The sequence below is a fragment of the Chamaea fasciata genome, unplaced genomic scaffold (genome assembly GCF_029207755.1).
Source record: "Chamaea fasciata isolate MVZ Bird 193981 ecotype frontalis unplaced genomic scaffold, bChaFas1.0.hap1 SCAF_7, whole genome shotgun sequence".
Lineage (NCBI taxonomy): Eukaryota > Metazoa > Chordata > Aves > Passeriformes > Sylviidae > Chamaea > Chamaea fasciata.
Genome location: NW_027094092.1, coordinates 32,173,392 through 32,245,480, shown reverse-complemented (window position 1 = coordinate 32,245,480; position 72,089 = coordinate 32,173,392). Strand labels below are relative to the sequence as shown.

Below are 72,089 nucleotides of genomic sequence, written 5' to 3'. Positions count from 1 at the left end.
TGAATAGAAATAAGCTGTGCAAGAGACCCATATGTTCTACTTGGGGATGGGCTTGATTCACAGCCTATCAAAGTCAATGCCAAGAATACTATGGAAATTAACGGGCTTTGATCAGGCTCTATAGTCATATATTTTGGGCCTGGATTTTTAAGTAGTAAGAAAAGAAACAAGTTGTCAATGAACAGTATTCTTTTCCTTTGTGTTACTCTTCAGGTGCCAAGAGCTCTCTTGACACCTGAAGTCTGGCTTTGCTGCTGCTTCTCACCCTTGGCCCTGCTACCTGTGGAAGGTCTGGGTTTAAGCATATTTAGAGACAATACTTAGATACGAGATAGAGAAATAGAGCAGCTGAGCTTAAAGGGTGATTGGTGCTTAAATGAGATCCAGTAAAATCTAACTCCATGTTTATTAGACAGATGAGTGTCTCACTCAAAGCCTTGAGCTTTGATTTGTTAGTCTCTTGAGTCATTACTTAATACATGGTTGACATTTAAAAATAATACTTCTTGCACAAAGGGCCAGCTTGTGAACACAGGGCCTAGAGAGCGAGACGTCTGCTCGGAGCTCCCACCCACAGTTGTGGCAATGCTAATGAGTAACATGTAGCAATAATGCCAGCTCCCAGGAATTAGGGATGAGTAATGGGCTTCAGGCAGAGATTGCGAGATGACGTGGGAACCTCCAGGTCTGTGACAAATTTTGGCTCTGACACAAGGAAAGCCTTTCCTATTACCTGGCTCCCAAGCACACTCCTTTCCTGAGGAAAGGAGCCAGTGCAGCCTGGTGTGGGAGGGTACTCTCTTCTCCTCCCAGCAACCTAACAGAGAGAGGACTGCTGTCCGCTTCATTCCCCACCTTCCACATGAGCTAGGACAGGGAGTTTACTTCTTGTTATGTCTACTTGCTGAAAAATTAATTTAAAAAAGGATCCTTCAGCACTAAGGAAAGGGGGGGAAAGGAGCCTATACAGAGAAAAATAGGGCTGGTGTGCTGGCAAGATTTTACATGAGATTGGGAACAAGAGATCGAGTGAAAAATTAAGAGAAATGTGAGCTGAAGCTAGAGCTTAGGATGCAAACTGGAGATCTATCAGTCTCAGTACTGGGCACATGGGGGTTCAAGTGGAGCCAACCTGATTGAGAAGGAGACCATGCTTGTGCAGGACTGAGGAAGCTGATAACAGGAAACTATTTGTCGAGGAGCTCATCAGACAATTCTGTGTTTCTATGTAGCACCAAATGCTTACAATCACATTGCTGATTTTCTATGTTTCTCCTTTAAAAGGCTTCAATCCAGACAAAGGGAATTTGGAAAAGGAAACACTGGTCAAAAAACTCAGTACTGTTATTTTCGTTATTTGAAAAAGAGCATATCAACATGAAAGGACCATTTTCCTGTTTTCTGAGGAATATCAAGACTGAGAGAAACTCACAGAGTTTTCAGAAACGCAAGCCTTTGTTTCTGAGAAAAATACAAAAACTCACTTTTTTTTAAAATATACATTTACATTTCTGCATATCTATTGTTTTCCATGTAAAAAATGTTCTGACTCAAAAATGCCATTGATTGGGCTATATGCAATCCAGGAACTTCCAGGATTATAATTCCAGGAATATAAAGGAGCTTTTTGAGGAATGTGACAAGAGGAAGGAGCCTCATAGAAATGGCAAGACAAGACCATTCCTTCCCACCTATCTAGATGTGCTATTTAGATCATGAGTAAAATGGTACTAAAAGAAGCCAACAACCAAACCTATCCGTATCTCAAGCCTCTTTTTTTTGTTAGACAAGCATTTTTTCTTTGTTTATGTAGCAAATTAAAGCAGTACAAAGCCTTTAATTCAAATTAAAGAAGTACAGAATTTAATTTAGGATATTGAACTTGATGAAGAGTTCTTACCTTCAAATGGTAATAGATGTGGAAACATCCTACTTAGTCTCATCTGTAGGTCAAATACGCTTTTTATGTGGTGGAAAATGGAAAAGTGGAGATGAAAAATACAAGTGTGGATTTTTAGTGTAAGCATAGGACAAACAAGTGTTTTTTTATTTTCCTTAGTATTCAGAAATAACTGCTTCTGTCCCATATCTGCAGAGCTTCTAACGATCAGTGATGAAAATAGAGGAAATTTTTTCACACAAATGAACAAACAGAAAACTAAAGAACTTTGAATTTTTTGTACTTGATTTTTTGCACCTGATTTTTTGCTTTTTAAACAGGTACAATTCAGTAAATTGTAAAGGTGTATTTTCTTTCCATATGAGTAGTATTAAATGAGTAATGTACAAATAATTAAAATGAATTATTGGTACTCAGTAGAAAAAAAATAGATCATAAAATTCAAAGGACATTCCCCAGGTGTTTGGCAGGAGAGAACCATTCTTGTGCATTTAAAGACTCTTTGTAAGAATATTTCCCAGATGCAAAGTAAAGAAAATGCATCAGAATTAACAGATCACATCTGATGAAAATGTTACTTAAATTCTCTAGGAACCTAGACAGAAAAGGTTTGGGATCATTCCTCCTCTCTCAAAACCAATCTTCAGTCAATTATACACCCGTTTCTGCTCTAAAGAAATTTGCTTGCTGAAGCTAGTTCCAGGAGCTTTTAGATCAAATCTGTTATTTACATGATACTGATATAAAATGGGTATAAAATAAATTGTTGGACAACACCTATAAATGAAAGCACTGGAAAACAATGTTACTCATATCACTGATTTGGAATTATTTACACGAGTAGATGATTTCCACTAAGAGATAGACAAAGTGAACAGAAGGTGAGACTACTATCAAAAAGACTTCTGATAAAATACATTTTCAACTTTAATCATCTTTAAGCCACACTCTTGGATGCGGGTAGATTAAAGTGGACCAAGTTTTTACTTTTTATTTTTTCAATTGAGGAAAACCTTTAGCTTTATTTAACCATGCACAAATGATTTACTACGTACTAACACAGAGTCACACATACAAATACTGCTGGCATGCAAAGCTGCCAAATTTAGAAAAAGAAATATTGTACAAATATTTATTACTCTGTAAGTACCATAGAAGAGGTATACAGTAATATATATAGACTATTTTAAATTTATACAGACAGATTTAGACATACTAAAGTGTTAAACCCAGCAATGCTGATGAAAATTGACAGTTATAAAAGAAGGCTGAATGCAGCCTATATAAGCATTTTAATTACTGCTCTTAGTTTAAATAAACAAGGCTGTGAATTAAACTTTCATACTGGGCAGGTATCTCAGTATCTAGGTTAAACGCAGAGCATTCAAGCATGGGATATAAAGTATTAACTTTCCACTATGAGTAATAAACAGTGCCATGTAGCAAATACCAGTTCTGCCTAATGTATTTAGATCTCTGTGGATTAACTCCATATTGAAATGGAATATAACCAAACTGTTCTGTATGCATGGGTGACATAGGTATTGATATACAGCTGAATCATATTTAGTGAGTTTTGCAGGTTTTGGTAGGCTGCATGTTTCTAATTTTCAGTTACGTGTGAGCTTGAATTGCAAGCATTTGAAACCATGCTGCAACGATACCGAAATTCTTTGTTGTCCCTTATGCAATGCAAAGCAAATATATACCTATTATAGATATTTTACGGACTTCTATTCCTGTCAGTATAGAGAAATACAAAACAAAGACTCAGTAATTTATAAAAAAGGAGACAAATATGTAGACCTTTCCATTTTATCGGGATCTGCAAGCACTAGATCTGTTTTACAGAAGGTAGCTTCTAAGTTATAACGGAACTGGTGCATTGTTAAAAATCATCAATAACCCATCTTTAACAGCATTTTGATTTTTATTTCAAAATGAAAAACTGTAAATGGTTTCTACTTAGCAAGCAAATATATACCTTGTCTCCCGGTCCCCAGGTCACAAAAGAGGGTTATCCTGTCACCACCACTGATTTTTTAAAAGTGTGACATGTATTTTGTTGTCAGCTCTGATCAGCAGCATTCACGAATCAACATTACATCAGCAGCAAAGCACACCATTTTATGCTCTTTTGGAAGATAATTAGAGTTCCCTTTTGTTGCAAATAAGATGTAAAACAGCTATAACTGCTGGTGAACGTGATTAAAGTAACCTCTATAGAACCCCATTATTCTAGACAGATTCCTTCAGATGCATAATTTCCCCATTTTAAGAAAACATAATGCATGCATATAAAATTCAAATTGTCGAGACACCTCTAACAAAAATTAGTTGTCTATTAAGGCATTCTTAGTAGCTGGTTAACATGTAAAACTCTTTAAGTGTATTTTAAAATAATCATGAAATAATAGTACATGTCATTAAAGGTAAACATTTTACAGTGAGAGGTTTGTTCAGACAAGAGCTGTGTATTAAACTTTTTCTTACAAAACTCCCATTAGAAGAATATACCACAGTCTCTTATCTCTATCACACTTACATATATCACAGTCTTTTATGTACCAGAACCTCCCTCTGCCCCCAGCTCCATAATCATGCCTCACAATACACAGAAAAATTTAGGGAACATTGTCATTTTTCAGCACATAATTTATAGCTGAAATGCCGTTATTAGATCTTATCTAATATTGTAAAATTTTTTTCATAGAAAAATTATTCATCTTATTTGGGCAATATAGATAACTTTTTTATTTGACACATGGGATCTGATCTTCTAAAGAGATTTCTGGATAGTGGAAAGATTGTCCATGTATGATCTTTTTTAACAAGGGATAGAAAAAATTGATCAAATAAGCCAGTCAACATTAACCCAAATGTTCTCTCTGTAATACCATTTACCAGTTTTTTTAAAAAATCTGAAAAAAAAACCTGAAAAAAAGACTTTTTAAAAATATAACTTGCTTTCAAATAATCTGTTGTGATTTTATAGTTAAGAAAGGGAAACACTAAGAAGTTGTTTTAAGGCACAGGGATAATGTTGCTAAATAACCAATATATCATTGTTTAGCAGTAAGTGCCAAATTTCTCCTGAGTGTAGTTTTGTGCATACTATGCTCTGTAGTGTGGAGAGCTGGATATAGGAACTGGTTCTCAAATGGTGCAGGATACCTCAGGGCGGATGCTGAGCAATCTGATTTCAGAATTGGATGGATAGAGTTTGATTCTAAGCATACAGGGGCAATATGCACTGTAGCTCCCAGAATAAGGTCCTTGATAATAGTTTGCCTCTGAATTATGTAACAGATAATAATTACTTTGAAATTTTCAGAAGATAATAAACTATGATGAACAAATTAGGAAAAGATTGCCAATAGAGTGACCATTACTTTTGCTGAATTGTTATAATTATAAAATCAAATCCTGGTTTGCTCTGTTGGGTACCTCAACATCTAAAGGAAATGCTATTAAAGAAGCTTACAAATGAATAATCATTCCCAACAACTCACAGCAGCACTCACAGCATGAAAGTACAAGAAATAGGAAAAGTTTTCAAGGAGGGAACTGATTAGGGTGAGGATGATTCTCTGTCAGAAAAATGTATTGTGCAAGTGTCCTCTAGAGAAAAAATTTTCACCTGAAAAGAAACAGCATTATGAACACTACAGAACTGCAGATTGCAGGACACTGATCTTATTAAGAACCAATGCTAATTTGCACACTGTCTCCCGCTGAAATAGAAGCAAGTTTACCACTGGGTTTGTTAATTTACACAGGACACCATTATCTTTGGTTGGACTTAATGTATCAGAGTAGATAGAGGTCATTAGCTGCTGGGTTCATGATTATCTAGCATGAATTACAGACAGTATCACAGAAATACATTTGTTCTGAAGCTTCATTTCTCCTCTTGTGATTTTTTCCCCTATTGGTGTTTAATTTGCAAAACCTCAGACATTGAGTATTACACATACACACAAATGCTGCTGGTCATTTTCGTTTGTTTTCTTTTTGTTTTTCTTCATTAACCATTCAGAAAAGTAAAGCAATTTTAAATAAAAAAAAAGTTCAGAAGTATGTACTTTGCATTTAATAGAAGTAATAAACAGTCAGCTTGACTTTTTAAATTTGCAATAGTAGACATAATTACAAATGGAAGCTGTAAGATCCCCATTATAAGTAAATCAATTATTTCGGTAGTTCAGTATTGGGGAAATAAATGGATAGATCTCTCTGCTAGATGTTATACCATGCTTTTATCTAAACCTTCCACTGGACTTCTGAAGCATGTCCTGCAGCCTAAAATGTTGTTGAAGAAAGAGATTGTAGACTGTCATTGGAATACTGCTTTTAAGTACAGCTCTTTAAAATCTTACATCCACAAGAAATCTGCCTATTTAATAAAAATATTTATGTTTTTTGGTTAAGTAAACACATTTTCATAAGGATCTATGCTCAGTCTATTTAACTTAAATGGAACCAACCATCTACAAATTCATTTACAATTTTTAGATCTGTACAAGCACATTCCTAATAGCAGGGAGTACTTTCATGTCTCGGCATGATATCTTTAGAAAGAGGTAAATTTTCATTTATTTAATGCAAATACTCATACAAGGTAAACTGCTTAGGCATATATGGAGCGTGTTTTCATGGAAGCTTTGTGGCAACAGGAAAATAATAGAACATAATTGTACAATAAATGGAATGTTGCAGTTTCAAAATTACTCATGCTATGGTGCAGTGAATAAAAAAGAATACAGGAAGATTGAGATACTATTTTCTGGGTTTTGAGCTGCTTTGCTTACAAACTATTTCATTCTAGTTTTATGCGTATTTTAGTAATATCTCTTCTTTTTCACTAGACAAATACCAGCAGGGAAGATATACATGATCTCTGAATACTGTTAAAGCTCTAGATACTGGAAGTTGTTTGCATTGTTATCAGAGCTTGGTTATCAGAACTACTTCAGCTATGTAAACTCCTTTCTGCAGCGGTGTTTTTTTAATAAATTTAGCAAACTTTCAGTTCACAGATTTTATATAAATGGGGATTTTTATGTTTTGAAAGTGATTTTCTTTCCAAGTTATTTCTCTTCTTTATGCAAACAATTTAAGTCTTGTGGTTTGTCATGAATACCTACTAAGACTGTAGTTTTGATTATTTCTGCCTATATTTATTCACTTGAATAACTTTTTTTTCCTTCTGTCTGCATGGTTGAAATATACATAAGGAAGAGAAGGACTTGAAACATTCGATGTGCACATTTGCACAGGTGTTCATGCACCCTGAAACATTCTGAGAAACAGAGTATCTTGTACAAATAGTTGTGAAAAGTAAAAGAGCTTGTATACTTATAAAATTGAATTTGTGATTGAACTTCTTGCACTTCTGTCCTTTAACTGGTCTGTGATGTACCTATTACTTCAGTACCATTCTGTCAGGGCACAGGTGATGCAAGAACTGCTCTTCGGTAAGGGTACGACCACAGCAAGCAATGGCATTCAGGAAGAGATTGTTCCCACTGCTAGGTGCTCTCTATACCACTGAGATCATGTATAGCAACTGTAAAGTTCTCTAAGTAAATGAGTAGATCAGGAGGAATTCTGCTTCCCAAGATCACTCTACTCCTTTAATTTTTCAGCGTATAGGTATGTGTTAGGTTTGAGCATATGTGTAAACTTCTACCGCATTTATTGTAAATTTTACTGAACTCAAGAATAAATTTGTTGACGTCTTAGATAATTCTCCAGACATTAGACATTATGAATATTTCAAATAGAGATTAATGACTATAAACCTAGCTATCTCCTAGCTGGCGACAATGTCTTGTTCTTTTATTGACATGAAAGTTATACTTTCTTGCTTAAAGACTTTAAGGCAAATGAGGTGGAAAAAAAAAGAAAATAAAAAGGAGGCATTTTATACTTTATTTCACACCTTTTTTTGTAGAGTCTTTTGAACGATCTCTGCAAATATACTATTTCTATATACCATTTCAAGACTAGTATCCTCCATATAGGATAAAGGTAAAATACAGCCATTTATGTTGTTACAGCATTTCCAGTGTAAGAAATGTCATATGCTGTTTTGAATAATTCCTTACTAAAAACTTATACTGCAAAAAAGAGTTAATTTAAAAGTCATCACCATAATCTTTCAAAATTAAATCTAATTGCAGATAAATACATTTTTCTTGCATGTGGTATTTAGGATTTCTTTTGCTTTCATCCCTTTGAGATATGTCAAGCCCACATTCTGGTTCTCTGCTAGACCTTGCATGACAGTTCTCCTTGCAGCTAACCACCCTTAACAGCCACCACCCTACACTGTCTCTTTCCCCTTACAGATGGCCCCTATCACCTTTACCTTTTTTACCAAGTCATATTCATTCCTCTGTGTATTTCTCAGCTCAAGACCTTTACATTAAGTATCTTTATATAAGACACCACAGGAAAAAACAAGGCAGACTGCTGTTATCTGTATAGTCAGCCTATTGAAGATTGTGGAATACCAGATTGTAAGAAGTTTGCCAACAGAAGAAAAATGTGCATGAAGGCACCAATGCACCAGACATGACACCACATGGATAAAGGTGGGGCTGAAGACTAAAAATTTAGTCAGAGCTCAGAAGCCTGAGCTCTTCTGTTCATATAGAAAATTTTTATTTTTACTTCTTTATATTTTTGAAAAAGTTCAGGTGGAGAAAGGAGAAAGGGATGAAAGAAAAGTGTCACACTTTGGGACACAAAATAATGAAGCAGGCAGCAGGAAGGTCAGCAGGAAAGTTTTAACTTTAATTTTTTGACTCTATCTTATACACAGTTCTTTCTGAAGGCAGAAGATTGGCTACATAGGTTGCCAGCTCTTTGACTTCATTGGTGAAGACTACCATCAATCACATTTCTCCTCCCAGAGGAGAAATATGTAAACAAAAAGATAAATTCTAAAAATATACATAGTTTTCTTGAAGCTGTGTGAGAACAAAATGCAAACACGAAAAGCAGGCAAAGTTAGGGCAACAAAAAGAAGGGCTTTTTGTACTTTCAGATCTTGGTCAGATGCTTAGCGTTCATACATATTAATTATCTTAGGCAGTCTTTGCCTTTTTCATAATGACAATAAATTCTCTGCTATTGAAAAGGAAATTCAGAACACCCAGATATGCCTTCTACAGAGAGAAAGAATTCTTAGGCTATGTTATGTTGAACTGCCATTAAATATTCCCGTGACCACAACTACCAGTCCCAAGAACCTCATTTACTCAAATCATCTACCTCAGGAGAAACAATGTAAAACTGAATTAGGAGAGCTCCTCTGGCAAAACGACAGGAAACTCCCAGAAGAGACCTATTAGCAGTACTGTGTGATATACCACCTAAAATAGGTCTGCTATTTTGTGGATCTGGTGGAAATAGATCCCAGTATATCTGTGGTTGTTTGTTATCATGAAACATAAAATAAGAGTTTTGACTTCTTTTCCATTTATGAACACACCATATTTATTTTGCTGTAGATATCCAACCCAATAAAAAATGCTTGCTGCATTGTAATCCAAAAAATGATTGCCAGGGTGATTAATCTACCCCATTTTGGCAGATTTAAACAAAAGGTTTTCAAAAATCATAGAGAATCTGAGGAAGTGTTTATAAACATCACAGAGTTTACAGACACGTTTTATACTATTGTACAAAGACAAAAAAAAAGACAAGTCTCCTGGCATAAGAACTGACAGGTTATGTTACTGCCTGCAATTGTGAAATTGCAATGACTGTGGCAAAATGGTACAGAACATGCAGGTGACGTCATTCTTAACATTCAGGAGGAGGTCACTCTACCTGTGGAGGAAGTGCTGACAGGATGTTTATGTGGGATTGAAGTCAGATAAAATTCAGGCAAATGAGAGCAGGAAGAGGGTGTGTAAATAGGAAGTCCCTTAATTTTGTTTAATTTCCTTAATTCTCTTTTTATTGTAACTTCTTTCATACCTGAAAAATTAACTCTTTTAAATGCAAGAATGATAAAAACATAAAAAATGTATTGTATTCATACACTTCAGCCATTTATATTAAAAAATTAGTTTTATCTTCTTCTTTATTTACATTATTTAAGGAAATGTAAGCATAAATGTCACTGTCCTTTGGCTGTATTTATTTACTTATTTCAAGTGGCAGTGCAAGTTCACCAAATCTTAAATTGTGGGTTGATCAGTTTTTTAAAAAGAAAAAAAGTTACACTTTTATATAACATTACTAGCATGAAAAGATTCAAAAGAAGATTTATTGAGAATGATTTTAACTCTAGTCACCTAGAAACTGATGCTTACTGACATATTGTTCTCAAGTAGATACACTATAAAACATGCAGATGTAATGATAGCTTTGTTATACATGATGAGTTAGAGGAAAAAAGAGTTCTGCAATAATTGCAATTCATGTAATAAAATCGTAATATTAGTTTATTCCCCATTTCTTCCACCACTTCATTAATTTATTTTTTGAAATATACCAAAGAAAAAATACCTAAAGTAAGATGAGGATTTTAATGAATGTTTTCTCCTGCTTCTAGACAAGTATACAGAATGAGCATGAGTTGGTGAGTTACGTTATGATAGAGCACAACAAACAGAATTGTGAAGTTACTGTGCAAATGTCTATATTTTGAGGTGTTCAGAAGCAAATCACAACAAGTTCCAGTCACCTTTCATGGATTGTCCACATTAAAACACTGGCATAAAATGTTGGTGACAAAAAGTACAATTTACCTATATTAGATGGTAAGTAGTCAACATCAAAAACTATTGTTATTGTGAAACTTTGGTGCATGATCTCTCTGCTTATCTTCATATTAAAAAAAAAAAATCATTGCATTCATGAAAAGAAGAAACAGGCAAGCAGTGCAGAAGGGGACTGCGAAGGCAAGTTCACTAAGAGAAATCTGGTCCGCTTTTGCTCTTTTTTCCTTTCCTGCCCTGCTCTCCCCAGGTTTTACATTTCCGTTTTCCCGTTTTCCCATCCTTAAATTAGTCTGTAGCTATCTCATATTGCATTCTAGCATAGGCTTTTTTCTCCCTTGTAAAAAACTATGATGGGTTCGTACTGTACAGTTTCTTTAAGAGATAGGGCATTCTCTTCATTTCATGACAGGTTTCACTAGAAAGGAACACACATGAATGTCCTTGGTGACTTACACAGACCATCTTCATGATTTAATATCTTAAAACTGGATCTTTGTTCTGCAGACTGTCCTGCAGTATGTTTCTGGATCCTAGCTTACTTCAGGAGGTAAAAAATACTGGAAACTTGCAGAGTCTGGTTGCAGGAGATTAGCTTTCTATGTTAAAAGAATATCCTACAGAAGAGTGAAACCTGTCAGAGCTTTCATGACCAAATTTTTATTTTCCTACTTTACTGCACTGGATTATCTATAAATTTTTTGTTTAATCACTGAATCTCCTTTTTAAGTATTATTTACTTCTACTTGGAGCATTCAATGCAGTAAAAATGTGTATAAACTATATATAAATCCCACTACCTGATGGTTCTCTTTTTAAAAAGTAAGAGATTTTTGAAAATAAAAAGTATTTCTTCTTTGGAAAAACAAGGATCGTACAGTAGTACCACTCTGTTCCTTAAGAAGGTAGAAAAATTTTAAAGCTTCTCTCAACATTGTCATGACCAATAAGAATCATCAGATTACTGAAAAGGTAATTTGCTGATTTCAAATCATTGTTTCCTGCCCTCAGCTGTACAGATTTGGTGGCACTACCACAAGGAGGTGGTGCCTTATCCTGACTAACCATAAGAGCAGGTAGCAGATGAATGTGATTTCTTTGAGGAATGTGGTGAGCAGCAGCTCCAGGGAACAGAGGAGAAATTCTGATGACCATTTTCAAATGTCAGCTGTTCTTTCATAATTTTTTCAAGTTCTTACCTGAAGAACCTAATGCTATGATACATCAGCAATGTACAGCTACTAATTAGCAGACTCCACAAACCTGAAGACACTCGCGATTCTTCATGTCCCTCATCAGAGAGGTAATTTGTCCAAAAATCAGCCCTTTTTCTGTCAATATGCCTTACAAGGAAGCACATATTTTTTCCAATGAAGAATCTTAGCTTGAAATGTGTAACTCAAAGTAGGTTTTTAACCCTCTTTGAAAGAATGAGTGTGGGAGGTGAAGGGAAATCATTCCCCATAATCAAAACATGCCAGTCTGAAGAAATGTCAATGACAACATTTCACTTCTACCAAGTTAGGTAGTTTAAGCAGTCATCCAGGGCTGACAAGTTTTCAGTGCCCCTCACTTCAACAGGTGCTTTATGCCTGAAACCATATATATTCTGAAATGTGATGAGGATTTCAGTCCAGCTGAGTCTTCACCCCTTTTCATGCAGTACTTGTCACACAGAAACTGAATGTCGGTCTTTAGCTTTGTGTTTACAACACTCACCTGGCAGTGGGGAGACGAACTCAATTCCTCTGCTAATTTGTTTGAATGGTTTCCTCAGTGGAATCTTCCAATCAGTGAATTTGTCTTGTTTGCTTTCACAGTGTCTCTCTCTGGCCTACTGTATAGTTTTTATCAACGGCAAACCACCGTGCTATATAAGGTACAGATGGTTGTAATCTTCAGCTCCCTGAGTGGCATATGTTGTGTGTGCCATGCTGGAGCCAGGTGAGCTATGAGCAGGTCAGATGCAAAACTGTAAAATCCTACTGCATCACTGTACAGCAAAACCCTGCATCAGGTGTAGTGGTCAAAAGTAGAAAGGAGAAGTCTTAATGAAGAACTAAATATGAAGCAACCAGTCTCTAGCTCAAAAATTAGCTTAAAAAAACTTCAACTGTGTTTACACCAGTGATCTGAAATTCCTGACAGAACAATATGATCAGAATGCAGCACATATTACCCAGGCTGGGGCTAATCATTAATTATTCTTTTTTCAAAAGTGTGTTTATCTATATATATATGTGCTTGAACATTCTATTTGGCACTGCATTCTAGGATTAAAAACACAGTGCTGGGTGCTTTCTAGTACCAAGTGTTTATTAATCGATTATCGTTATACTATTGCAATAAAGCTTTGTAATAAAGCCAATGAATCTTTTCCATGAATTTCAGACTAAAAGAGAAATGCAGGGGTGTTTTTTGTCATTATTTATGGAATTTGACCTGGAATTAAATGCTGCCTTTTGTTAATTTCTACTTATGATTGGATTTTGTAGTAACACAAGTAAAATTAGGCAGAACTTCAATACAGAATTAATCCTAAAACAATAAATGAAAAGTTTAAATAAGAGTTTTGCCTTGAGTCAAGTTAAAGAAAAAATATCCTGCATCAATCCCTGGTGTACTTATTAATGCATATACCTTTCTATTTAAAATAATAGTGCTACACTTGAAAGAACAGGACTTGTCTCTGCTAGAAGATCTGATTATTAAAAAGAAGCTCAAAGGAATGAGATCTACAACATTAGAAGAAACCAGAAGTAACTGAAAGCAGTGAAACCAACAATACAAAACAGAGCTTGCAAAATCAGGTACTTTGGTTTTGAGGAAAAAGAAAAATATAAAGAGGAAGTGAAATGATAGTATATTTATCACTCTTTTGGTGAGAATAAATATGTTTTAGAAAGAAAGCAGTTTCTTTATATCTAATTTATCCAGCATGGCAGAAGAATTTACACAACAAAAGACAAAACCTTTTAATAAAATTGAATGCAATGTGCAATTACAAAGTGGACATTTCCTCTTGTCCTAGTGAATAACATAAGGATCTTGTATTCCATTTTAGTTCACAACACCTGTGATGAATTATTTGTAAATGCAATGAATAACATTACTAGGAACATGTCAAATTATACGTTGATAATGAATTTTTGGATGCATCTGCTATGTAATTGTTCCCAGTGGATGTGTATTCATCTTCACCTGGCATTATTTTCCTGATTTTGGGGTTTGTTTTTTATTATGCATTTTCATTTTTATCATAATTGTTACAGTGATCCCTGTTCCTTTGTTCTAATCAGGTCCCTTTGATGGTGTTGCACATTCCGAACAAAAGAGGAGGGAAAAACACACCAGGCTGTTGGCAAAACAAAACACTGGTCTTTATTTGTGACTTTCTAAGTGCCTGCTTGGCCTCAGAAGGTTGGGTGGTGTTGACAGGGACGAGTTGTTTCCCTGAATGCATCTGCCAGCTGCTCCAGGCATGTGTTCTGCAGAATAGGAGGTGAATAAACACTAAAGGCTGCTCTACTGACAGACAGGTACATGCTGCTTTTACTAAGTGCATCTGAGACTTTTCTTAAAAAGGTAAATAAAGTGAATTAGTAGCATAGGATGCTATGCTTTTCCACAACACTCTGATATACAGAAATACTCACAATGAAAATAGCTGTCATCAGTTTATGGTTTTAGTAAGGAATCCTACATTAATTGTGTTTATGCAAACTTTCTGTATAATGTACAGTTTCTCATGCAGAGGTCATTTTTACTTTACAGAACATACTTGTCTCTCAACACAAGTAATTTAAAAAAGCTGCCAAAATCAGCTGATCAAATCCTGGATATACAAGTGTAGAACTCAGGCTTTTATTAAAATTTTACCTTTCTTTGTGATTCAGTAAATCATTTACAGCATTTGTCTGAGACTGATTTCCACTCTGAAATATTTGCTCTGCACTTTACACCCTTTTGAATTCTATAATGGTATATCCAGCAGCTGGTATTTCTGTCTCACTGGGTTGTGGATGGAACTACATGAGCAATTTTAGCCACTGTAGAAAGAACAGACTGGTTCTGGTCTTTTCTAGATGTTCAAGATTTCTGTTCCAGGACTATTTTTGAGATAAAGGAAATCACTGAACTTCATATCTAGATTTGGTTTTCTCCCTTCCCCTGAACTGAGGGGTTAGGTTTGTCCCTGTCTATGAGAAATGTAAACACAAATTTAAAAAAAAGCTTAATTAAAAAATTAAACCTAGATCTGAAACAGCCCTTCCCTTCCCTTCCCTTCCCTTCCCTTCCCTTCCCTTCCCTTCCCTTCCCTTCCCTTCCCTTCCCTTCCCTTCCCTTCCCTTCCCTTCCCTTCCCTTCCCTTCCCTTCCCTTCCCTTCCCTTCCCTTCCCTTCCCTTCCCTTCCCTTCCCTTCCCTTCCCTTCCCTTCCCTCTTTGAAACACTCATTGGCATTCCAAATTTTTAAAATGTCTTTAAACATTTGTAGACAGGCTACATGCAGCCTGACAGTTCCATGAAGTCTCATTATAATAATTTATGAGAATCATAGAATACCAGAGTTATTTTTATTGGAAGCAACTTTAAAGATCATCTAGTTCCAGCTCCCCTATCATGGGCAGGACACAAGAAAAAGATAGGCAGGGAATGGGACATAAGACGTTGTTCTTAAAAAAAAAAAAATCTAAATGGTTGGCATTATAAAAGGTGATATAATCTGAAGGTAAAATACAACTGGTCTCTTTAATCAGGTGGGAAATGTTTGTATTCAGAATAAATTTAAAGTATTTTTCCCCCAGCATTTCAACATCAGTCTCCCTCCATGCAGCACAGCACGCAGCTCTGCAGTACCTAGATTTTTTTCTTTAATTGTGAATGTGAAAAATAAACTTAGCATTACATCACCAATATTAGTTTGCAGTAATTTTTACAAACATGTCTACAAACAGGTCTACAAATATGTCTTCAAAAAGAGCACTGCATGAATGCAGGTTATATTGCATTTATTCACATTAAACAATTAGAAAGTAAGCATTAAATTGACAGTAATGTAGAAATGTGTTTAATTATAAAGCTTAATAGCTGCAGTACCATATCAATACTTTGTACACAGACAGCACCTCTTAACAAGGAGTATTTTCAAAAACGTTAATGAGCTAAATGTTAGGGTCACATGGAACTAAATTTTTCTCTTTATAATGATAGCAAGAGCTAAGGAAATAGATGCATTTAACCTCACAGTTACTTCATGGACAGTGGGAGCAGAATCCAGTCAAATACGAGCTGTTAAGAGAAATGCTTTATAGATATGTTGTAATTCAATTTGGTTTGGACTTATAGAATATGTTTACATTTCACATACAGATATAATTGTTTTTCTCTTCACTATCCTTTCATGGCAGTTGGTCTAATATAATCAAAACCAAAAATATCTATTCACCATGATTTAGTAAATTACACCAGCTCTTCCTATTTAAATCTGGACTTTGAATTTCTTAAAAAAAAAAAAAAAAAAAAAAAAAAAAAAAAAAAAAAAAAAAAAAAAAAAAAGAAGATTACAGCTACTGTCTGATGTGTATTTGGAAGTTAGCCCAAATTGCAGAAATGGGCATACATAGCAAAATATTTAATTTAATAATTCATTAGTCTAATATGTATGTTACTCTGATCCTGCAAATTTCTAATGAGGCAGTTGAACATCCTCAATTTTTGTTCCTCTGGGATTTTTTCATCTGTCAAGAGAATTTTGCCCAACTATATCCAAAAAATTATGAAAATGAAATTCAAGTATCTCAGCTTATAAAAGCTATAATAAAATAAATGCCATTTTCTTCATTATGTTAAACCAATTAAATCTAATTTCTCTTCTGTTTCCATACATAAGCAACAGCTGTACATGCCATCCATTGGTAATTAATTGCTTCCAACTGCCTGCCACTGAGAGTGGTATTTCTTTAAATCAGTGACACAGAACACCACCAGCCTCCAAGTTCTCCAGAGCACATCAGATCATGCAACATGCTTGGCATATAATAAGGCGTATGTTTCTGCATATACAGAAGAAGGGCAGCACATGCTCCTGCAGTCAGTGCCCTGGAATGGAGAGTGACCACTGACACCATGGGGCTCTGCACACAAACTGTCCATGGGTCATCCCCAGGTTTGTTTGCCCCTCTGGCTTGACAGGCAAGATGTACAGTGCCTTTGCGCAGTGGTCCTCCTGCCAAACACAGCTTCCTCCAACCAGCAGGGAGACCTTGCTTTGGAAAAGTGGCTTGCCATCGGAGAAGGACCAATACAGGTTTCGTCAGCTTTTAGCAGTAGCTGAATTTCCATTTAAAAAGTGGGGTGAATTGTGAAAGGGAGACTGGAATTAGTATCCCAAATGTGCCCTATAAACCTTCAATTCCTCCTTCAATGGATAGAGTAAATTATTTTCTTTCAGAAGAGGACTTATAGCTGAAGACCTACAACTATAACTAGGTTGTTATAGAAATGAGTTTATGTGACCCAGAGACAGCAAGGTAGCCATGTGGCATACAGTTAGTAATATATTATATTTTTATTCTTTTTTTTTTTCCGTTTGAAAAGTTTGTCATAAACGTTTCATATGACAAGAGATTTTTTCCATCTCCATTAGGGAAAAAATGAAAGATATTTGGGGCGGAGGGCAGGCGGCAGCCGGGAAAAGCTTTTATTGTTTACATTGAAGTTCAAAAGAAGTAGTGTGTGTGCCAAGCCTTTGTAAAAGCAAGCAATAAACAAACATTTTTCAGTGAAAAGTGAAAGAAAATGCAAGAATTTTAAAAAGGTACACTGGTTTTCCAGGATTAAGTCATCGAATAAAGCTTTTACTCTTTGTTCTGACATGGTTTTCTTTACTTGGATTTTCAAATTTTGTGTTGTGTATGTATGGATATGAGTCCAACTTTTAAAACTTCACGCATATGAAAGAGAGGAGAGCAGACCTGGTGTCCAGTGTACTTCATGTGCTCTGATCAGAAGAGAAAAAAACCTAAAGCCTTTGTAACTGCACAAATGTGAAAGTTGGGTAAATGAAAAGTGAACTAGACGTCAATATAATCAATACATGTTAAAAACATTCAAAGATAGATCAAGACCTATAACCAAAATACCCCAGTATTCTGCCTCTGAAAATACCATGGGACATTGTGGACAACACACCACCCCACAGCTTTCTATATTCATTTCCCCTCATACTCTTCCAGTTAGCAGAACAGCCGCATTAAGGGATATTAGAAGGTTGATACCTACCTAGTCTGTGTAAGAGTCGTTCATGGACCTTCTGCTTTTCTAATTCTTTTCTGAACCTGCTCATACGATTTGTCCTTCACAGCCTTCTGTAGAGGTAAATCTCTAAGTGATTCAGACTGTGCACAAAGAAGTATTTTCTTTCATTTGTTCTTTAGATGACTTGTACAAAATTTAGTGAGGTCCTTGCTCTCATTCTGTGTGGAATATATTTACCAGTTCCACAGCCAGATTATCCACTTGGTAATAAACTACAGTTCTCCTCAGATCTCTCCGATCCCAGGATTTTTATCCTCCTTATAAACAGTTGATCTATCTGCTTGATTATTTTAATTGCTTCCTGTCACCCTCCTTCAATTTCACAGCGTCTCTTGAGACAGAGACAAGAACTCTACACAGCACCAAAATAGTGGGCACACACATTTTTGTACAGCAGCAAAAATTATGTACTCTATCTTTTCTGATAAACCCTTTCTGATGATGTCCTGTATTTTGCTGATTTTGCTTAATACTGCACATTGAGCTTGTGACCTCAGAGACTTGCCAGGGATGACTCTTGCTGACTGGTGGATGGTAATTCTGAATTCAGCATCATGAGGCACATCTTAGATTATTCTTCCCCGATGCACTGCCTTAGATTTTTTAACATTGGATTTCATTTGACATATTACTTCTCTGCTCAGTTTCGCCACCTTCCTTCTGAGCTCTGAAGTTACTTCAGCCAGCTGCCAATGACTTCTGACCACACAGAATAGCCTCATGTTATCCTTAGACTTGGAGATTTCACTGCACACTCTCTTCTCCAGGTCCTTGATGAAAATGTTTAATAAAACCAGTGTCAGTGTCTATCCCTCAGGGACCTCACTGCTGAAAATGAAATATCCATTCTGTAAAAAAACCAAAGGGCTGTATGGTTTGTATTCTTTAACCAGTTTGCAATCTATAAAACACACTCTCTCAACACCTATGGTGACTGGGTTTCTTTACTAACCCTGTCAAAGGCTCTTAGAAAATCCAAATACTTTACGGCTCCTGTATCCTCTTAATCCATGTGCCTACTGACAGGACTCCAGCAGGTTACAGGGGCAGTATTTCCTGCTGTAGAAGTCATGCTGCTTCTAGATAGTTTCTATCTGTGTGCACTGTGATCTTAGTCTTTATTGCAGAGCCTACCTTCTTACCAGGAATAGCTCATGAGCTCATGCCTTCTTTCAGGCACAGCTCATGATTCCTGAAAGGCTAAATGAAAGATCTGGGGGTTTTTTTGGTTTGGTTTTTTGTGGTTGCCTTTTTTTTTCTTTTTTTTTTTTTTTGTAAATCATGTCATGAACATGCTTTTTGTTATATGTCTGTGGAGTACAGCTTTTTAATATCATAAGTATTATTTATTATTACAAAATCATTAAGAATGGAAGTTTTCTACTTGCCAGTTTTCATACCCTGCTGCAGAATCATTAATTATTCAATAAACTCTGAGGAACGAGTTGGAATAAAAAGGTATGGACATAGAAAGGGTTTGGTTGCATATTATGCTTCCCCCTTGCACTCCAGGTCTTTTCCAGAAGACAATCCTGCACTCTGTCTGGCAATTGGAAATATGCCTTCTTTGTGGGTAACAAATTCTGGCACCCCTCACTTGTTTTACAGAAACATATACTAGCATATTGGTGTTAGTCAATAGCTTTAGCCACTTTATCTCGGTTCTTCTTTAATAAGGATACATCTAAAGTATTCTATAAAAATTATACTTACAAGCTACTATTCCTGCCACACGTATTTTTGCCTTGACACTCCAAACACTAAGTTCAGTGCTTCACCTTTGGTACAGTCAATTAAAAAAATGCCTGACCTTCGCTGCTCAAGGCTCTAAAATACTGGTCTTCTCAAAACTGCATTTAAACCAAAGGACAGGATCGATAATTTTGTGTTTTGCACATGTCTATTATGAATATATTAAATACACTGCATATCCACAATAAAAATATACTCACTCCCTATAAATTCTATTCTGTGTATACATCTAAACCACAGCAATTTAGTTATTTACTGGGTAGTACAAGAGCTATAAAATGCCACTTTCTAAGAACACAACTGAGGCTTAAGTCAGCATTTTTATGATATCATCTGTACTGGGAAAACATTAAAGGCTCAATATTTAATAAACATAATAAACATCCCCATGAAACAAATTGTTCATAAACTACCTGTTTAATTTTTCAGGGCTCCTGAACCACATATTTTCTTATTAGTTGTGAGCCTGCTGGGTTGCAGGATAGATAGGGCCTGTCAGGGATAGAATATAATGTAGCGGTTTTATGAATTATTTCTGTGAGGAAAAGCCTATTACAGCTGACAAGAGGATGATGATATTAGCCCATCATCATTCAGATGGCACCACCCTTCCCCCTTTCATCCATCAGACCTCTTGTATGGAGGCTGAAAGCCATAGAGTCTTTGCATAGCCAACACAAAGACAAATACTGCTCTTTTTCTGCGTCCATGAAACATTTAGTATTTCATTTTGAATCATGGCAGATGACAGTAACAAATGGCCTAATGAATCTCCCTTATTGTCCCTTGTGAATCTGAAGATGAGCTAAAAGTAAAATCTCTGTTTCTTTTTTTGGACATGCTCGTTTGGGATTGAAAGGTTTTCTCTGCATTCTAAATAGCATTCCTCAGTAACTGAAAATTAGACCAATAAACCAACAAGCAAGTTGCAAACCACACAGCTATACCACTGTAGACCATTCTTCACCTCTTGCCTTACCAATATTAATTTTGGGAAAGTGCTTCAATCAACTTTGGCACAATTACTTAAGCCAATATACAAATGTAAATAAAAGATAATGAAAAACCAAGAATAAAATGACATCATGAAGCTAGACAACAATAGAAATACATTGGTGGGCATCATGAATTCTAGACCAATTTTACCACCTTTTTGTCTTATTTAGAAGAAAATACAATTACAGTGCCCATGTTTTCCCACAAGGATATATTTAGATTTGTAAGATCGGATGCCCTTTGTTTTTCATGCAGGGAATTTTACAGGTAGAAATTAATAATGTGGCTAGAAATAATTTAGTGAGCACTGTGTCATAAAGAACTTGCTCTCCTTGACCCAGCTGTTACATGAGCTTTTCTTTCAGCTGTGTAGGTGATGGTTGCGCTTGAATCTACCCCCTGCTGTAACTGTCTTGGGCACAAGCTGGTCCCTGACCTGGGTTACTCTGGGCTGCAGGATGCCCCCCATGCACTCTTGGCATTCATCCCAGCATGACTGGATCCCACATCTTGTGTCAGCCACAGTGGCCCCACTCTGCCTGTACGGTGTGGCCATGTGCCTTTAATCCCTGGCTGCCTCTCGACTCCAGGCCAGAAATAGAAATGTGAGTGCAGCTCCTCAGTGTGCTTTGGTTAACGTTCAGCAGACACCCGGACAAAGAAGTACAGAGGGAGCCACAGCAAGGCCCACCAATCTGTCTGATGAGGAAACTAAGACAACAGACTGCATCTATCCTAAAGCATAAGCAGGAAAATTTATTCTCATTTATTCTTCATTCTGGCTCCAAGATGTTCTGGTGTTCTGTACATTCATATATGACATGACTATGACTAGTTGTTGAGGTGTAGCCTCTATGCTCAGTCTTACCAAAGTCGTATAATTACATACATAAAGAAAAAAAAAATCATGTTTCCTTCCCTTACCCAAATAACTCTTCCCTTCAATTTATATCACTTTTCCCCCCATTAAACTGGTTTCCTCTATCCCAACGTAATGTGATTCATTGAGCTTTGCTCTTCAGTAATGTCTCCCCTGATTCCCTCTCACACAAAACTCAAGCTTTCCTTCAGCAAAGCACAAGGGAGAGGAATGGCAGGAGTTCCTTTTCATTTATTATGAAAAGCTGTGAAAGTACTTCAGCATCAAATGCTTACTTGGTTTTGTCAGGAAACCTAACCAAAATGGCTTACTTTATGTAGGAAACTTTTTGCACAGTTTTGTTTGTATCTACTGTAGGCACATGTGCATTTTTGACATGACAGATCATAATGGCTCTTTCAGAGCCATTACAGTTACCAAGTAAATCCTTCTTAGTTCAAGTACATGTAATTGATTCCCATAACTGTAATAGCTCCAAAACCAAGGCAATACCCTTACCAAACATAAAAGCAGTGGCAGGACTAATACATAATAGCAGTCAGTTTTTACCACCATAGTACTAGAAAATGATGAAGTGCTAACAACATGGGTTTTTTATTTGCTGATTTTGGGCACAAAAAAAGGGTAATAATTTCATAATATTACAGTGGTATCATCCCTGCATAGACCTGGTAAACCCATAAATCCTCAAATAGCACAGTAGTCATCTCAGCCTCCATATGGAACATAAACTAAGGGCTTGTCCATTCAACTTCTTTGCATACAAATATTCCACAACATTTTAGTGGGGCAAGTGCCTGAATAAGTTTGGTTTTGTAAGGTTTTGGATTTTTACTTGCAAATTGGGGATGTGGAATAAAAGCAGTCCTCTTCTGCACTCAGCTGTGGATTTGTATTGCTCATGGAGGAAGTGTGCAAAACCGTTTCCCAGGCAGCTGGGTGAGTATTGGTAATACAGAGCAGGCATTACATTTTTTAATGTAATTGTCTGCTCTTCAGCATGTCTGATAGATTCAATAAACAGCTTGGCAACATACATCCCTGCCTTCCTACTGCATAAGGATATTCAAAAGGTTAATATCTTGCTCATGAGCATGGAGGACCAATGACCCTAAAAGGAAGGAGAGCACCAAATGATATATTGAAAAGAAGGGCTATTTTCTTTCACACAGCGAAAATAGGTAAAGTACAATAAGAACCTCCTCCTTCTCTCTTTTTTAATGACTTTTGAAGAAAGGACCAGTTTTTAACAATGTTTTTGTTCTGAAAAAGTTTATATTACAATAGGAAAAGGTGCTATAAACTTCAAGGAGCTAATGTACCCTCTCTAAAGAAGTCTCAGTGGAGATCATAGAAATTTCATGGCTCCCATATGTTAATAATATCTTTGAATATAAAATCCAAATTAAAAACTGGAGCTGAATAAAATACTTTTGTTAAAAGTAACATTTTGAAATGCTGTCAGTAACTATCATAAATATTTGAGAAGTTAATATTTTAATCTTCAACTATAGCTCTGAAAACACTTTTAGTGACAGACAGTGCTTCATTAATAGAGTTCTGTATGTCTAATTGCTTTAGGCAAAGTGGGTTGCATTATTTTGACACATGACATGCAATTAGTACATGGTCACACGGCTAAAGGAAGATTTTACACCTTTTTTCCTTCTACATTCAGAGTGGATAATTAGCATATTTTTTCTGCTTAGAATAATCATCAGAGCCTTAGATCAGAAATTGCTTAATGAGGTAAAATTCCAGTTGTTGACATTAATACATGTGACTTTTTTTCAGTTGTAAAAGTAAACCTACTGCTGCTATTTCATTTACTCATGCCTGTGTATTCTTAAGATTTAGCTATGGGGGTTTTTTGCATCAAGCCATTGAATAATCATATATTTTCAACAGAGAGAGGGATGAATGTGGTTTTTTTATTTTAGTATATTTACTTGATAGTGGTACTTTAAGAAGATTAAATTTGGCTATAACCTGCAGCTGCTGCAGGTAGACTGCAGTTGTGTTAACAAAGAAAGCAAACCACAGTCACAATATTGAGGTTTCTTCCCTATGAATTTCTTTGATATATTGTATATAAATATATACATACGGAAAATGGGAACTCATCTTGCTCAGCTATAAGACCTACTCTATAGCCTGTATGCAACACTCCCATAATGAAAGTCTGTCTTTTTACATAAGAACATATTTTGATTACCTTTTGTAGAAAAAATAATGAAGATTCATTGCAGATAAGCTGATTTAGCATAATACATTCAACCTACAAAAAAAAGTTTTCCTAAAGGAGAGATTTTGAAAATATTTAAAAGGATTACTTTAGGTTCATCTAGGTAGATATTTTTTCTCCTTTGCATTTAGCACAATTGCATAGAATCAACTTTTATGTTAAATTACTAAACATCATAATAGTAAACTGCAAAGGAAGTGGTTTGGATTCTTGTTTCTTTGCTCCTTATTCAGGTAACTTTCCTCTGAAAAATTAGCGCGTGTATGGGATCTGCAACTGAGGCAGAATTTCAGGATCTGAGTTCTGCTGTTATCTCTGAGTGTAGAACATACACAGAGATTTTCCAGAACTACATCAGAGACTTAATGCTGCCTATAACAAAGCACAAGTTTTAACTTTTAATATCCTGCTATTTAATTAAATACATAGAAGAGAGGAATCGCAAACCATGCTCCTGCCTTATTTCATATATATTTACCAGGTTTGAAACAGATGTAGAGTTAACAATCTGAAAATCTAATAGAGAAAAAGGCACACAAACTAAAAAGACACAAGCATTCACCTTTTTTTCCATTAATTGGGAGGCAAATGTGTAAACAAGCTTGCTAATCCCACAGGAAGTGTGAGTTTATAGGGTGATCTGACTACATCGTAGGCATCGCAGGAGCCCGAGATGTCCATCCTGCTTCAAATACACTTTTTTTCCCCTTTTGTGTTTTATTATTAATTTAATTGCAAGTGAACAGTACTAAGGTAATACTAATCTTTTCCTTCAGCATAGATATCCCTGGCATACTTTTCCTATTACTGTTTACCTTGATAGTAATGATTTGTTTAACATCACTTCTTTTATTACAATTTTCTACTTCTCTCTTCATGTGTAGCAGTCATATTGATTTTACATCTTTTTAGATAATCAACAACTGCAGATTTAAGAACTCCTTTCAGTGCTAACCCACCTGGTAAGACATCATGAAAAAACATCTAAAAATAAAATAAAATAAAGAATGTAAGAATCTGTGCTTCAGATCATCATGTGTGTGATGCGAACCACTTCCCCTGAATGGAACAGAACAAGGCAAAACAGTAAGGCAATAAAATATGCTAGCAACTGACAGGGAACAAAATAAAGCAAGTCTCCTCTTTCATTAGCTTCAACTTCTCTTCTTAACTCATTTACAGTGAATAATGCTGAAGTCTATGAAAAACAGGATAGAAAAAAAGAAATACAAAGTCCATTGGTGGCTACTAAATATCATGCTGATAGTGAAATGTCCACCTCTGACTTCCTGCTCCTGTAACAGTCAGATGCTTGGAAGATATGTTTCCAGAAGACAAACCTCATACATATACTTTTACTCTTCCCTTATCTCCTTCTGGTCATTATCAGATGGGCAAGATGGGGTAGATATTCTAAAGCAGTCTGACTCTTCTATAGCATCCCTTAAATGCTGTATTGACATTGTTTGGAGATAAATTTTCATGAATGTTAAATAGAACTGATAAGCTGTTATATATGAACATTTTTACTCAGAACATGTGGCATGTAGCATTATTTTATTAATTTATTTTCTGCTATGCCATAAAGTGGACATGGATCCTTCTAATTCCTCATCCCTCATGCATCCAGGTAGGATTGTACAGAGCTCAGAGAGCTCATGTTACAGATGGATATGTGTAGTACTAGCTACTCCATGTACATCCCACTGAATTTTGGAATTACATTGTGCTGCTCTCTAAAAGCTTGCAGCTTCTGATAAGAAAAAAAAAGCTTTTCTAAACTACATTTACACTTGTGATGAGATTGTGACAGTGGAGTATAGTGGAAAGATGCAGTCATTTAGCAGCAAGTTAACGGGAAACCAAATGTCCTCAGATTATGTTAGACTGCCATAATCTACCACATCACAGTAAATCAATGAAGATCTAATTGGCAAACAGCAGTGTGCAGGAAATCAGAAATCAGAGAGGGCATCTTTGACATTTTTGTTTAAGCATACGTTCACTGATCTTACTCATTTTCTAAAAGCTTGAGAGATTAAATAAAAGAGAATAGACTAAACCCAGATGTAGAAAGATCCTCAAAACTAAAGAAATATTGCTACAAATTCTCAGAATAGCCTGAAACCAAACTGAACACATACCAGCAGGATTTGTTTCAACATGGCCAACATTAAAAAAAAAAAAAAAAAAGCCCAATATGTTTTAGATGGTTGCATTGGGTTTGTGCTGCAAGGTTTTGATAGCATGGGAGCTACAGTGGTGAGAAGCAGCCAGAAACTTTCCTATATCCAACAGAGCAAATTCCAGGTGGCTCCAGGACTGACCCAATGCTGAATAAGGCTGAGACAGTCAACAGTGGTAGTAACACCTCTGTGATAACAATTTAAGAAGGAAAAACAAAATCATTACACAGAAGTAGTTGTGGCCAGAGAATAGAGGAGTGAGGATATGTGAAAAAAACAACACTCTGCAGACACAAGGTCAGTGGAGAAGGGGGCAGAAGGTGCCCCAGGTGCTACAGTTGAGATTCTCCTGCAGCTCGTGGTGAAGACCATGGGAGAGGGAGCTGTGCCCCTGCAGCACATGGAGGTCCACAGAGATGCAGATATCCACCTGCAGCCCCTGGAGGAGACCCACACTACAGCAGGGGGATGCATGAGAGGAGGCTGTGAACCTGTGGGGGCCTGTGTGGGTGCAGGCTCCTGGCAGGGACCTGCAGACCCATGGAGAGGGGAGCTCACACTGGAGCAGGATTGACTACTAGGACTTGTGACCCCATGGCGACCCATACTGGACCGGTTTGTGAAGAAATATTGCCCATGGGGAGGATTCATATTAGAGAATTTTGTGGAGGACAGTCTTGTCTGGGAGGGACCCCACACATGGACAGGGGAAAGAAGCAGCAGCAGAAAAACCATCATGAACTCATTGTAATCCTCATTCCCCACCTCCCTGCATGGCTGTGGGGAAGGAGATGATTAATCAGGAATAAAGTTAAACCCAGGAAGGAGGGAGGGGTGAGGAGAAGGTGTTTTTAAAATTTGTTTCACTTCTCATTCTGCTACTCTGATTTTGATTGGTGATAAATTCAATTAATTTCTCCAAGCTGGGTCTGTTTTGTCCATGATGGTAATCAGTGAGTGATGTCTCCCTGCCCTTATCTCAGCTCGTGAACCTTTTGTCATATTTTCCCTCCCTTGTCCAGCTGAGGAGGGGAGTGACAGAGAGGCTTTAGTAGGCACCTGGCATCCAGCCAGAGCCAAGCCACCACAATGGTATTCAGCTAGGACCATGATATAAATAGTAGATTTTTTTTTTTGGAGTGTTGGTCGTGATCTATTATTTCCTCATTTTCCTATTTTTATCACTGGTACCAGCTGGTAGATATTTGAAATTAAACCTGAACAAATAATTGGATGTTTTGGTTCACTGACACAACTGAAAAACTGGAAGTGGGGGAAGGGACTGATCATTTTAGACTGATTAGGAAGGATTATTTGTTTGGTTTTGGTTCCTAGACACAGAACAATGAGGGGGGGAAAAAACCTGCTTCTGATAACATAAAAAGATTATTTAATTTCTGTGTTGTGTGCTTTATTTCAATTTTATAAATTCTGACTTCAATGAAAATATGAAACATTTCTCTAAAAAACTTTAAATTTTTTTTTCTTCCATTTTGGTGCTGGCTGAAAATGTTCACCAAATTAGGCATCATTTTAACAAGAGATTTTATCCACATAATTTTTTTTTTAATTTATTGAATGCAATATATGATCAAAAATGTTTTCCTAGGTCTGCTTGAACTATCTCTGGATTCTGGTTTCCAGAATTAATTAAGTAGGCATCATACAGGAATCATTTTGTGTCTTCCTTATTCTTAGGCTCCGTTAGAGAGTCAACTCCCTGGAATGCATTAGGGAAGCTATGGAAACGGCCATATTATCTACTTTCTATTCCTTGCTACAGTTCCAGAATGCATGTAGCAGTAAAGAATCATTGAGACACATGGAAGATATTATACCTACACTGTGACCCTTTTGGCTGGCTGTATCTGGCACAAAGAGCAGTAGGGCAATACCGACTCTTCGTTTTTTGTAATCCCATATAAACACTTCTCAGAAATATGATCAGTTGCACTAGGCAATGTTTAATGTACTTGCATATTTTAGCCTTTTGAGTACGAAATTAGGTGTGTGGGGAAGTAGTGCAGATGCTTTTCTGATTTTCTAGCTTTGATGAGATTTTTTCTTTGACATCACCCACTTAGGGTCACCACATGAATTCTTATACTTCCAGAAAAATGCACTCAGTTGCTTCCTTGCCTAAAAATCTTTCAGTAGCAGCTACAGAATTTAATTTCAGGATCTTTTTTTTCAGAGAGTTCTGAGAGTAAAAGGGATCAAATTTCCCCCACATTCAGTGCTTTCTATATATCCAGTTTAAAAAATATTTACAGTTCTAACTAAAATGGTACAATCATTATGAAAGAAATACAAGAAAGAGTCTCTTCCAATATTTTTTGTGTTGTTTCTCTGAGAACTTCCTATGTGTGCCTGGTAGAGGGAAAATGAAGGACTCATCTTGCAGAATACACTGAATTATACTAAATGTTTTACTCTCTTGCTTTTTAACCTGTTTACCAGAAAAATTCCTGTAATATCTAATGGAACATGCACATATCGCTGTATTGCTTTCAAGATATCATAATAATTTCACCTAGATTGTGATCTTAATTTCTCTCTTCCACATCTCTGAACATATTTTTCCCTTATCTTTCATGATGAGAATGGAACTTCCTCCCCAGTGCCTTCCCTGTAACCTGGACAACCCGATTTTACTATGGAAAATTGTGAAATATGACCGAAAACAATTATTATGAAACAAAGTCAGATTCTGTGAATATATTCACTAGGCACTAAGTACCTTCAACAATTTTTGATACCTATATCCTATTATATAGCCACACAGCAGAAGCGGATGCAGGGCCACTAAATGGGCAAGGCTATTTACTGAGCAAGAGTTCCGAAAAAAAGAAAATTGTGTACAAAACTTGCCTTAATAACTCTCTCATAGATCAGCCAAAGCTAAATTTTTTCTTGGTAGGAAACTGCAATCAATATTTGCAGGTTTTCATCCCTGCTTTTGGTTTGATAAAACTGATTAGGTAGTTGAGATGCACAAAATAAAATGGGGGATTTTTTGTAATTTTGGAATGTCTTTTTCACTTTCTTTGTTATGCAATCCCGCCAGAAATTTCTGTGAAGTAGCTTTTAGATGTTTGTGCACACACACACACAGATCCCTGTGCTTCCAAGGGAATTTGCAGTTCCTGCAAAATTAAATGCCTTTAAATTCAGAAATACAAGGAGAAAAAACTTGGAGGTCCTTTGAAATTTCATAGGTCAAGCCTTTAATGAGAATTGGAAGGTGGGAATTGAAATGCTTTCATAAAAATTTCAAGGGCCACAACATTTAAATTATTGTGTTATATAAACAGATGCACTAAATGTAAAGAGGTATAAAATGTTGGTCTCCATTTGCATTCAACAGAGAGCAATGATAAATTTAAACATAACAAATGTGTGTCCACCAGGAAAACAAGTGTCCTTCAGCAGGATACACAAGTGTATTCCAAAAGCAGACAATAGCTTAATAGGATAAGGGGGACATGGATACAGAAAAGACCTGCCCCAGCATATTACCATTAAAAATGTTTATTTTACTTCTATTTTGAGCTACAGTTTTAAAAATCAATAATAAATTCATAATTTCAGTGTGTCTCATTCCACGTTTTGATTCTAATCTTCCACAACTGTTACATGAAATTACATTGCAGTTATTTCAACCAGAAATCCGAAAAGATTATGACTTTCTTGTTTCAAGAGACAGAATTTACAGCTTAAGGGACTATTCTTCTCTCAAAGACCCCATATAACACTAATTAAGGGCAATGGGAATGACATGTCTCTACTAAGAGGAAAATGTAAAATTTCATTAAAATATTTGTTAGCAATAATGTCAATTATTAAAGTTTATAGTCTCAATTTAAGAGAACCAGGTAATTTTGAGAACTTTTTATAATATTACTTTTTAATCTCAATTAAAATCTGTGAACCATTTAGATAGTAGTAGAGAAACTAGGATGGAAAAAGTTACGGTTAACCCACAAATAAAAGTTACAAAAGAGTTTTACAGCTTTTTCTCCAATTATTGTTTTAAAAAATATGTTTTACCATAAATATAGTAAAAGTTACCTCGTTATGCCACTCATTGATAGAAATGTATTATTACAGCACATGAAGTCTCCGTATCCTGGATCTCAAAAATTATTTTTTCATTTTTGTATGATCCAGTATTCATTAATACAATTAATTAGTAATCATAGCTTGTATTGAATGTTTAAATGCTTTCTTAATCCCTCAGTTATGAAATTTTTTTGCATTCAGTTTTTAATTTTACTTTAGATGTCATTAGAAGAAATGTAACTGCTTGAAGCAAAAAAAAAATTCAGTTAGTTCAGTTTTAGCTTTTATTTTGTAATGCATAACTTGTTTAAAGGATGGATTTTTAAATATTATGTAATTAGGCGTTTGGAAAGTTTAAGAAATACAGTGTTTCAGTAAGTAAAAACTTTTCTTATAACCCATATAAATTATTTACTTCTATCATTTGGGAAACTAGCCATAATCATGATGACTATTTAATTAAGGCTTCTGCAGAACTTGACAACAATGCTAATAAAGCATTTGAGGGGATACAAGTAGTAGATCTTAATTGGAAGAGATGACACTATTTACAAGAATAAATGACGGTAGCTAATCTCACATTCGTAATTACCAGTGATGGGCCTGCTTCAAAGGATGTTATGGTTCTTGTTTTCTTTAGCTGAGTCTCCCAAATATATGTGTTTATTCAGAGTTTACATGTTTATCTTAATTGTAAATGTAGCAATTTTTCATACAGGAAACAGCCAAGTTGCCTCTTGGACCTCAAAACTTCAGTGGCACAATAAGAAAAAGCTTTAATATTTGCCACCCAAACAATCTCTCTTCCCCTTTTCATCTTCTGGAGTTGTAAGCTCTAGCCTTGCAGTTTCCCAACAAAGAATGGATTTGATTATCTGGAGCAAAGGATATCTGGCTGTTTTATAAGAAAACATTGGGCAACCATATCCTCTGACATCATCTGTCTGTACCTTTCCGGGTGGAGCTCTATGCATCCGCTGGAATACTATCTCTCTCTCTCTCCCCATTTTACAAACCTGGATGGCAAGCCTTATACACAAGTAATAGTGCCTTATACCTCCTGATATCCAGTTATTCCCTCTACAGGAACTCCAAATGAGAACGTAGGTCCAGGAGATGATGTCACTGGGTCAGTATTTTCAAAATGAGCTATTTTATTTATACTGTCAGATTCAGGAGAAAAGAATCTTCTATGGCTATTTTTTTCTTCATAAAGTACAAACTGTTTGTTTAACAAGGTCCTGGAGATAGATAGATAGATAGATAGATAGATAGATAGATAGATAGATAGATAGATAGATAGATAGATATAGCTATATATATAGATACAGATAGAAATATGTATATGTATATGTATATGTATATGTATATGTATATGTATATGTATATGTATATGTATAATAAAGCAACCACTACTCGTATCTAGACACTGGCTGAAGAACCCCAGTGAAAAGCACATATCTCAGTATAATTATATTTCTTTCTATTTCTCAACAAGGAGTTTATGAGATCCTGTGGGTGTTAACTACTCACTGCTGGGCATTTTGGGGTGGCAATTGAGATATTTGAATTGTCATAATTTTCTGTCACATAGTGTCACAGATTTTCTTTTTGTTTGTTTGTGGCAGCAGGGCAAAATGTACTCTAGAACTGAAATCTTCTTCAACCATTGCTATATGTGGACTACCTCAGGAAAAATGAATGAAGCAATTTAAATTTTCATAATTTGGAATGGATATTGTGCTCTCCACACAGTTCATCTGAGAGCTGGACTTACATTGGTAAGCAGGTACTGTAAATAAAATCTGAAGAGAACTTTGGGAGCATATTTTCTGCTTGTAAAGGATATGACTCTTCTTTGGATGACCACATTATGTGCAATGATACATGGCAGTACATCAAGAGCAAACATTTGAGTTCTCTCTAGTCTCACTGATAATGGTAATAATTGTTTCTGCAAACTCTGGTGATTTTCTCATTGAAACCTCTTATATCAGGATATTTTGTCTTCATTCAGTCACAGTTTTTGATCTCTTTCTTGAAGGCATGCAAAGACCTAGAGGAATAATAGGAACAGTGGTGGTGTTTGATGACTAGTGATGCTATCAGTTAACTGTGATAAATCTGTTACCAAGAAAGAAGTACCATTCCTGTATCAATTTTTCAGTAATCTTCCACATTGCATATACAGAATTTTGATTTGCACTAGGGATGTTTTCTGTACCTCACAAAAAAACCCAGAGCATCTCTGATAATTCTAGGAGAAGACATTGGAGCTGAAATTGAGGTACAGTTCCTACCTTGACCAAAATTGGTTTACAACTTAAATAAAAACTTGAGAAAATTTTTTTCCTGTAAGAAAATATCAAAAGAAAACAAAAAAGTAGAAGAGGTCACACTGTGTTTCTAAATCACTGTAAAAACATTTCCTTATACTCAAGCCCCCAGTGAATAGTGTGTGAACGGCTTTTTTGAACAATAGTCAAGCAAATAAGTTTTAATCCTAACAAATGTGCCTATTAAGGAGGATCATTTTCAAAATATTGATGGATCCATTGACATTGTTGTTTCCCTTCCTCATTAGACTACCTCTTTGGTTCTTAGGAGTCAATTGCTTTCCATACAAGGAATTGGTTCATCTCCTTCCTGCACATTTTTCTGTGGTTTGCATTAGTGTATTCTAAACAGCTTATCCCATGCTATTTATCATGGGAATGACTTTGATACCTTTGTGTGAGATCCACAGACCCCCTCTTCCAATGATTAAATCATGGTGCCTATTCCATTACATCATATTCATAATGAATTGCTTCATCCATCAATTATTGCAGAACTATTCTCATATCATGATAATGATATGGACTTTCTGCACCATTCAAAACAGGGTGTGTAGCAAACAACCCTGCCTTCAACGAAATATGAAAATGAGATTGAAAGAGAGAGCAGTCAGCAGCTGTGATATCTGTGAATCCACTGCCAATCGTTACATCATTGTGAGAAATTACACGCTTTCTTCCACCAACAAAAGTACTGCATATACAAGAAACAACTAAACAAAAAGGTGTAGCACATATTAGTACTATATTCTTCAGGTATTTCCCTATTCTGAATCAAATCGTTCTGCATTGACAAGAGTTATTTCATCGCTTTAGATAAAAAACCCAGTCATTTGATGAAAAATAAATTGTCAAAATTAGTTTTAGAGAGCTCTGATTCTTTTTGCTCTGCAAGTGCTTTTGTTTAACAGTTCTAACCGATAGAAACAATACAGGGAGGTTTTCACAGTATCATAGAAATGCTTCATTGACACAGATTTTCATCTAGGCCTCTCCTCTACTGCGATCAAGAATATATATACAAATGCTTGTCATTTTCCACAATCTCTAGCTGACCTATCCTAATTAAATTATCCTTCATGCCAAAACGATTTTCCTTACATATTTACCCTAAAATTCTGCCATTACAGAATAATTTTCTGTCTTTTCAACCTGTACTTGCACGTCTTGTATGCCACCTGGCATCCCCTAATTTTGTTTGCTGCTCTCTAGTGTTTCTACCCCATTTTAAAATTTATTCCATAGGCCTAGCCCTATGGTAATAAAAATTGGACACATAGTTCCAGTTGCAAATTTTTTGGTGCTTTGCAGAGAATAATAAATACTTCTGGTCTTAAATGCAACAATCTTATTAGTACATGACAGGATGACATTTGGGTTCAGTTTTTTGGATTTTGTTTTGGTTTGTTGTTGTTGTTGTTGGTTTGTGGTGTTGTTTTTTGTTTTTGTTTTCTGAAATATTATTTTTTTTTCAGCTTGGATCCAGTTTCATTATTTCATCTAGTTTTCTCAGAATTTTTTATTTATGCAGTTAGGTGGGGGAGGGGGGAAATTTCCTTTTAGTATTTTGCTGTTATTCGTACTGAATTTTATCTTACTGCTTTCAGATCCTTGCAATTTATCAAGGTCTCTTTTAATTCTAGTCATATTCCCCAGAATACCCAAATCCACCTTGACTCAATGCAGTTTTCAAATTCCACAAAGTTTCAATTCAGTTACCCAAATCGTTAATCAAGTTACAAACACCTGGATAATGGGATAGACGGTCCCCTTTTTTCTACAGATTAAGTGGAAGATTACGGAGAATCACACCGTGGTGTACGTTTGAGTTCTATTTTGCTTTAGCATGCTTTGAAAACCGATTTGCACTAACATATTCTGTGGTCAGTCTGTCTTGATTGATGCAGCATCCTACAACAAGCATTCCTTGTCCAGGAGCCCTATAACTGTGCTTCATGCCTTAGGGGTTAAGCTTAATGGCACAACGATGTTGAGTCCAGCACCACTGCATCCATTAAAAACAGTATCTATATTTTAGTAGCTGATAGCAACAGACATAATACTTGTCATTGATTTTATAGGTTGAGTTTGCATCATAATATATTGACATTGTACTTTTATGTAAGACTTGCTTCAGGGTGTAGCTGCATTCTACACTGCATAACAGGCTAATAAAAACTGTTGCAGAAACAGCTTTACGACCCTCCATTGACTTGTGTTTTACATTGTATTATCTTATTGCAGACATCTGAATTAAAGGTTAACAAACACTATTTAATGGGTTGTCGGAATGAATGTACAGTACATGAATACATGCCTAGCAATGTCTATCAGTTATCATACTGTACATGCATTGTGAGTTGGAGGAAGACAAGACAGTAAATGGGTGATGGCTCCTGACTGACTCTTTTTAGTAGTATGAAATAGCACATTTTGTTATACTTCCTCCAATTAAGTGCATATCTACCATTAAAGCAATCTGTCATCATTTTAACAATGTCATTAACTTCTACAGTGTCTCACAGATGCTTTGTTCTTCCTTCAAAATTAGCAGCACATACATTTATATAGAAACTTCAAAATGCAAAATAGGGAAAACAAGTTTAAGAAGTCATCATCTGTAAATTATATAAATAATAAAAAAATGGTTACAGAGGAAATGCGACTGCTTTAAAAAGAAAAAGTACATAGTACTTATTCTGCAGAAAATGTACAGTAATAAAAATGTACTAACCTATAAAAATATAAATTATTTTTCTCTCTCTGGTAATTATAAGGAAATATGGTTTACCATACTATAAAAATGTACTACCCTATAAAAATATACTAAATTATTTGTCTATCTATAGTAATTATCAGGAAATATGGTTTACAATAGAACAAAAGTACTAAGCCTGTAAAAATACACTAAATTACACTTCTACTATAGCAATTATTAGAAAATATGGTTTACAACTCATAGAAGTAGCATTTTAAATATAATAAGGTTGTCTACAGAGCTACAGAAACAAAAATGAAGTTGATTTTTTCTTATATTATTCTCAAAAAAGCTAAACTTGCTTGAGTTGGGTCCAGTAAACACAGGAAGAGCTATTAAATACCCTGCTTGGAAAAGCATGTTTAAAACAATTGATGGATAAAACACAAACACATTTAAAAATATATAAATTAATGGATTATTTCTTTCCTGAAAGTTTCACATTCAAAGTAATAGTGGTGTGTCAGGCTGATGAAGTATCAGCTCTAGTGGCTAGCTTTGTTAGCGCAACACAATATTTTTCTAAATATATTTAAGCTGTTATCCTTTCAAATGTGATTTCAAACAATAAAAATCAAGAATCTTATTTAGTTAAAAACTGAACCATAGTAAATTCATCTATATTACAATTTTTAATTCCTTTCAACTGAAATGGGGCAATGATACCAAAAAGTACTAAAAAATATATTGCATTTCGTCAACAATCTGTATAACTAACCTATGGGGAATATCGAGGGGAAAAAAAATTCAAAAACATTGAAATCACTGAAGAACCTAAGTTCTAGTTTCAGAAGTGACTTAGGACTGGATGTTTAAAAGTATGAAGCCTACAAGTCCATCATAGGTATTTTAATGGTTTAAAAAACTATAATACAGATAAGTGCATAAATATACTAACTTTCAGTGAGTTTTCTGCCACTCACTGCTGTCACTTCAAACAGTAACATACAGAATCGCAGGTCACTTTTGGTAACTTTCTAAATTTTAGCCCTAGTTCCAACAGTGGCTAGTCTTTTGACACAAGAACCACTTTGTGTTGTTGTCAGCCTCTGTAAGTACTGTCATCCAAGGGACTATTATTCTTTTATTTGGCAACACTATTTTATGTTGGAATCATAGAAATCAGGAAACAGGTATTGCTGCATCACTTCAAATGATTTTTTTGTAATATATATAATTTGTTGTTCTCTATAATCTGAGTCTTTTCTAGCCTGAAACATATTTTTCTTGAGAGTTCATAGGAACTCTATATGTTTTAGATACATGAAGAGCTTATAGTCTCTTATATGAGACTTCTCTTTCCAAATAATGATGTTCTGATGTGATAAGGATGTTGTGATTTCTTAATTGCAAACTACAGATTTCACAGAACATGGAAAGGAATTCACATTAAAAAAAACATGGGGTACATGTTAGACAGGGATAGATTTCTCATTTATAATTCAGGGAAGAATAATTGGAAGGGAATATTAAACAGGGAGGAATAAACATTTAATTTTATTACCTTGGGCGAGGCATTGTTCCTTTATTCAAAAATGCAACCATAATTATTTCTTATCATTTCATTTCAAGCACTGAAAATAAGAAAATCATCAGCTAAAAGGAGGGATTAGAGAAGTTCCTAAATACTGGGGATGTGAGGATCTGCTAGTTCATGTTAACAGAAGTAACAGATCAGTCCTGGATATAAGGAGTTACCTAGGTCAATGCTGCAAATCTTGTACCTGTACCATTTCTGTTGTATGCGAGATCATCTGGAGAGGAGAAAAAGAGTGAGAATCTTTTGCTTTCAGTGTTTCAATTTCTGCATAATAAAATGGATACCCAACTACGTACTCTTCTCCACAGAAGCTAAGGGAAACAGAATGGCCTTGTCATTATCTTGACATAGACCCAGAAAATTCAAGGGGATGTGCCAGTAATTCTACAAGAGCCTATTCCTTGGCTTTCATCCAGCTTGATCCTACAGAAGTTTTGACACCAGTCCAGCAAGACAGAAGGCCTGAGTCAGTTCTCCAGAGAGGCCTGTGCTTTGACATCACTGCACTATTCAATATACTGATGAGCTGATGACTTCAAGGGCACATGATAAAGTCTACCACTTTTAGACACACTAGGCTGGAGACCTCAGAGAAACTTATGCTTTCAAATAAGCATGGCAAGCTAACGTTTCTGACCCAGTCACTTCATTGTTACTCACCACTTGGCAGCAGATGAGAAAGTTACAGATAATAAGCAAGAGACTTCATAATGGTTTTTCCTCGTTTCAGACTGTTCTTGGTTCTTCTGCCTCTAATATCAGTTCAGGGAAGCTGCCAAAAGGGCTCTGCCCTGTTTTACCTTCAAACTTGTATGTTCTACCACTGTATCCTCTCAAATGCCAATTCTTTCCCATGTGGTAAGCAAAAGACCGCTGAAAAAGACAGAGCATGAGAATTTTTGCCTTCATGTAAGTCTGGTAAAATGGATCTGAAAATTGCAGTCTCAAGAAGAAAAGAAACAGTGTTTCACATAGGCATTCAGTATCTAGCATCCCTCAGACACTACCCCAGGTTCCCATTTGTGCTGAGTTATTGACCATATTAACTGAGACAGAGATCTTTTGAATGGTTTTTGCAGGAAGACAGGTAGTCAATATGTGCATGGCATAAACGTGCTCAAAATTTCCACTTATGTTTGGCAAAAATTCCACATCCTTTCCTTCAAGTAATTTTTTTTTTAATTTCCTATTTGCCACTTTGAGACAAATTGGATTAGAAAAAAGCTGAGAGGGTATGCTTTACCTGGTGGTGGAGATTGTATCATGGGAAAAGGACATGGGAGAAGAAGGAAATGGCTATGTGTTGCAGATGCTGAGAATGACTCAGTGCATGTAGATAGTACAAGGTGACAAGGAGATGGAGTAACAATACAAAAGGTGTCAGTCTGTTGTGTAGTCGGATTTAGGATTTCAGTGAGTCCTGAAAAATCTCTCAGCGTTGTGACTGTCTTTCATCCTGCTGCCTATGCAAGAGGAAGACACTATGGCTGCCAGTTAGCAAGGATTCCCTCTTTCCCCATTTCCTAACAACCTGAATCCTTCTCAGAGCTGTTGCTTTCCTTTATTGCCTGTTTGACTAAGTTACTTCCTTCCGCCTTTCAGGCACCCGGACCTCATGGGTGATATGTCCCTAGCATTGCATTTGTTTTTTCCTGTAATTTTCACAGTACAGGAAGTAGGTACAATGTGAACTCTGGTGTTATGAGGGAGTGTGCAACAACTTGTCCTCTCTCCCCCCACACTGACTTGGTAATTTAGAATAATGCAGTACCCTGTCTGGTTCTTCACCTAACAGTTTTCGTCACTTGAAATAACAACTCTCCTGCAATGATTGTTAATTCTGGAAAGAGTACTAATCACGTGCAATCATTTTGTATTTCCTTGATGTACACTTTTAACTTCTAGGCATTCTAACACAATGTCACATATCAAGATGTACCTGAAATGGAATTTAAAAGAATAGTAGCTCCATATCCTTGCTTGGCTATTCTTCCTCCAGTATTTGACTGTGAAGGATCCATGGCATTGTCTAAGTAGCATTACGGTAGTAGCTTTTCAAAAGTTAGATTAGGGACCAAAGATCTATCTGCTAATACTAGAATCACTTTTTATCTTTTCTTACTGGCAGTAACTCACTTGTGACAATGGAAAAAAAGTTATGTTTTCCAGATGTGTGAAGACAACTGCATAATTGCAGGAAAATACATGGGGTGAAGTATATTTTTTTTCTAATTATTTATTAGGCTATTCATTATATGCATATGGCACTATGAAGCGATAGGTTTCTATTCATCTTCATAGCCGTATGACTGAATTCACCTATAATGCATTAACCTGTTGAGGATATGGGGTGACAGTCAGTATTAAGTGATATATGATGAACTTCAAATTACCAGACACCAGGTCCTATTGATTGACATGTAAAGCTTGGAATCTTAAAAAATTATAGACAATGCAAATTGATATCTTCCTTATCTTCAACTAGGAAAAGGAGGAAAAAAAATTCTTCAAAGTTTACAAAACCACACTCAATAGAGCAAACACGTAGAAAAAGAATTTGTATGTTAATGTCATTTTTTGGATTCCATGGTATACAAACCATGTTGCAATTTCAGTATATTAAACTACTTTGCCAACTATAGAGTTTAACTGGCCATAATATTATCCAGAACAATTATATCTTCCTTTTGCTTTTGTCTTCCTTGCACCAGATCATATATATATATTAATTTACTGTTTATATTGGGGGCCCTTCAAAGTTATTGGGTGTCTTTCAACACATTTTGGTGGGTTTTGCTTCAAGACATTTGTTCATACTGTCCTAGAGTTTCCAGCATATATAAGACAAATATATTGTTTGCTCTACCTTGCAATCAGGCTTTAAAGCTTCCTCATTAATACAGATTTGTCTTAATATTAATCATAGTACTCAACTGTCCTTCCTCTGTCAATGGGAATGACTATGATAAGTAGCAATGTCTCCTCTGAGAAAGAGTTAATTTTAATTAATGAAGACATCCATCTGGCATTTAATAGAAAAAATGGAGATTGTCTCAAGGATCACTTGCTCTAAAACTCCTTTCTCATAGTCATGAAATTATTCTAAGCCTTGGGCAGTAACAGAAAAGTTTAAGAAGAAACAGAGTGAGTAGAGATGGAACAGAATGGATCAAAAATGAGGACTGAAGATGGGGTCAAACCTTCAGGGCTTAATATTATTTAGATTTCTTGTGAAAAAGAAGAAAAGACTAGTCATGCTGCCGTGGAGTTAATGAATAACCACTCCCTTGAACCCATGTGTAAAAGTATGAGTATGTAGCTGACAAAAGAGTTAAGGACTTCATTTATGTCAATATAGATTATAATTTTACAGGTTTTGTACAAGGGCTTTTAAGAACACAAATCTGAATGTTTATCTGTAAATGTGCAAAAGTTCTGTTTATAAATTAAGAAAAGCATGCTAAATATAAAACTGAAGTTATACTTTTTGAGTTTCTTTTTTGAGTCTCCAAACATTGCAATTAACACTGGCAGTGATAACTATCTTTTTCATTAAAATGCCTTTTCAGAAGATTGTACAGCAATAATTTTGTGTTTGATTCTTGTGTATCTTTTGAAACAACAGCACCTTTACCACACTTAATGCGACATTTTTAAAGCAAAGGAACAAGAAACAATGCTGAGGTAATTCTCCAAGACTACAGTATTAAGTCAGCTGCTTTCTCCATTTCCTGTGAAGTGAGGTAAACTTCTCTTTGCTAAACATAATAAAAGATATTTAGTTACTTAAGTGTTGTTCCATTACCTGGTAGAGATATATGACAAGGAAACCTTTATCAGTCCTTGTTTAAAAGCATCTCCTCAAGCATGTGGTCAGTGGAAACCTGCCCAGAAGTTAGTTTATACAGAAACATTTTGAATGCTCTTTCATATGAATGGCACCAAGCCAGCACACCTGCCCCATGAGGAAAATAGACAGGCATAACTCAGGTAATTAAAGAAAGAGTATGTAAACGGTGTCAAAGAGGGAAAAAGGCAATGTATCTAGAGTAGAGCAGTCTGACCCTATAAGGCTTTCCAAGGACTGATGAAGAGGTTATCAAGCTGCTGTACAAATATACCCTTTCCTTCATTTTAATCTACTAGGCCACCGATCAGTTGGAATATCTCTTCATCCACAAGAAACAGACATTTCTGGCACTGAGTTGTTAATCCTGGAAAGAGTATTTTAGAGTATTTTTGGATTAGTAATAACAGCCATGGTGTTTGCCAAGCAGACAAAGTGTAGGCTACCCTACTTCCAGGAAGGTTGAAAGCATGTTAATTGATGATTTACTTACTAAAAAACAGTCCCACGCCAGATTTAGCCTGAACATACAAAATGGACTTGGATAAGAAAACCATGTCCTTGGATACACTCACAGGGCAGCAAACAGAGTCCTATCACTCTTGCCCACAGTCCCCACCTTCCTTAGCTATGGGAGCACCTAGGTCTACAGCTTTTGTTCTTCGAATAACCCCCTTTTCTCATGTGTATGTCAGCAGTCAGCTTTAAGGGACCAGGATGGTGGAGCAAGCCCCGTAGGCAGGAGCAGGCAGGTGGCTGCCAGCTCCATCCTGGCCAGTGGCTTGCATTGTTTTCTCCCTCTGACTGCTACCTTTCAAGCTGAACAGGATTTTTTTTTTTTTAATTCAAAATTCAAAATTCAGTTTTGGTGATAAAATAAATTCTCAATTTTTATTTTTTTTCTTTTCACTTCACTCCACTCTCACTCTCACTCTCCTCTTCTGCACAGTGACTTAATACCAGTAGCTTTCAGACATCATTTTCTAGCCACAAAAATAACAATCAGTTCAATTCATATGTTGCTATACTTTACTGAGGATCAGATTCAGAAATTGAACTGGAAAATGAAAAAAATTGCAGTTCCCCTTCCTTTCTAGGGGACCAGACCAAAAGCCTTGATTGAAGCGCTGTTCATGTTTATTCAAGAGGTGAGAACCAAATGTTGCGTCTGGAGGCTATCTATTTTTTTACAACAAAACAAATTTAATAAGAGAAAAGTTGTTCACAAGATCTCTCAAGTCTTTTCTAGCTGACAGATAACTGTTAAAACCAGACCATAGATTTTTAAGAGAGCATCATATATTAAAGTGTTCTCGCAAAATGTGCCAGTTGGCAAAATATTTTCAGTTCAATTTTAAAATATAAATTTTTGGTCTACACGGCTGCTACTAGTAGCCAGCTTTCAGCTGTATGACAACATTCCACCTCATCCCAGCAGGTACGATGCCGTGCTGGAAGAGCTGCTATGGAAATTGCTGGCGTCTAGGGGGACAAGTAAATAAATGCTGCTTTTTTCAGTATGCAACAGTTTTCCCAAGTGGGGAAAGAGTATATAACATTATCCCAGCAAAGCAGGAGACAGTAAGCTACAATGTTGAAAGACTCAGAAGTGGGTACTCAAAAAAATCAAGGCTGGTGTTCTGACTGCCTTCCCCAGCAGTACTGGAAGAATGGAGTCTAATATATCTTTTACAATTAAGAATTTTTCTAGAATACTAAGTAATTAAGTATCATATTATTCACATGTAATAAACCGCAACTTTCCAAGCACTGAAAAACTAATAATGATGTTCATAGAGTATCTGAAAAATCTGGAATGTAGTTTCCAAGAATTACATTTCCACCACAGCAAATTCAATCACCTAAGCTAAAATCAGTAATATTGCTGTAGCCATGATGTTACAGAGAGAGTAAAGATTATAGTGAAAAGTAAAATATTTAATAAACATGGTTGCAAAAAGAAAAAATCTCTAAAGCAGAGAAGAATCAGAAGGATGACATCTGCAGCTGAAGGTTCATTTGCTTTCTACAGCTACATGATTCTACATTCAATGTGCATGGTAGAAGAAATTATCTCTTCTTACAAATTGATTCTCATTAGATTTGAAGCTCTTCAGCTGAATCCATACTGTTATGTTGCTCTAAACACACCCTAGCAATTCTGTGTTTTGGATTGTGACATCAAAGAGTTTTCAGTAGAGCAAGTATTTAATCTAGAGTGAATGGTGAGTTTAGGTCTATGAGTAGCAACTGAGGGGGGGAAAAAACACAAAGAAAATTTTCAGCTTTAAAGTAAATTGGGAAGTATTTCTAATGTTTTAATATCTTAAATATTGGTGTATCTTTATTTTCTTCAAAATATTTTCTGTTTAATAGAAATTTTATTCATGTGTTATAAAGCAAAAATTTGCACTTGCTTTTGCTGGTGTGTTGTACTTGATCCATACTGAGGGACTATGATTACTACTGGGTTTCATGTGCTTATGGAGGAAACCAAGAATATAGGAAAAAATATAAGAAGCGATCCAACTATGCCAGTTTGAGAAAGAAGTGGAGCTTTCAAGTTCTAAAGGAATTTCCTGAGAAGAAACTGTGGCTGAAGAAAAAGGTTGATGAAGAAGGAGTAAGGATAGAGTGCTTTGGAAGTACGGATGGTCCTAAGGTATATATCTATGCACAAGACACCTTCTGTGAAAACTGTTTAATGATATTGTAGCTCTGATTGCGCATAACTCTCTGTAGTTCTTCCTCTAAAAGAAATTGATGTTATGAATGTAAGACAGGTCTTAAGAACTTTACTAATCAAATCTTGCATGGCACATTTATCTGCAATAGATGGCATGACAAGGATTAAATTTTATTATGTGTTGTTGATTATTTCTTCCCACAGTCAAGTAGGAGATAAGAGAGAAAAACAAGTGTGACTGCCAACATATGGCAAGAAAGAATTGCATCCAGCTCAGAAGTATGAAAATGCAAAATAGACAAACATTTTATTGATAAAGGGGGAAAAAATCAAGTCAGATATTTAGAGGATTAATTAAAACTCCGTGTAATCTGGGAGACCTAGACAGGGGGAGAACTGCCTCAGGTTGGTGCTGATAGACCTCCCTAACAAACAGGTGAAATCTGATAGGTGTTATGTATAACCATAATGCATCAACCCTATTTACTTCTTGGAAAATATCAAATTATGGTAATCCCATATCCAAGAAATGAAACATGTGAATTGTTGGTGAAATCTGGAGGAGGTGATTTGGGGCAGCTGATCATGGGGTAGGGGATGGGGTCTGCCTTTCTCCAAGGAGTACCCAGTGCATGAGCTCATGTCCCGTCAGATCTCCAAGCAGTGCAGGAGGCACAGCCACCCTAACGGAGCATACTTCTATTCTGAGTTTGACAGCAATGTTTCTCTCTCTCCTGGTTGTCTTTTCGATAGGCTGCAGCACTTTAGGAAAGCAGGCGTGATGCTCCTCTGCACAGGATTCAGCAGTGCCAGCCAGGGAAGCCAGCACCAGAGCTGCCACCCCACCTGCCACTGCAGACCCTGCCTGAATCCCTGCCACGGCTGCGAAACCAGAAGATACGTGTAGAACTGCGTGAAATTTTTCAGTGGCGTCTTTGTGTCACTTGGAAGTACAGATTTAAACTGGATACCACTATTCACTAACTACTGTGATTTCATAGAATTATAAGATTCTGAAAATTTAAAATAATACTACTTCTCTAGAAAAGAAAAGTGGGGGAAAAAAAATCCAAACTTTTTTGGTCTCTATTTCTTAAAAGAACAAAAAAGAAAAACCCAAACTTGAATATACCGTAAAGGATAAAGCAATCTTCATGACAGGAGAGCAACAAGATTCTATTTTGAAGTTACCTGACTTTTCTGTTGTAGCACTGCTTACAAAAGGCTGGTGACAGTTCGTAAGGCAATGCACAGTCTTTAGAAAATAACAATATTCTGCTTCTTGTCTCATATATTTAGACTAACATAAGTCAGTAACACGAAGGGTATTGTAATATTCAGTTCAGTTGTTTTCTAATCTCTGTAGATAGAGTTAGGCTTAATGTAAAGCAGGGCAAGTGCCACCTCACAAAGAGAACAACTTGGGAAAGGCCTCAATTCACTGAACACACACTAAAGGAATTCATTTTAATTAGATTTATTACATAAATGGTTTTCTTCAAAGGTATCTGAACCTTAATTTTTGTTTGGAGATTCTGGGCTACATATTTGATTACAATAAACTGAATTTCTGGCAAAACAGAGAGGATGAGTCCTCTCTGCTTGAAAGTTTTATATTTCCCTGTTCGAGCCTTGGATTTAGAGCTCCTGTGAAAATTTGACATCAGTCTCAGTGATTTATGAATCAAGTGACCTTGCTGTTGGGACAGTCTTTTTCAGTGCTGTTGGGCCTTTGGCATGCTGGAATTAAACACATGACATTTAACTTAATGCAAGCTTACTGGAGAAACTATAAGGTAGTGCAATCCTAAATATAGCTGGAATTAGTAAAATCTGTGCCCTAGCTTTTAGCTACTAAGGTGCTATTTTGAGGATCACATCAGCGTTACACAACTTCTTTCGTCAGTGCTAGGTATCACAAGACCAAAATGAGCATATAAATGTTAAGAAGTCGTGCTTTCGGGACTGAGAAGCAGTTGTCATGCAAAGCAGAGAAGCACCAATAGGTGCTGTTGTAGGGACAGAAGAAACAAATCTTTCAAAGTCACTTTTCTTAACTTCCAGGGTTCCTTATCCTGGTCATTGTTTACAATGTTAAAATCACATGATATATGGTGTTAGAAATCTATCTTCTTAGTTGGATTAGCTTTTAGACATGAGGTCTCCAAAGAAGATTCAGAAATTCACAACTTGAAATGCACATCCAGCATCTTAACTGAGGGTGAGCAGGCTTATCCATGACACAGATCAGACCACCACTTACAGGGGGATATGGCACAGATTCCTCAGTGGTGTCAAAGGAGCTTTGTCAGCCCCTGTCTGCTTCCTTCAGCAATGCAGAAAGCTCCCAAATTGTGGCAGGTAGGGCTGCTGTAGCCAAGATTTGCAATTTCTTCTCCTGCCCTTTGTTCCTGGGTACTGTGGACACTGGGGATAGCTACACAGATTTGGAGAGAGTTAAGGAGAGAGTGTGAGCTTATTTTGTTCCATATTATTTTCCCTTTTCTAGCTAATTTGTCTCAGTGGGAACATATGTCCCTATTTTTAAGAGCTCAGGTCTAATACTTTAAGGGCTGGAATAATTGTTAAGGGGGTTGTTCTGATAGATATTCTAGTAGCAATACTGTATCATGCTCAGTGGTCTAAAAGTGTTTCCAGTTCTCTGCATTGCACAGTTGCATTTACTCTGAGTAAGTAACAATTTAAAAGGTATTGACTGAGCTCACCACCTAAGGTGACATGATATGGAAGGTTGCCACCACTAGATGATGTAGATTTTATAGCAAAACCCTGTTTCTCAAATGCCATGTTGTTGTTTAAACTCCAGTGACAGTGACTGAAGCTGGTAGATTGCCTTCTGGTAATATTTCTACTGGACATCATGACAAGTTGAATTATGCTGTATAACAAATTCTACATGCTACCACAGCTTTTAGAAAATTGTTTTTGTCAGCTAAGAAATTATTGATTGAGTAAAAAAATATTTAAAGTCAGCCAATAAGAAAACTGGTGAAAAGGTTAGGTATAGTGTACTTTCCTAGAAATTGCCCCATAAATTCTTCAGTCATCAACACTAAAACTTTGATACCACCTAAACTTCCAGGTAGTCATCTCTAGCTACAGCACATATACTTTAGGAGACTCAGTTTTGGCTGTACAGTAGACAAAACAATAAATAAAATTTCTTATGGAATTAAAATTACATTAGTGAAGCTTGTTTATGTCCTTCTAAGTTAAAGGAAAATTTATTTAATTTGCAGGTAAAATGCAAGAGTCATTTTATATGTCAGGACAGCAAAGTTAAAGGGAAACAGTGTACCTAGAAAAAGCAGTGAGTACTGGGCTTTCAGAGACATAATTGTTGCTTCATAAACATCTAGAATAATACTGCTAACAAAAGCCTTGCACAAAACAAGAAAACATGTTTCTAAGCACATGTTTCAGCATGTTTGTTAAGCTCTGGAGCAGTGTTTCTAGGGTAAATTGTACATCTCAATGGGAACCTCTATGAGTGTGGAGACACATAAATGTAGCACAGGGGATACAGGGAGAGGAGTTGATTGGCAAGACATGGCCGAGTGAGAGGCATAGTCTTGTTTGTTCAGGCTCTGCATTGAATGCAACAGTTGTCTTTCTGCTTAGTACAGACTGTAAGGATGGGAGCTTTCAAGAAACTGGTAGGACAGTTTCATTTAGGAAGTCTCAATAGTGCCTTTTTGTGGGCTGTACTACATACATCTGTGTTACATATTGACACTAATTCTTGATTGTCCTATGAATACAGTCCTTGAGACCTTGCAGTTTAGGGTGTTCAACTCCCTCCTAGTTCCTGAAAAAATATCTTACTGTTTTAAGAAACTCTAGATAATCCCACTTCTCAAAACCTGTCCATTTCCAGATTAATCCTTCATTGCCTAATTTTCTTTCTCTGTGTGGCCTGGTGGTGCGTTTATGTAAAGATCCTGTTAGCTTTCATGTGAGGAGTGGTTATGCAAGTGCTGCTGAGCTAATGCTCTGTTGCATTTTAAAGCTTTCCTTGTGCCTGCCACTGCTCTAGGATTGTCAGAGGTTTCTGAAACGGCATGTATACAGAATGTGTGAGCTATGTGAACAGTTCAAGCATAATGTCTCTTCTAGCTTCAGCTGCTTTCAATGTCTAGAAATTTATTTAGTTGCATATTCTAGCCCCAGATTTTTTTTTCTTTAACAATAGAATAATATCAGGCTATTGGTGTAAATACACATGCAATTGTCAGTTAACCTCATACTATTATTTTCAGAGTGCCTGCGGCGCTGTATCAGTACTGTCAGAGGAAAAATACCACAGAACAAGGTATTTCCACATTCTTTTCCATGAGCCAAGACACAAAACGGGCTCATTACCAATATGTGGCTTTTTGCAGTTCAATATTAATATGTCTGCTGCTATCCAAAAAGCATAGATTACGTGTGCAATTCAATAAAATGTAAACATGAGGTCGTGAAGAGACCAGGTGCTGTCAAAAAAAGAAACGTTAAAAGTCTGTGTACAAAACTGTTCAGAAAGCCTTTGGCCTAAATCAGTACAACTTTGATTCAGAAAAAATGCAGCTGCTGATGGCAGCTGAAGGTGTTGCCCAGAATTGCTTAAAGTTATTAGGTACCACACCAGTGTACTATACCTGAGGACTGATGAGAAAAAACCCAAAAAAACAGGTTCCAATTCTACCCTTGCTGCAAACATGCAAAAGGACTTGTTTAAAATTATTTACGACACTTAACTAATGTAGCTAAATGCATCACTACTGTACCTCATGAATGAAGGTGGCCTTCTGTGTCAATTGCACCACCATCTGTAAATAGTGATGATTATAGACATTTACCTCCCAGGAATATTTTCAGGATGCATTCGTTAATGTATGTGTGGTGCCTTTAAAACGTTAAATGCTACATGCTGCACAAAAAAAAAAAAAAAAAAAAAAAAAAAAAAAAAAAAAAAAAAAAAAAAAAAAATCATTAGAATGGTTCAAAAAGACCATTTTAGAGATATTTTTGTATAAAATTTTTGTATACTTGCCTCTGTGGATAACAGGTACTTGTCCAGTAATACATATAGGAGTTTAAACACTGTGGGACCATATCTCTTCTTATGAAGCCTCAAAGATTCAGTCACAGGACATCTGGAGCCTTGCTGTTTAACATTCTTATAACAAATTTTGAAGTTTAAGTAGACAAGATTGGATACAGGTGGCTATTAACATGTCATATCTATTACCATACCTAATACCTGTTTAAAATGTCATTATGAATCAGTAGTAACTTTATTTCATTGCTGTATGTCCTTATGCTATGGGCGGAGTTTTTATATCCTTCAATGTCATGTAAGGTGGAATCACCTCTCCTGAAAGGTGCTACTATTGTAGACATTGACAGACTGTCATAATTATGAGACATATATTTTTATGCTGAGTAATGGTAGTCAAGCTAATTTTTAACAACTTCAAAGTACAGTGGGCCTTGTGATACTTTATGAAGACAAACCTCCATTATATTTGTGAGGTAGATGAGATGAGAGAGGTCAGAAGTTTTATGTAAAAAGAAAGTAGATCTTCTGAGGGTCATCTAATACTTAGTCACTGAACCACTTTGATGAAGTCAGGAAGGTTACACCGGACGGTAAATGTAGCCCTCTGTTTTTACATTTGAGGGGGGTGGGCGTGTAAAGTTATATTTTATAAAATTCTGAATAGCCTGTATTTTGTGGAAATCTCCGTGTATCTTTTGGTATGAAAGTATCCAGTCAGTGCACTTACATCCAGATTGCGAGAGGACCATACATAGTAACATATAAAAAGTAATACCATCTTTTCTGGGGCAGGGTCATTCTTGACAAAGCGACAATTCCACATTGAAATCCAGATACTATGGTGGATAATTTCCTGTAGGAAGTGTTATTAGGATTGTTCATACAGTTTGAGGGAAGAGATAGTTGTCTAATTGTTCTGCCAGATATGAAATGATGACTTCCTGAGTGAACTGTTCCCTTTCTTAGCCATTACTCTGCCCTCCAAAAACAATTCCAAGGTAGGGGAGACTGATGAATTAACTGACTTTCAGGGCATTGCAAGTTTAAGCTCAGTAGATTAAGCAAAATAGAGCACAAAAGTATCTGCAAGAACATTTTCATCTGTCCAGCTTTAATTTTTCATGTTTATCTGCTGAGTCCTCACACAAATGCACACAGAAAATAATGAACTGAATGAGAATCCACCCTGCTAACGAGCAAGATACAATGAAGATGATAAGGTGGGTTACTTAACGGGTGCCTGAATGCCTGGGCTGGATCATCTGTTTCTCATTTTAAAAACAGAGGGGGAAATATCCAATAGCCAGGCACACGCATTATTCCCACGTCTTGTTGCAATTAGTAATCCTGTTAGGAGGGGAAAGACCAGGTTTGAGGATGCAGAACAATTTGGAAACATTTCACGTGTCTGGGAATGCTAGACCATCACATAATTTTCTATTTGTTTTCTCTAATTCCTTTCTATTGAAATGTTTGACGTCAATAAATTAACGTTATTTGGAAACAGAACCATAATCTGAGGTTCATATAGGCAGTAGAGCCAGTATTTATCATCTCTCTTTTTGGACAATGTAGTCTTGTCAAAGACATAGAGAACAATACAGGTATCTCTGTGATACTATTTTTCACTTACCTGTGTTTTTAGTACTAAAGATCTGACTGTCAAAAGCAGACAACAAAAGTTTGACAGGTGTGATACTTCCACTCCTGCACCTCAGGGTTGGGTTTGGATACCTAACATGACAGCAAACGACTTGTGATTTACCTAAGGCTGTTTCCTTCCTGGCTCTGTAGGCACCACGGCCATGTTTTTAAAGGAAAGCACATACCCTTTATGTTTACCAATAGAGGACTCCCATTTTAATGGTCAGGGTACAATTTGTTCCCTGTTGTTTAAAAATAAAGCTTCTAATTCTCAGGATGAGAAAACTCTCATACCTCTGAGACAACATAACTTTAACTCTGTGAGCCCATTCAACTATGAATAGAAATACCCACCTGTCAGTCAGTCAAGGTAGTTTAAAATACCTGTTCTGCAAAAGCCTATGTGTCATTATAGATTTAGCAGCACGAGCAATGTTCTCTTTGTCAAACAATGAAGCAATATGACTAATTAACACTCACTAGGGAATCTGAAATAATGATCTCTTTCTCTCTCTTCCTAGAGCCAATTACCCCAAATATTCAGATTAGCTACCCACTATTTCTCTGAAAGAAATGTCTTGCTTTCTTTTTCTTTTTAATTTAAGGCATTATGTACCATGTAGCATCATGTTATAGGATGTTATGTCACATCCTGACAGCTTACAACTAGGGATATGCTGAATTTATTGGATAGTTAATACCTTCATGAATTAACAAGATAACCAACTTTTCAGGAAAAGGAAATCTGGGAAATATTTGCAGAAATTCCTTCTATATCTGTAGGGAGAATATACCTGATATATTTAATCAGCTGTACTATTTCGTCATGGTTTCCCATTAAGAAAATGTTTAAATACATATGTTTATTTATGCAGACATTTAATTAACATAAATGTATGGTCTGATTTTACAAATGCATACAATACCTATAAACATACAGGTTTATAGATATGTTACAAAGATGATCCAGCATTGTAACATAAAACTACGATATTTGAAAAATCCTTGATCAGTTAGGTACTTCCAGGTTTATAATTTTGGTCAGAGTTACCAAAGTCATAAACAATTAGACCACTTACCAAAGTCAATCATCTTTCTCCTATATAGTTATTGTACAGCATTGCAGCAACAATTTTCTTATTTGGTATAGAGGAGAGAGGTTTTTGCTTTGTATCCCCTCCCATGTTAAATGAGAAACTAGAAAAGTATTTAGACATAGCAGTTCTCAGATTACAACATGTAACCTTGGGCACCTGGGTCTTATATAGAAAGCAAAATAGTGTTAGCTCCAAATGCAACGAGACTTAATTATAATTAATACAGAGATATGCAGTACAATTAGTAGAGAAACTTAGATTTCACAAACTAGAATCTTAAATAAGGAATAGAACCCTAAAACCAGGAAATATTTTAGATATCACAGCTTTCCAGAACTCAATCAGGTCTGAAGAAAGAAGGTTTTTTTGAACCAATGGCTGAACATCCTTTACTGTAGGTAGAAAGATCGCGTGCTGTTTTACAGGAACAAAGCTATTCTGGGGTTTTTTCCCCCGAGATGAGAGGATGGTTGGGGGTGTTGCCTGTGAAGCTTAGTAGTACTAATTGTGGGTTGCAAGCTGGGTTGAAAGCAAATTGTATGAAAGAATTCAAAATGTTTCTCAGCTGTCCAAAAATTGCTCTGACTACATGGGTGTTTCCAGATGTCTACGTTGTCACTGCTACTGAAGGTTTTCCATTGGGCTGAAGAAAAGTCATGAACCACCAAACTGAGAGGGCTGATGAGTATGATGAAATTCTTTGGAACTTATGAAAGGAAAAAAGGTCCAAGACTTGTCCAGGTTACATTCTTCCTTACATCACATATTTTTTTCTTCCAATTTTTTGGTGTCACTTGCACAGAGAGACTTCTGAGCCAAAAATGATGTGAGTTGTCTTACCTCCAAATTACAGTCCTTCTCATTTAATCAGTTTTGTATTAAAAAAGAAATTTTTATATCCCTCTGTTGTAATTTTTGTATGTTTCCTTTAAAAAGTGGCAGAAAATCAGTAATGGTGCAGTATTTTCTTTTTTATGCAACAGGGTTGAGAAGCAGGTGTACATCTTTGCAACTAATAAAGTGATTTGTCATTCAGTTTGTACTGAAGATTAATTTGAATTTACTGATCAGATCTAGGTTTAAAATAATTTTCTTCAATCCATTATACAACTTGAGGGAAGATGAAACTTCATTCTCAAATCCAGCTTTTTAAAGATTGTATAAACTTGGTAACAAGTAAAGGGTTTTCTGTCACATTGTAGAAAATTAGAAGGCTGCTACACAAACACACAAATTTATGTTGTAAAGGTTTTGAAATTTTTTAAAAAAAAATTCTTAATTTTCAGGGGAAAAATGGAAAAGCTGTGTGATCTGATGCACAGTTTTCTTGTGTAAATATTTACTTCTGAATAAAGACGCTTAGAGTCAAAAACATTCTTATTTCTGCTACTGGTTTAAAAATACCATGCTACTGATGCTGTCTACTGTATTTAAACTTTACTATCACATAGTTAGACTGTATTCAGACTGTAATCATTCCCTGGGCCAGAGGTTTGTGTAGGTAATATAAGTGGTGCTTGACACTGATACACGTGTATATATTCAGAAAAATGCTGTCTGTTTTCTCACTTGTACATATTACAACATGCAGCAAGCATAATCAGGGCTTGTCAGCCTGACGTGATAGGGTGGATTAGCAGAAGTTATCCAGCTAAGGTTTGAGCATTTGTGCACTAACTACAAAAATAGTCTCTGTATCAAGCTTTGAAAAGAACATATGTGGACATTCTTTTATTTCTACTTGTGGCTGACAAAAATAAAACTGGCGGGGACTGACAGAGGTAGTGACATCAAGGTGACATGTGAGGCTGTCAAGTGGGAAGTCAGTTTAAGACTAAAAATACAGAGCAGCTTCCATTGACTTAACTGGAGTGCACACTATAACTTTAAGCATGGAATGTGTGCTATGTCCCCAGTGTTTGTAAATTAAATCAGGGATTGGTAGTACTTTAACGTTGCTCTGGATGTCAAATTTATAGCAGTTTTAGAATAAAACAGCAGAAAGTAGTGTGTCCTTTAAATCTGACTGAAATCTAGGTTGTCTTTGTCATACCCTGCCTCTAATTTACCAAAGTTTAGCATCCTAAAACTGATGGCTCTTAGGGAAGATCATGGAAAAGTCAGTTCTGTCAAATTTAGACTTTTTCACATTTGCCATCCTGCTATAGGTTTTTACTCAGATAAACTTTTGCTTATCAAAAGGCTGAGTCCACTAATGCCTTTTGAAGGTGCACCACAAACCCAAGCTATGAGGAACCTAAGCTGCTGGCTCTGAGGAGCTGCCACTTGCCACTGGCTTGTATTGCGGTTTTTCCACAACTTGGATTTTTAGATGCTTATATAAAGTAACTAGTAGCAGCTTGTCTTATTTAGGGACTTTTGGCTATCATAGTACCAGAAATTGCAAAATATTGTAATATATATTTTATTACAGATATATAGTGATTATGTTCTTTGTCTCCCCTTACTTTCTCACAAAAACCAAGGTTTCTTAACTGTTTCTTTGGATACTGTGTTTTACAGAAAGCTGTTTGCTGGCTGGCATTGTAAATTGGAATACTGATTTGCTGCAGCTTCCATCCCTTACTAGTGCTCCTGCTGCTTTCCTCTTCTATCTTTAGAAACTTCCTTTTTAGACAGTTAAAACAGGATAAAAAACCAGACATGTACTTAGTTTATTCATTCTCTTTCTTCAGGCTGCATCATATGTCCTGTATTACAATGACTAATATGATAAACTATATGGCATTAAGACTGAAACAAAAGTACTTACAGGAATTGGAAATACACTTCTACAAATAATTTTTCGTTACCTTTTAAACTAAAAGTTCTATAAAAATTCTTGAAGGTTCTTAATATTCAGCAGACTGCAGTTAATGCATCTTTGTTTGGAGTTGTGGGATTCGGCCACATGATTACAAACTGAATTAAGAGGGAAGCCTGTGTGTATGGGAACTTGATGAACCACCTCACTGTTTCTGTGATTACTTTAAACCACAGAAAAATACTTGGAACTCCATATAACTACACAATAGTATTTTTAAGTGACCACGGTATGTGAATAGAGTTTTCTGCTCCACTTCTGCAAAGCTAAGAGAACAAGCATTTCTGAATAACCACAGAAATGTTTTCTAAAGTTGTTGTGAATCTTATTTTATGTAGATTTAGAAATGTAAGGGCCAAAGAGCAAAAGTTTCTCAGAAACAGCATGTGAAATGTATAAAAATAATAATTCTGAATTTGTTATATGCTGATCTCCAGTTCTTTCTGAACTCAATGTCTTTCTGAACTCTTTTTAAAAATGATAAGCTTTTAGAATCATGACTCATTCAGGTAGAAGTTAATCACTTGTGACTTTTGTGAGCAAGTATGAACAAAGGCGAGTAGAACAGGCACAGTCTTATGCAATTTAGAAAGAACATTTCTACACTTTGAAAAGCTGCACTACTAAAATTGTTACTGCCATTGAAGCTTTTCAGTATGATACCACCAAGACTGCAACGTTTTCTCTTGTTAGCAGCCTAATCACTGCCAAATAGGAAATTATTTTTGAAACAGGTGTTTGCTGCCTTTTCGTCTTTTCGTGTTGCTGTGCTTGCTACTAGGGAATTACAGAGCGCAGGTCACACCAACTATTGTTCTGCTCTTCCAATTGAGAAATAGCTGTTTCTAGCAATGATAATTTTAGAAATTGCCACTATGGTACGAAAATACATCAATGGTCTGCAGTTTATGAATACTTTTAAAATGGCAGAACCTTGTTAAGACAACATCATTTTTTGTCGTCTCTTTTTCAGAGCTGTATCAACTTTCCTGGCATTTTTTTTCATTACCACCTTTGGTTCAGTGTTTGGCTTTCTAGAAAAGCATATCCAATTCTGTACAGTCGCAGTGGTCTGCTAGGAACGTGCTGGAGCTGGAGCTGATGCATGTCTTAAAACTCTCTTTTGAAGTGAAAATGATCGTTTTAATTCACTGCTATCCTGCCACGTGTGGCCAACAGACTGCATACATGTGGACCTCTGGAGCTGGAAGGCCCATGAGTTAGGAGGATCAGGTGCTCCCACTGCTGGCTCTAGTTAGCAAAAAGCAGAGAGGAAACCCAAGAAAATTCACTGCTGATTGCAGCCATTGTTGAACTCTGAGTCCTGTCTCTGCTAATCCTGCCGCTGTGATTACAGTGTTTGCCCCTGCAAGTATTTTTGGATCAGCAAGTTACCTCTATGGTAGTCTGAGGTGAACTCACCCTGTTGGCTCACGCTCCCTGAGGTCTCACTTCTCTTGGACTTATTATAATATTCACAGAGTCTTTTGGTTGATAGGAATTTTTTCTTTTTTTTTCTGTGCAACAATGTAAGATTTCTGATAGAGTTTGTGCTAGTTTAATAGTGTTTTGTTTTAGGAGATGAATGAATGCATTTGTTTGGGTTATGAATTAATGTATGTTTCAAGACTCAATAAATGTAATGAGATGTTTCAGGCTATGCATCTCTCCCTATCTGGAGAGGTAAGGAAGTTCAGACCATGCTCCTCTAATGGACAACACTAAAAATGTAAGGTCTCGGGGCTAAGGATGGTCACTCCTGATTAAATATACATTGGTCATTGTAGATACAAGAGATCAGTAGTGGAAAAGATACATGTTGGATTCATTCATATGGTTTCTGCTTATGTTCAGAATTATAAAGGTTAATTGTGTGTGGCTTTAATTTTCATTATTTCAGTGCAATCACGTATTGATCAGTACCACTTCAATAAAAGCATTTTAAAGAAAACTGTGCATGCAGTAGAGATGATGGATGGAGACACAAATAAAGTCCTGCATGATTTCGAGTTTTAAGTGATTTATCTTGCTAAAGGCTGCATACTTAGTGCAGCTAACCACTTCGGTTAGATTGATACAGTTGTTGTTTTAGAGCTTGTCCAAATAGCCTTTTATGTTGCAATCAAGTAATAGATGCAAGATTGACAAGTTACAAAGAAAAGGAGCTTTCAGTCAACAAACAGACTAAAATCCATTATTGTGGTGTGTACACTGTGTCCTGGACCTGTAAACACATCTTCATTGATCCCATAGAAAGATAGAAATATCTTCTCTTGTATAGTTCAATCAAGACCCTTTTCACAGAGGCAAAGTGCAAACAGTATTGAAAAAGCAGAAAAAGACTGACATTACAGTCAAACAGTAAATAATGGTTGTGCTCAGGAAGCCTATCTATAACATTTCAAACTGCTGTCAGCTCAGATGAAATGTATAACCTCTCTATTACAACCTTAAGAAAGATCAAAACACAGGTACTGTACATTCCCTTTACTGTCATACCCTTTTTACCAACTGACTAAATCAATAGGAAAAATAATTTTTTTTCCAGTTTTGCATGTTTTTGGGGTATCTAGGATACAAAAAAATCATTGGGAAAAAACTTGCTTGCTGAATTTTTCTTTAATTGTACTGTGTGACAAAAAGTATTGAAGCATTTTTAGTTCAGTTTCATGTGGTTTAGCAAAGGCATATAAGACAGATGATCTGGTAAGACATGGTTCTTTTTATTGTTTTGTTTAATATACTTTATCATCTACATTAAGCTTATATTTAAAATTATATGTATTGTCAGAATCTAACCATATAATTAATAAAAAGAATATTCTATTACATTGCTTTTTTTGGTCTAGAAACCACACAAAATGAGTTCACAGCAAGTGCACCACCCTGGCAAATGACTAGTTTAGCCACCCCTCTCACTCCACATCCCCAAATCCCATTTAAATCCTTATTTGAAACCTTAAGTGGAATTGAAATCTGGCATGAACTTTGGTGTCTCTCAGCAGTGGCAGTGAATTTTATACACACTGCACCAGGTGGTGCTCATAACAGTAAGGTTCTGCCCACAGATTAAGCATAGTCTATAAAATTATTAATTTGCTATTTAAAGTTAATATTGCTCATCTTGAACTATAATCTAGACAGTATGAAGCTGGTCCTCACTTTCTTGAGCACTGAAAAGGGGCCTTTACGTAATGAATAATTGCAACCACTGGCTAAGGTCATTGGAAATCTGTCCTACAGGAAACTTGTGCAAATTCATGGAATTATGATATCTTTCGGAAATATTCTTTTATGAATTGGATTGGAGGGCAATAGCTATTTCTGGCTGACATCTTAGGAGGTACTGCAGGGGACTGTGATTACTGTGCTTTATTAATCTCCTTCTGTAGAGGGGTTGCGGACACCTTTTCTTTCCAAGTTCATGGTAAAAATTTGTTGAGTAATATTTGGTAAGGAAGTAATAATAGCATTTGCTTGGGCCAAGTAGTCTAAATCTGCTTGGCAGGAGTTACAGAATCAGAGTGCTTGAGGTTGGAGGGGACCTCTGGATGTCATTTAGTCCAGCCTCCCAGCCCAAGCAGGGTCACCTAGAGCTAGACCAGGACCATGTCCAGATGGCTTTTGAATATCTCCAAGATAGAGATACATCCACAATCTCTCTATGCAACCTGTGCCAGTGATCAGGCACCCTCAGAGTAAAAAAGTGTTTCCTGATGTTTAGGAGGAACATCTTGTATTTTAGTTTGTGCCCGTTGTTCTAGTCCTGTCACCATTCATTAAAATCTTTCATTATCTTTTATTGCATTGTTGCTTGCTTTCTACCTAGAAACAATAAGTAGGGGATAGAAAAGTTTATCCAAGACAAGTCCCTTTTTTATGAATTCCTTTTTGTTTCACAATCTCAGTGATGCAACTGTTGAAGGAAATTTCAAATTAACATTGGGGTGAAAAATCTTGGCTACATTGACATTGAGGGTAATGAGACTGTTGCCAAGGCTGCAGCAGGGCTGAAAATCTGAATCACCAGATCCTTCCTGCTTATCCTTTGTACAACAATATCTTACTTCCTCACAGGACGGGGGATATTGTGACCCTAGATTAAATTTTTAATACATCCAAATATTTAAAATCCTGCCAATAAGGCAAAAGGCAATAATTATTTTGTATTATTATTGTAAATAAAAGACAAAATAGACAGTAGTATTTTCATTATGACAATTTGTAGGGGAAAAATTATAGGCAAATGATAGTGTATGTTAAATACTGCAGCAGTTTAAAGTGAAGGAGGGTGAGAGTGAGAAATTTACCATTAAACAGCAGAAAGCTGGATGAATAAATGAGTAGATGATTAAAAAACAACATCAAGAATCTTGAGAAAAAATATGAGTGGATTCCTTACCAGGCATTGTGTGAATTACTAGATGTGGCTGTGTGGCCTGTGCCAGGGAGAAGTCAGAGCAGGCTGCATTTAAATACTGTGTGTCTAATTAAGCCTGAACTTTGCACTAAAGTTTCCTGTTTCCTGTTTATTCATGGGTGGGTTGTAATAGTTCACACTTCTGTTCATTAGTAACTCTGATTGTTAAATTTATTCATTTTCTCCAGCACTTCTCTACTGAAGGCAGTTCAGGTGAAGGAAAATTTCCATGAAGTATAATTTCTGCAGTAGCTTGCACTGTAAATCTCTGGTTATTAAATTAAGGGAGTTAATAAATCCTGGCAACATTTAGCAAAAATTTTTATTGGAAAATTGAGGTTATTAATAGCCTAGGGCCTTAAAATAGACTTTGAGGGAAAAAAAAGAAAACCAAAAACTATTTGCAAGGTTAGGACAATTCACAATGTAGCAAACACTTGCCTGCTTATCATGTGAATTCTCTAGTAAATGTAAGACTGAAATTGAAGATCTTCTTCTTAATTAGTCTGCCTAGGTTGTCTAGATTCCATGTAGGTGCAGCAGTAAAACAAGTCTTTAATTTCCTACGAAACTGAGCTAATTGGAAAAGTTTTGTCCTGATCAGATATACATCAGGACAGTTAAAGAACTTACCTAGAAAATGGGACCCTAAGATTAATCAAAGGCTTGTACCAGTAACTCCCATACCTACATGGATGTAATGGACACTCTTACTGATATTTGGAATATAATGATCTTTCCCTCATTGTTCTTGTTTCATTTTGACTTTGCCTTTATTTCCACAAAAATCCTTCGAAATTTTTGCTTTCTTCTTGTAGTATAGTAGTGTGGAGGGAGAACTGTTAAAATCAGAAAAAAGTCTGTCCAAATCTCCAGCTATAGATCCAGTTAAGAACCATGGGATCTAGAACTGGTATATAATTTTAGAGAGTCATGCTCTGCTTGCTTATTTGTTGCCTTACCCTTCCATAAAAATAAACCAGAGAGAAGACTTTTCAGCCATGATGGAACACTGGATTAAAATGTCCAGGACAGAAGTGATAGAAATCCTAACTGGATATTTAAGATGAAAATAGCTTTAGTTAGCAAGACTTGACCTCCAAAGTGTCAGATGTGAATTATGAGCCCTACAATATTTCATGTCAAATTCTGAAATCCAAATTTTGAATCAATATCTGCTTGTTTTACAGTTCCATCATTCTTCATTCATGGTAAGCCTGCTATTGTAGGACATGCCAGGGTTAAATTGAAAAAAAAAAAAAATCCTGATTGAGGCCCAATATCTGTTCATCAGCAATGTCCTTTATGCTTTAGTTAAGATAGTCTTATTAGAAACTTCCCATTTTTCAATTTCTTTTCTTGGCTATTAAAATTAACTCTGTGCTGGAATTAATTTGGTTTTGTACCACTGGTTGAATAACACAGATTTACCATTTTGGATTCTATAGTGGAAGAGACTGTTCTTAGTTATTTGCATTTCTTTTTCTGCAAAATAAGTATACTGTGTTAAAACATCTTAATCTGTTTTCATTTTATATCTCATGTTTAGGATCCTCCTACCTCCTTCTTTTAGGCTGTTCCTCAGAAAGAAGTCTACAGGTAACCTGTCTAGAAAGGCGAGAGTGTACCAAAGCAAGTCTGTCTATCATTAGGATATAGAAATATATATGATGCTTGATTCTACCTCCCCTAGATAGGTGCCCAGACCTCCACCTTCAAAAAAAGTAATCAGGAACTTGTTTTCCTTTAAAAATAACAAGAATGAAGGAGTTGGCACTTCTTAAAGCAGTAGTTCAAGGAAAACAACATGTACTGCAGGTGAAACAACATGTACAGGGAGTAGTGAATGTCTTGGTCCAGTTTCTTAACCTGACACTGTTAACAACCAAGAGCCAACAGGTTACTCAGGGAGAAAGAGTTGCTGAAAGTCAGGGGAGATACTTCAGTTGCTATCAGTGGGATTTATACTTAGGGTCTAAAGAAACTATTCCACGTCTTAGCTGCACTGTACGAACAGCTTCTGAGCACTCAATATTTATCAGTCTTGCCTATACCCCACCAAAGTAGATTCCTCAATTAAAATGCTTAATAGTCTGGCAGTAAAATATGAATAGGAAAAGTGAAGTTATCAAATAAGGTATTTGCCCATCTATAATGAGGGTATCTGGGGTTATTAGGACAATATCTTTAGACTACATTGAAAAAGAATAAAAATTTTATTAGTGAACAACCAGATGCATAAGACTGTAGAAATTAATGGTTGTTTCTTGAGAAACAGTTGATTTTCAAGCACTGATAGACTGCTTTCCAATGAAACACCAAGAAGATCAGTGCAAAGCAGTGATTTGGACACTGGATTTATTTACTTTTTCAAACTGGTTGTTGTCTTTGTGCTCAGGAAATAATGTTTTTCTAAAACAATATTGAATATTAACAATCTGAGAGTATGTGTTTCCATAGTACATGTGTATAATACACACCCCAGATAATTGTTAAGCATGCAGTTGATGCAGAGTGTAGAAACACTCATCCTAGGATACCTCTAAGGTAAATGGAGGCAGCAGGCACCCCAAAGTGTAATTCTGTTCATCTGAGATCTGAACTGCCTTTTGGCAGTGTCTCTGAATCTTCATTGACAGTAAAGAGATCCTCAGGACAAATGTACATCTAAATCCATCCACCTAACTTAGGTGCTCCAGTTAAACACTGAATGTTAAGTGGCATAAACCTGAGCACAGTGAATTGTGTAAATTCTCACTGATACTTAATTCAGTCCTGTCACAGACCAAGGTCATTATAATAATAAAAGTGAATTACAGTCATTTTTCCGTAGACACCCATATCAGATAGCCTCAAGCAGTACTACATATAATAATTAAACAGATACTAACCAAAATAGCATATTCAGTTGGAAAAACAAGCAATGCAATGTATGAATATTGTTGCTGCCATCAAATTTTATGTGCATATTTATTTTTTTAGTTAAGGGAACAAGAAATACATACAATTTTTAACATGAAGGGTTTGTGGTTTTTTTTGTATTACTTCTGGCCTTTCAACATATTATATTTTAAAATCAAATAATAGAAATTACTTCTAGCTCCCTTTCCTAGTTTCTGTTATGATTTGTTTTTAATCAGCTAACAATAAACCTTCCTATGTCTCAGCTTTAATTCAGGGGTTTTTTTTCAGTAGCCAGTTCTTTATTGTTTTGTGACATTAGCCTAGATAATGGATTTAGGATTTTAACACTGGACCAATGTTGTAAAATACATAGTATAGCATGTTCAGCCTATGGGAGAGAGACACTAACTTAAAATAATTGATAAATTATCTCTGCTGGGTGATCCTTGTTTGAGGTACGCTCACTGCTGTGTTCTCACAGAGAGGGCGGATAGCTATGAAACAAAGTCCTTGAAAAATTGCCTGGATTTTATATGACACCCAAGAACAATATGACTTCTAATAGTCGGTTATGCAGTAAGAATTTTGTAGCTTGCTTTCTGTAAAAAATATCAATCATTTGTGATTGAAAAATGAATCTGTAAAGTTAACCTACTCTGTCAAATTTGATTTATTCAGAGGTAAACAACATTCCAAGAGGATTTACTGAGCCTGTGTTTGGCAAAGGGGTATGTTCAGGTTGTGGCACTACATAGATTGAATGTCCAAACATTTAAAAACTCTTTTATCACTGGCCTGAATACAGAAACGACAGCCTTCATTTGGTGACCTTAGAATGTCCCTGCTATTTGTTATGGGATTTCTGTATTTAGTTTAACCTTCCATCATGCTGGGGTTAAATAAATGACAAGTTGTTATTTTTCTGATTTTTAGATTAATATTGAACCATTAAGCTATAAACATATTGAGCAAGATCTCAAGCCAGTGTAAATCAGTGTAGCTTCATTGTTTCCAGTGGAGCTTTGCTGAATTGCATCAGCTGAAGAGCTATGCTGTTATTTGGAACAGTGCTGTATCTTATTTTCATACGCAGATTTTGGCTGGAATGCTTAATCTGTAAATCACAATATTGTCAATAATAATTGATACTATTATCCTAAGCTCTGCCTGCTCCTTCAAACATGTCTTTACTCTTGCTTAAAGCTGTTCTCCTTTCCTTCACTTCTGGATATTTGGAAACAAAATATTCATCAGGTAATATACTGATATTTTTGAACAGCCAAATTTTGGAGCGGTAACACTATCTCTGCTCTGAAAAACGTGGATCACGTTTAAAGAAAAACAACCTAAGGCCTGAGGTTGATTTCCCCACTATATTTACTATTGAAATGACCATAAGTGTGCACACAAATGGAGTGTCTGAAAGCAAAAGCAGGGAGAGGGGTGTCTGCCTAAAACAGATGGACGGTAATTACAGGTAGAAATGTCACAGAGCAATTGTGCACAGACCTGTAGCCCTCTATTTCAGCTGCATTCAGTCTTTGAACTACTTTCCTTCTTTTGCCGGCCACAGTGCACCCTTATAACTTCTTGTCTTGAGGAAAACAAGCAGACATGCAGATTCTGTATTCTTTCATAGTTTGTTTGTATTTGCAACAGGCAGGTGGTTGCTGTTACTGCAGGGAGAAAGGTAGCAAAAGAATTTACATACAGATACACTTTTCCAAATCTTTAGCACAATGTGTTGCTGTGTTCAGTATCTTCGAGCTTTTAGGTACTGTTTCCAGTTAACCTGGTGTTGCCTCAGATTGCACAGAATATTTACAGAATTTATACTCCCATTGTAGAAAAGTGTATGCCTGGCCTGCTACTCTGAAATTACAGCTCTCCAGTCTTTACCCTTATGGTTTAGGGAGTTGTGGAAGTAGGGTGTTTTTATCTGACTAATGGCAGTGGTCTATGGCTGGGCTAGCATAAAAGCAGCTCAAAAATTTACATCTGAAAATAAAATGGTCTTGGAAAAAGCAGATAAGGAAACACGTCAATTATTGTATAATTTTTTTTTTTTTGCTTCATGTAATTAACATCAAACTAGAAAGATATCAAGGAAAATTATTGTATTTCTGTTGATTTTTAAATATTTTTACAATTTTGTTACAATTTTTTTGATAAATGATACAGGTTTATGTTAGTTTTATCAGATTTACAAGTCTGTCTTAAAATATAAACCAAATTTTCCTCACAGAGAAACAAGTTACAAGTTTCTGGTTTATTTTATTCCCTCCTTCCTTTCTTAACTCCAGCGCAAAACACAGCCTGAGCTCCTTTTTGGATACTGTATATGATGAATGTCAAATCTAAATCTAAATCTAAATCTAAATCTAAATGGAAATATTTATCACCTTCATAATCAGCATTTTTTTTTAATGCTAATACCTTTCACAGTTTAAATACAACTCCAAAAATTACGTTGTTCTAAGGAAACTGATGGGCATGGTTTTAGCACAGGTATATGGCAGAACAAATATTACGTGCTTTTGAGTATGTTTCTGTGAACTTCAAAGAGTGCATGAAATAGATGGGTGCTTATGTATGCAGAATAGTAAATATAAAAATCACACATTTATGAACCTTCTTACTTTTACAGCCTTTTTTCAAGACGATCTGGCTGTACATCTGCTCAAGCACTGTTCAATAAGGAATCTGAGATACTATATGGTTTACGTCGTCATCCAATAATGTGACAGTTCTTGGTCTGCGGACCTGCTGTAAAGGCTCCTTTTAGAAGTTAATTCCAATTAGAAGCAGGTGCCAGACATTTCTGTGCCACCTGCCTGGTTCTCTGTGTGACACACAAACTTACCTTTCTGTTTTCCCAGTCATTGCACTTATTTATTTTATTTTTTTGTTTATTTTTCATCTGGTCTAAATACTCCGCTCCTAGGCTGCCTACTTTGAAGCATGGTGGACAGCTCTCAGTAGTCATTATTGTGCTCCTAAACGCCCCAGGCCGCTACAATACTTCAGAGAAAGAAAAATGGTTTTTTGAGGAATTTCCATATACCATAATTGATCTGCTGTCCATGTGGGTCTCTAAAATGCCCTTATTCACGCAGCACAATGCTGGGTCCTCTTGCCTAGAAGTGGCCAGCCATGGATGGGTCTTGTGCGTCAGTATGCTGCCTGGCTCTAGGACCTGACCCCAGTTTCTTAAAAATATGTTTATTTTGTATTTTGGTACAGTGTCATGTTACGGTTTTTGTATTATCTGGGTATGAAAATACATTTTTAAAAGTCATTAAGTCTTTTTTTTTTTTTTAATTTCGTTCTGTGGAGTGACAAAAAATGTGCTTGTCATTAAGATGACAAACCTGAGGTTTGCCTGTTCTGAGCTTTCTTCATTGTTTAGAAAATACTGCATCTCAACGCACTGTTTATGAAAACTGTAGGATTGGTTATAGGTAGGCATTGCAACATGGAACCCATAAAAGCACACAGCTTGTGACCTATGATACCATTGCTGTTCATATTCTTGGGCCTTTCATATGGGAAAATAAACTAAAAAGAGACATCAAAACACAGTTTCAGTGTGACCTGGTTTATGCTGCAGTATTTCTCAAACAATGAATGGATACCATACTAATGTGTTCTGCCACTAAGCTCCTTTGTTCATTCTCACGAGTAAAATTGTGCACAGAAATTCAATTATGGTGTCATTTCCTTTATCGTCTTCATTGTAGGTGGCTGAGTTGAGCTGAGAGCCTGTACCGTTCCAGGTACAACACATGTTCCACCATCACATGTGGTGATGAGGCCTGTTGAAGTTGTGTTCCTGGGAGCGGTCAGGAGCTGGCCAGCCATTTCCCTTGGAAACCTTTCCACACAGTCAGGAAGCTCATAAGATATTTTTCTGTGGTGACCTCCAGTCCCATTCAGCCACTGTTTTCCAGCATGCAGTGATTTTCTTGTTATGAATATTCATTTCTTGTTCTTCAGTGTATAAGTTTGCATTTCATTATGCTGAAATTTTGCAATGATGAACCCAGAATACTTGACTGCTCGCCATGGCTTTCCTGATCTCTGTGTTACCTGCCACTTTTATCAACCTTGATAGTTTATTTACTGCCATATGGTGGATGCAAATTTTAAATAAGGTCAAGCCTAGTGTCAGTTTTGCATGCTAGACACACCCTCATTTTCTGGTAATTCTTTGCTGAAAACCACCTGTGGGACCTGTCTGCTCATCAGTTATTAGTCCACTTAACCACATAGCTTACCCTGCCTTAAACTTTACTGATTACTGCACAAAGCTGTTTAGTGGACAAAGTTTATTTGGTTTTATATCGCTTATATATATCTATATCTATCTTTATCTTTATCTATATCTATCTATATCTATTCGCAATGCAATAGCGGTTCTTCACGTTTGTAACACTTGTGTAAATGTCTCAAGCATTGTTTCCTTTCGGAAACAGATTTGTCTCCATTTTTTTTCTGAATTTTTATCTATGTCCTCTGTTAATCACTTCAGAAAACAGTTTCTGATTTCCACTGAATTTTATACACCATATCTATTGGATATGATACCAAATAAAATAAAAAAATGTATTTGACGTCCCAAGTGAAGAAGAAGGATTCTCTGATAATTCACATCTTAAAAGACATCACAAAGCACATCTGGAAGAGATGCCCATTTACTGAACCCAGTGCAGCTGAGGTTTGCACTTTTGTTGATAGTAGAGTCAACAATAGATAAATCCATGGAATAGTGAGTTTCACTGCTGCAGATGATGAAGAGTTGAATGGGATTTTTGTCACTATTCACAAATTTTAAAAAAAATATAGACATTCCATAAATTATTGTTTGGAATACCCCAGAGAGAAAGTAAAATATGTTGATATAGGAATGAAGGGTTCTGCTGAAAAATTTTTCAAGTCAGTCTGGGAAGTAGAGACAGTTTGCCCACACTTGGCCCACACTTGACAGACTTAACAGATTTTTTGGCAAAGATATGGGTGGATCCATAGACAAGGGGACAACCTTATCTGCAACAAACATAACCGTATTCAACTTATGCTGTCTCTAACTACTGCGGTTGATGTTTCAAGCAGGATATTCTTTTAGTGCAGTATGAGTGCTATAAAGGCAGAAAAATGAAGAAAAATGAATGACTGCAAATTTCACAGTAGACAGAAAATTATTTTGCCCATAAACCAGATCAGGTCAACTAAAAGAATTGCTTCATATTTGAGGGAAGAAATGAATTATGAACGGGTGAATAATTGTGCAAATTAATATGTGTGAATAAAGAGATTCAGTAGCTTAAAGTAAAAGAAAACTGTGGTTCATTTTGGAGTGCTGTTGTTCAGTTGCTAACTGCATCTACAAAACACTGTAAGAATCAGAAATGGGATTCAGGTTTTAGTATAAGAAATAACTACAAACTCAGATCCAGAGTCCAGTTATCCAAAATACAGCTACTACATTGTTTGGTATTATTGAGTTTTTGTGAATGTTTAGATAATTTATAGCTACGTTTATCGCATAACCTGGTTAATGCCAGGTTGGATGGGGCTCTAAGCCCCCTGCCTAGTGAAATGTGCCCTTACCCATGGCAGGGGGTTGGAACAAGATGATCTTTAAGGTCTCTTGCAACTCAAGCAATATTATGATTTTATGATTCTATATATGCATATTCAATGAGTTCATATTTTTCAACCCAGTCCTTCATGGACAGTAATCTACATCACAAGGCCACCACAAATAATTCACCTAATTAACAGTCTTTCATCAAAAGAGTTTGATTCAGACTCTATCTGTAGCAGCAGAGGAGCTGAACTGCTTTCACTTCACACCATTGCTGCTTTTTTAAAGTGTGGTGTACCCTGACTGATGTTGAGGTCGGTGACAAGCAAAGTACTATTACTCTGAGTTTGTCCATTTCCCCTTTCTCAGGTTTGAGGCTAGGTGTACAACCTTACACCCTTACAGACTCTGTCAATGCACAGATATTGCAGTGTTGAGAAATAAGAAATTTTTTTCTGATTTTTCTGTGTAACCATGAATTTTCACTCTCTGCATTACCATTGTAAAGCAGGAGTAGAATGCTGACTGTTACCCAAAGGTTATGGGTTTTGTAATTAATAGAATCAGTCAATGAATAGAATCCTCATCTTTCACTATTTAGTCTTCATTCACTGTATCACTGTAAATGCAGGAATGCATGAAGTGCAGTAACAGTGCCAAACATTTACAGACCTGTATGTCATAAGTTCTAGTAGATGGTTGCTACTGGTTATGTCAGGTCTCAACCTCCCTGCTTCACACTTTCTTCATCTTCTCATATTGCACACTGTAAACAGGACTCCAGAGTCTCCTTGCCTGTTTCATGTATCTGGTGCAGGATGTGATGGTGGACAGGAGAGAGCAAATGGCCCGTGTTGTACCCCAGGCCTGTGTTTCTTAGTCATACTCTGGGCTGACACATCATTAAGAGCCAATATCCCATATATTTGGGTGTAATAGCACTTCTACAATTGCATTAATGAATAAGGCACAACCCTCAGCCGCTCCTCATGGAACTGTTGCTCATATCTACCCCTACTCATGTGTTATGGGGTTCTCACGCCATGGCATGTTAGAAAGTTAAAAAGTCTACTTTTAGTTTGTGGAAAACCATGGTTGTACAATTTCCGAGACAGCACTGTAGAGTAGTTTACTACACTGGAGTGGGAGAAAGCCTCACGTTTCAACAGGAGATGGAACAGAAAAGGGAACTCCAAGTGGCTGGTGTGCTGCTGAGGGACAGGTTGCAGAGTTACAGAACAGATTACGGGCTCCTGAGCATGTCTAATAAAGCTCAGGTTAATGCAACTCTGCTTGCTTGTCATGTTACCTAGGGCAGTAACAGAACTCATGTGGAGCCCCCAAACCTGCAGGCAGACATGGAAATCTAACAGTAGATGACAGAGTGCTCACCCCACCATGCTGCTCTGGGGATCCTTGCCAAATACTAACATACCTATCAAGGAAGCCATGCTGTAATTTAAATGTTCTCTTCAGGGCTGCTTGGTAAGACACATGAAGAAGTTAACAGTGTTTTTAGCTGAAATAGCTTCCATAGAGTGTTTCAGAGGGGAACATAAAGGAAAATGCACATAGCAAGGCATTACCATCATGGATGACCTACAGAGTATTAAAGGTAAACGCCATATTTGCTGAGTATTGATTTTCTCTCTTTTTTTCCTCCTTCTTTTCTGTGTTTATACAGTAGAATGGAACATGGCGTTTAAAAGAGTCTACTATGGTTTAACTTTTATTTCAAAAAGAATTTCTTTTATACTCTTTAGAAACTATGTACATTATAACTTTCAAAGTACAGTGCTTGCAACACTGACATGCTGATTGGCTTCAATAGCGCCACAGCTCCTGTTTTGTTTAGCTCGTGATATTTGTCAGGTTGTAGGCTTTGTTGGTTTGTGGGTTTTTTTGCAGAATGGATCAAAATGCAAATGAAATGCAAAATGGATGAAAAGTGTGATTTGATCAAAGTAAAAATATTGAGCAGATTCTGTGTGTGTAAAATAGATGTGGACCGACATCATCTGATTTTTCCACACATAGAGCTCACCACCACTCTATAGAATATTTACAATACACTCCTTGATCAATATTGCAACAATTACAGAAAATGCATTGTAAATATAGTAGGGAAAGAGGCAACCAGAACATAATTGAATAGTCCCTGAGAAAATTGTAGTCCATGAGAAAAAAAAATCCATAATTTCAAACCATTTTGCACAATTGACAGCCCCAGGAGAGGAAAAGATTAAGGAACAGAAAGATTCCCTACCTTGGTAGTAGAGAAAACTCACTCATTTTCCCTTTGCTTACCGTCATTAGCTTGGAGCTGCAGACTGTATTATTCAATTATTGTATATACCTGGTAAACTACTTTGAAATGTCGTGACGTTTCAAAGCACCATACAGAGTGGATTTTGTGTTGCACAAGACAGCTGCTTATTGTTGTGGTTACCAAATTTCTGTGTGGCAGGACCCAATGTTCAGTACTTATAAAAAATTGTAGTCTTAGACTGACACTCAGTCTCTAGGGTGCATGGTACAAGGTAGGTGGTATTGGTGCATTCCATATGCTCTTGAGAATGGGACTAAGAATCTGAGGCATCCTGATTTTTTAGTAATAGGAATTTCTAAAATAAATATTCTATAATTTTCTTTATTCTAGTAGCAGTTTCTTCTAAGAAATCTAAGCAGATCTAAGAACTTCTAAGAACTTCTAAGCAGATCTATATTTTTTAATCAACCCAAGAGTTATCTTTTTTAACCTTAAAAATAGGTTCTTTTCTTTCAGATATACTATATTCTTCAGCAATTTCTATTTCCAAATCTATAGGAACAAGCCTAACTACGAGCCCTCATAGGAAAAGGAAAGGTTACTTGTATAACAGAAAGTTACTTTTGAACCTTCTAGATTGTGTTGCTGTTGAAATGTGTAAACAAGATCATAAAGTTTTTTTGGTGAGAATGGTCTGAATACTGAATGTGTCTGAAGATGCAATTAAAATCCAAAACAATTATGAAACTGTTAAATTCACATGTGTTAAGGCCTCTTATTTGCAAGTTTTGACAAATAATAAAAAATACAAAACACTTCACTACTTAAAAATTTACATGATTTTCCTTGCTTGTGAGCAGTGTAAAATAAGCATAAGAATAAATGTGTGTTGTGTGTCTTAATATACAGTGGAAGAGACCATTTAATACACATTCAGGGGCTACTGTGGTGTAACATGATGTAACAGAGACACGAATGGGGGAGAATGCTATGAATAACTGCATTTGTATGGGGAAAATGAGGGTATGAACCTACATACCTCTCTGTTGTTTACTGTTCATAACTTGCCAATATTATGTCCAAAATATCTGAGTCATCAAAAGAAGATTGCAGAAGAAACAAGTAACTTGAATGACCAGTCACACTGAAGAATACACTGAAAGAGTCAAAATTAACATATTGCAAATAATCTGTAACCAGATAGCAATTTAAATTTAAAGATAGCTAAACATGAGAAAGTGGGTAGCATAAATCAGCTGCTTCTTTAGAGATAATACGAAGGTCTGTGTTGCACTGATTATATACAGTGAATAGTTAAACCCAAGTCTCATTTTTACATCCCTTTAATGCTTTCTGGCCCAGACAATTCCATAAGGTAGCCATGTCATGTGATATGTGGCAATGATGCACTATAATAATATTTCTGTAGCAATAGCAGACAAAGGCAGCATCCTTACTAGCCACATAGGATTTTTCTCTTCAGTTGGAGAAGGTTGGTGGCTACAGAACTGTGACCTCAACTTTGAAAAAACAAACAGAAAAGGTCTCAATTTTTTCCTGGTGTTGAGCAATTCATGGAGATTCTCTTCTTGCCTGAAACATTGCATTTAGCTGAGAGAGAGCACCTAAATTAGATGTCTAAAGTAAAGTCTAATGAATCTAGGAAAAAGTTGCCATATCATTTTAATATTTTGGAAGAAATTTTTGCACCTGGCAGGCTTTTTAAAATAAAGTCAGATGCACTGGCCTCAGAGGGGATACACAAGTTTATAGCAGCTGAGAATCTGAACCTTTGTATGACAAAAATGGAATTAGATTAAGTTCATTATTCTAAATGTCACTTTTATAATAAAAAAAAATATCTTGACAGTGACTGCATGACAAAACCTGCTATGAGAGGGTAATGAGGGGTAAAAGACAAAGGAAGTCTAAATAAGTCCTTTTACCACAAAACCAGAGAATAAAAAGCAGAAATTGTAATGAATGTAGAAGAGAAAGAGAAATCTATATTGGGCACTTTTTCTGCCTGGAAAAGACTTATTCAATTTAACAGGGATTAAATCCATTAGGTTTCTATGCAGTCTGTGTAGGATTCCTTAAAATTATTGTAGAGGAAAAATACCACTTCAACACAAAGCACCGAAATTGACAATGTTCACTCATCAGTGTGGTAGTTTTGCATTTGCCTGCATGTGGCTTCTCTGACTTTTAAAAGTATAATCATAAGATTATTTCATTACAGGTAGGCTTCTTCAGCTGGTTTTTATCTTGCTAGAGAATTTGACATTAGCTAAGAAGCAATAACTTCACTTTTTTTCACAGGGTAGCCACTTAAATAAATATGTTGTGGTTTTGGTAGTCCAGAATGTTCCCCATTACTCTAGGTGATTTTTTTCCTTTTAATGAAGAATGTCCTATCTCCTAGCTGTTATCCTCCACCCCTGCCAGGTGCATTATTGTGTATTGTTAAGCATCATCTATAGGGGCCTGTGAAAAGTGACTGAATAAAATACTTGCTATGATATTCAACATTAGAGTTTCTCTCACTATTCCATTCCTTAAAAATATTATTAATGAAACCTAAAATAAGATTCCACACTATTGTGGCAAACAGAGAAAATTGCCATTTTATGTTCCTTGGTAAAAGTGAAGGGTGTTTGTATACGGATATTTATTGAAACATGGCCCAAACCATAGCTTACCAATACTTGTACATTGTTAAGAGAAAGTGGGGAAACTTAGGTAAGGGGAATATTGTTTCCTGTAATTTATATTTATTAGTTCCATATAGTTTCCATCATCCTGTGGGAAAGTCAGCTCAGATTAGCAGACTACTAAGCACCCATGTACAAAAAGGGCAACATGGATTCCCCTTTGAAAAATAATGACTCTTATGACTTTTTGTTGTTGTTGTTGTTAAGCCAGGTGCTTAAAATCATGGGCAGTATATTGCTTGTTGTAATGCCTATGGCACGGTTTGCATATAATGTAGACCGAAAAGCCTACCATATAGTTCTGATGAGACCAAGCTACAA

The 72,089-nt window shown here is 36.1% G+C and overlaps 2 long non-coding RNA genes across 2 annotated transcripts; one reads left to right on the top strand and one right to left on the bottom strand.

Annotated features, from left to right (window-relative positions):
* Positions 1 to 11,780: 11,780 nt before the first annotated feature.
* Positions 11,781 to 14,942, top strand: LOC136291759 (uncharacterized). The gene is made up of 4 exons (XR_010721697.1): positions 11,781 to 11,941; positions 12,459 to 12,582; positions 13,299 to 13,448; positions 13,938 to 14,942. It is a non-coding gene; the product is annotated as an uncharacterized lncRNA (long non-coding RNA).
* Positions 14,943 to 44,664: 29,722 nt separating this feature from the next.
* LOC136291757 (uncharacterized) lies at positions 44,665 to 48,395 on the bottom strand. Its single transcript, XR_010721696.1, has 3 exons — positions 48,301 to 48,395; positions 48,035 to 48,177; positions 44,665 to 45,681 (listed from the first exon to the last, which is right to left on the bottom strand). It is a non-coding gene; the product is annotated as an uncharacterized lncRNA (long non-coding RNA).
* Positions 48,396 to 72,089: the final 23,694 nt, after the last annotated feature.